Source organism: Rattus norvegicus, chromosome X, assembly GCF_021556685.1.
Source record: "Rattus norvegicus strain SHRSP/BbbUtx chromosome X, alternate assembly SHRSP_T2T, whole genome shotgun sequence".
In the NCBI taxonomy this organism is placed as follows: Eukaryota; Metazoa; Chordata; class Mammalia; order Rodentia; family Muridae; genus Rattus; species Rattus norvegicus.
In genome coordinates, this window is record NC_141554.1 from 115,335,245 (window position 1) to 115,407,333 (window position 72,089).

The 72,089-nt window shown below is 43.5% G+C and overlaps 1 protein-coding gene across 3 annotated transcripts; it reads left to right on the plus strand.

Moving 5' to 3' along the window:
- Window positions 1–5,246: 5,246 nt before the first annotated feature.
- Window positions 5,247–51,595, plus strand: Rtl9 (retrotransposon Gag like 9). Of its 3 annotated transcripts, none has more exon segments than NM_001427818.1 (4): window positions 5,247–5,418; window positions 39,566–39,711; window positions 45,802–49,880; window positions 50,455–51,595. In NM_001427818.1, coding segments are annotated over 2 exon segments (4,122 nt in total). In that variant the 5' UTR covers window positions 5,247–5,418; window positions 39,566–39,711; window positions 45,802–45,875; the 3' UTR covers window positions 50,572–51,595.
- Window positions 51,596–72,089: the final 20,494 nt, after the last annotated feature.

The following is a 72,089-nucleotide window of genomic DNA, read 5'->3' on the forward strand; positions in this document are numbered from 1 at the left end:
AATAGAAAAAAATCGTTTAAAAAAGAAACTCTTTTGGATCCTATACCTGATCTAAGTAGGACCTTGGGACAAGCCTTGCAGCCTCTAAAGCCTCCAAGCCACCAACTTATCATTTTGACATAATTCAAGGCAGCTCTGTGAAAGGCCCTTGGTGTGGCAGCTGCCCTATCAGCAACTGAAGTAAAACAGTGCCAAATTTCTTTATTTAGACTAGACACGTGCTACTGTGGCACCCACATAACTATTCGAGCTACTCCCTAACCCCATACTTCTGTGACCTAAGTTGCTCCGATGTGACACATTTCATCAGGGATCCATGGGTGTCACCTTTTTGTTTTTCATTTTTAAACAGGTGACATTTGTTATGAGTCACCGGACTCCTTGCTCTTAAGGAGAGATGCCAGGGTCTCAATGCAAGGGGAAGGCGTAATGGCTGCTAGTGAATTGTGTGGGTCAGACAGGGGTGAGCAGGGAATGTGGAAGTTCAAGTGCATCAAGGGATAGGGCCATAACAGTTATATACACTTGTGTGGCAATACCATGAAGTGAACGATGTTGGCATCTATGAACAGTTCTGACAACATTGATTTGATGGCCCCATACAAGGTTCTGAGGCCTCAAATGTACCACATCTGTAGGAAAGGATTCATCATTTTGTACTTGATATTATAGACTGAAGCATCCACTCCACCATCCAAAAAACAGAACTGAGTCTGTATTTCTTCTTCTTCTTCTTCTTCTTCTTCTTCTTCTTCTTCTTCTTCTTCTTCTTCTTCTTCTTCTTCTTCTTCTTCTTCTTCTTCTCCTTCTCCTTCTCCTTCTCCTTCTCCTTCTCCTTCTCCTCCTTCCTCTTCTTCCTCTTCTTCCTCTTCCTCCTCCTCCTCCTCCTCCCCCCTTTCTTCATCCATCTCCTCTTAATCTTCCTCCTCTTCCTCCTCCTTGGTTTCGAGACAGTGTTTCTCTGTGTAGCCCTAGCTGTCCTGGAACTCACTCTGTAGACCAGGCTGGCCTCAAACTCACAGAGATACACTTACCTCTGCCTCCCAAGTACTGTGATTAAACGTACTGTGCACCACTACTGCCTGGCCCCTATATTTTGCTATTTATCCTAAAATAATGTCCGGCTAGATCAAAGAGTTAAAATGCACTCTTTCCTGCTTATTAGGTGAGGGGCCTTGGGTTAAATCCATAGCATCACCCCCACCAAAAAAAAAAAATCAGAGGAGGGCTGAATTTGAGGACAGTCTGAGATACATAAGACTAGTCTCAAAAGGGGCCTTTAAAATATAAAATATCAAAGTTAGATTATAAAATATCAAAATCTTAGAAGCTAAAAGGCAAAAGCATAGGAAAACATTTTATTCTTTTTTTTTTTTTTGGAGCTGGGACCGAACCCAGGGCCTTGCGCTTCCTAGGCAAGCGCCCTACCACTGAGCTAAATCCCCAACCCCAGGAAAACATTTTAAATTTTTGAAGTACACAGTCCAGCAAATTCAGCAAAGAAACTCCAGGAGTTGCAAAGAAAAGAAAATGTCAGAGATTATGTAGAAATTCAACAACCTAAAAATATATACCATAAAACCAATAACCGATACCAAAAAATGATGACACTAGTAGTAAAAAATAGAGGAAGAGATGATAATTTTAATGATAAGGATAAATATATGAGGATTGAGAGAACTTAGTAGTTATAAAATTGCACTGATACTTGATGCTGGTTAGCTGGAGCTAAGAAATTAGCAGTGATTAAGAGACCAGCAACACTGAGGTAAAATCTTCTGGGAAGTGTTTTCTGAGACACAAAGAATCTGTGTTTCACAGATAGCCTCCTGTAGCTGGACTTGGTAATGTGTAAGAGTCACCCAGGTGGCACTGGTTCTGAAGGCATGAAGGGGTCATGAAGAGCAGCTGAGGCTGGGCACTGTGAGAGGCCATGAGAGGCCACTGATGAAGGTATAGCCTCAGTTGCATTTGACGACCCAAGACTGAAGGAGTCATGCAAAGGATTTGAAGCTTGGCACCATGAAGAGAGACTGTGAGAGGCTATAGGTGAAGTCTAGTTGCAGCAGAAGATTCCAGTGTATTGGAGATGCCAGTACCATGGGATGTTCACTAAGAATAGCAGAGGCAGTGGAGTGGATCAACCTGAGCTTAGAGTGCTACAGAGGGCAGAGCTGGAGAAGTGACTCAAGCCCTTTGGGGGAGCCCAGAAGATCGTGCGTGGATCCCAGACATTGAAGTGTTGAAATTTGGTTTTGCTTTGACTTGATTGTGACTGTGCCCTGATTTTTCCCTCTTGAAGTAAGAAAGTATTTGGTTTATTTATTTATTTTTATTTTACTGGAAGTCACAATTAAGAGATTGAGTTTTAAAAGTCTTTGGATTTTTTTTAAAAGAAATTGGCTATTCTATAGGGACTAAACTTTTAATGTGTTTGGATTTGTAAAGATTGTGGGGATTTTAAGTTCTTCATGTTTTTAATGTGAGCTCTTGGGGATGAATAAAAAAGAAAATGTGGCTTTATAGAGATGTGTTTGTGTGTCAAGGTGACAAGGGGTCAGTTGTCCTGCGTGATTTTGTATATCAACTGGGCACAAGCTAGAGTCATCAAAGATGGAGGAGCCTCAGTTGGGGAACTGCCTCCATGAGATCTCATTAGTGACCAATGGTAGAGGACGCAGCCCTTGGTGGGGTGGTGCCCTCCCTAGGTTCATGGTCCTGGGGTCTCAGACTGAGCAAGGCACGAAAAGCAAGCCAGTAAGCAGCACCTCACCATGGCCTCTGCATCAGCTCCTGTCTCCATGTTTCTGTTCTGTCTGAGTCCCTGTCCTGCCTTCCTGCGATGATGACTATGATCTAGAAGTGTGAGCCAAATAAACGCCCCTCCAATTGTACTGAAATTAAAAAGAAAATTTACACCTTTCGTATGACCAAGTCAAAAACCAAAGGATAGCAAGTTATAATGGCGTTATAGCCTCTTAAACTCTTTATAAATTGAACACACTGTCAAGAGGAAATGCAGTGGATATACTTACCATACTGAGCGTTATTGCTTAGCAACCCAGTTCACTGGAGAGTACCAGCTGTGCCGCTCCTCACTATATACCTCATTGGGAAACCTGCTGCTTCTGTCCGTGACGGAGCATGAAGCAGTGCATCACTAGCCCAAGAAAAGGTTTCACATTCAAAGTTGGAAGTATGGATTCTAAATTTCTGCAGAATGTGTATCACGTTCACACTGTTCCTGTTGAACACCACAGGCAAACTATGGTGAGTCAGTACTGTCCGTGTTATTCTTGAGAGCCCTGTTACAAGAAGTGCCCTCTTTGCTTTAGCACATTTGCAGTGATGTGAAATTGCATGAGGTGATTATTTGCTTGCTCTCTGCTTCCCATACGTTCAAATCGACTTCATGAAGGCTGAGAGTTCACTGATCCACTACCATAGTCCTCGTGCTAGGGCAGCGCCTGGTGTTTGCTAAAGGAGTGTTGAGGGAATGGATGCGAGAGCTCCTGTAGATCAGTGCGATAGCGGTACGCAGTCTGGTAGCCGTATACTCAAAGGACGATTAGAAACAGCAAAAACAAATCTTGTGCCATTTGAAAAGGTACATAAAGCACTCATAATTAAGAGATGCAAATTAAGACAGCATCGAGGTGATTGTCATGCCATTTTCATTTTTTCAAATAGGCCAAATTAAAAAAAAAAGTTACAAAAGGCCAGGTTTTGTGAGGATGTGGTAACAGCAAGCACGCCCACGCATGCGTGGTGCACATCTGAATAAGAATGACTTCTGGACAGCAGATGGGAATGTCATACTGTCAAAATTCTCTGTGTTAACTATTGCTCACTTAAATAATACTTGTAAACAGCCATAAAAAGAAATAACCAAAATGACCTCAGTAATGATTTGGTTAAATCGTCATAGCACATCTAAACAGCACAGTAATAAACATTTCTATGATCCCAAGTAAGAACTTGGGTTTAGGTCTAGTGCTTGCCATTCAAGTACATGGTCCTAAGACTGAATCTCCAGAGCCCATGTAAAGCCAGATGTGGCAATGTATGTGTCTGTGATCTTAGTTCTCCAGCATTGAGAAGAGTTGGGAAGATGGGACCTGAGACTCCCTGAAAGCTCACAGGGTGCTAGCCTGGCATACACAGCAGAAACAAACAAACAAACAAACAAACAAACAAAAATCCAAGAGACCCTGTCTCAAGGTGGTAGGTAAGGACAGACACCCTAGGTTGTTCAGTGACTGCCACACATGTGCTGTGGTACACATGCATGAACATGTACACACACATACCACACATTCATATATAAAATATATATGAATATATACGTGGGCTTTGTTATCATGCTGCCTTTATGAGTTCTGTGGTATCAAAGAAGTTTCTAAACACATCTTGATTTTCTCACCACCAAAACAGGGAAATTGGCAAAATCTCCACGACGAAGTTATGAAAAGCTAATGAGACAATGAACACAGGAAATGCTCAGGTGACAACTGGCACAGAGAGGTAATAGTTGCTACCCATGTCTATTCTAGTTAGACTACGATTGGTGACAATGACAGCATACCCCCAAATAAGGACAAGGTTGATCTTTGTACATTCATATGCAGAGATGCTCAATATAGCATTATGACAAAATCCCACTGTAGGCTATGACTTCTGTTAAGGGTACTGCTTGAACAGCATTTGGTTTTGGCAAACAGGCTGCAGGAGATAGATTTTCACCTTAGTAATGATTAGACTCCTTTGAGACAAGCACGCGTTAGTTTTATAATAAACAAAAGATGTAAAGAGGGGGACAAAATCTCCATTTATAACTGCAAGGACAGTTAATCCCACCAGGCTTCACATCCCCCTGTCCTTGGCTATAGCCCAAGTGCTAAGCCTTCTTGTCCTTGGCGCGCCTCTTCCCTCCATCCTCCCACTGCATCCCCGACTCATCGAATTCCTCCCAACTGCCCCTTCTCACTCCTCTCAGCGTCCTCTAGAAGTGCCACCCAACAACTAACAATTCCCTGTTTACTCATGGTAAACTTTCCCACACAACAGTCTTTAGTCTGCCTCCCCTTCTGAAGTGCTGAAACCTGAGTCGCGCTGCAGAGTTCACGGCTTTGCCGGCAGTGCCCTCTAGTGGCCACTTTCCGCACTCCTCCACTACAGGCACCCTGGGGCTGGGAGGTGGGGTCTGTGCTCCAGCTTCCCCTGTCTGCTTCCAGACCAGACCGTTTAGTCCTCCATCCTCCGCCAAGAACTCCTCTTTCCAATGCCATCTGGCTACAGCACCCTCTTCTCTCCTCGTCGGTTCTTCTTTTTGGTCAACCCCCACTCCCACATTCAAGGAAGAGTTCAACATCTGGCTTACTGTCTTCTTCTCCACCCCAAGTCCTGACATCAATATTGGTGAGTTTAACGTCCATGGTCCATGTGCGGGTCACACCTCCCTCGTAGCCTTACCATGCTTCATCATCAGCCAGAACCTCCTCCATCCACATCCTGCCTGCTGACCTCAAGGCTCCTCTCATTACCTCAGGAGGTTTGCCAGGCTTTCGAAGCTCCTCCATCCATGTTCCCATTCCATCAACTCCCTTTACCTTACTTGCTTCCCCTCTCATTCTCCAAAACCACCCAAGATAAGAGTAGCAATGAATATGTGTGTGTCAGACACATTATAAGCCTATGATGGCATCTCTTTTCTATTTTAATGCCATTCTCACGGTAATTGTATGAGACGGCTACTGTTGTCCTTTATAAAATGAGGGGATCAGAGAGGTTGAGTGACTTACCTAAAGTCCAACAGTCAGGTTGCGGCAGAAATTAGATCAGAGGCTGCGTGCGTTAGCCTAACTCAAGGAGCATGGACTTCAAGATTTTGCCTCTATTGACAACTCCCTCGTCACATCCACGAGGCAAAATCCAAAGTCTGGATAAACTGAATTGACAGTCTCCTCCTCTCCAGAGGAAGCTGGATCACTTTGTAATTAGTCCCGCTAGGAAGTCGGTTTCCAATCTCTGTGGAGCCCTCATTTAAAGAATCCTCAGTAGCTGTCCTGACGATGGCATTTTCAAACTTTCTCCACTGCCCTCTGGAGTGAGATGGTCCTCTCTCAGCCACTTTCATACTTAACATTGTAGCAGCCTTTAAGGAAGGATGAGAAGGACAGAGGGTGAAGGGAAATAATAGTGCCATGGATTGAGTGTCTCCTGTGACAAGGCTCTGGGCCAGGTGTTTGCCTGCAGCATCTCAGAGCAATCCTCCCAGCAGCTCCACAAAGAGCGGTGCTGCTGTGATTCTTTCTGTACAGAGGGGGAGATGGAGGCATAGAGAGCTGAAGCGCTTGCTCGGGGGACATGGTTTGTAAGTGGAGAGGCCACACCGTCAGTTTAGAAGCCCCCCCTCATCTTGAGAGATCACTGTGATGAGTCCCTCATTAACTGTTAACTATCTCACACCGTCCAGTCTGGCTTCGAGCCTATTGCTAGGACCACCTTCCTAAAATGAGCATCTGCCTGCGCTCTTACTTTGCTTCCCGCCCTTCCAAAGCATTGCCCAGCCTTCCCAATAACCAAGAAATCTTTGATCTTAATGGTTTCATTGCCACGTTGTTCCTTTCTTACTACAGCCATCGCCACCTGCCTAAAACAGGATTACTTTCCAGTCTTCGGTCCTCCTTTCCTGTCTCCCTTAAATGCACCTCTTCTGTGCTTTTTTTTGCGGTATTTACACACTGATTCCAGCATCCTATCATTTCCTGCTGACTTTTCTTGTTTCCTTCAATAAACAGGGAGCAGCTTAAAGGTGGGAAATGTGCCTTTGTTAACCCAGTACTCTCCAGGGCATAGTACAAGGCTCTGCTTAAAACCCAGGTTTGTTGACGACTGACTGATTGACTGAATGAATGGGGTGAACGAGGGAGGAGAAAGCCCTCACTTGGAAAGTTTAGTGACATGAGCTGTATGGTATCTGACTCTTGGCTGGAGCTGCTGCAGTTTTTCCTTATGACTACAGTGCTGTAAAAATATGTCTGCACGTGGCTAAAGACGGGAGGAGAAGTTTCCACACAAATTAAGAGTTGTGTTAGCATGGTGAGTTGATGGACGCTTTTTTTTCTTTCCTTCCCTGTTTGCAAAATGTTCTTTAGCACGACTTTGTGAATGCTTTGGCAAAGTGGCTGACATCATAGAACAGGAGTCTGGGGCTGTCATGGAGGGATCGACAGTCCACATGTATTGATGCCCACTGGACCCTCCTCCTGGGTTCTGGGTGCTGTGGGGAGACAAGTGGGTAGGGGTGGCTCATCCTGATTCAGGTTCACATGGCCAGAAACCTTGCAATTTTGTTGCATTTGCTGGAATAAAATGAGAACTTTCAAGAATTTTCCAAGCTCCTGGGTTGAGGTTTTTTTTTTCCTTCCCTAAAGTTGGGCAGCAAACAAAGATGGTTTTTGTTTGCAGTAAAACATTCATTCCTTCAATTTTACATTGCGGAGTGACTTCTGCTGCTGGGGTGGAGGTGGTGGTGGTGGTGGTGGTGGTGGTGGTGGTGGTGGTGGTCAGGTCTGCTAAACAGGAAACAAACTGCCCATACTTGGTTGGTACAGAGGTGACTGAGATGTTCCTCCTTCTGGCTCTTGAGTAGCATGTTTAGGAATTTCATTGGCAAAATGATGAAATTGTTCATTTACTGTAGCCGGATTTCCAAAGCTCTATGCCATGAGTTAACCCAGAAGAAAAGGGAAAAAAAATCGGGGTGGAAGGTAATGTTCCTAAAGATTCAGATGATGAATGCTCTAATGTTATTGGGCACTTCCTCACCCCACATGGCGCTTCTGTCACTGTGCTCACTCGGGAATGTGGAGATATCTCATTTAAACTCCAGAATGATGTTTCTCCAAGCGATTCTCCTTAGCCCCATTTTAGAGACAGTAAAACTGAGCTTCATATTTTACTTGGAAATTTTGAGACCAGGGTTCAAAAGCAAGCTCAGCTGGCTATCTCTAACCATTTGGCAACCCTGTCTTTCCATTAATATACCCGTAGAGGAACTGGGATATGTATTTATCTTTTTAGTTAACAAACAGTTTAGTGTTTCCCATGTGCTGTGCATATGGCCAGGGCTTTATAAACACTAGTTCATTTAGTCCTTAAAGCCTGTGAGAAGTACTATTATTAATTCCATGTGAGAGGTGCGATCACAGAGGCAGAGAGGTTAAGCCACTTGTTAGGGATCAGGAAAGCTAGCATGTGACAAAGCCAGAGTCACCATCTAGTTTGCTGTGTTCTAGGATCTGGTTCTTAAACTTGATCCTGTGTTGCATCAAGTAGGTTCTCCTCCAACACAAATCCCCAGCCGATATCCTGCAACCAGGGGTCTTGCAGAGCGGTGGTGGTGGGGGATGGTAAATGCTGTCTTTTGTCTTGACGCCAGAGCAGCCTTGGAGGCAGCTTCTGTGAATAGGTGCTGGGCTTGGATTTGAACTGTAGTGTTAGGATTTCAGAGCTGAGCCTCTCAAAACCCTAGGCTCTCGGCTCCATAGATGAAGAAGAGGCCTTTCACCTTCATGGAGTGAACTGGTGTGATTTTCAGTGTTTTAAAGGTAAGGCAGGCTTCGTTTGCTGCTTGCCGTGCTCCTCCTGCAGGGCTTTTGGGGTGTAGCCTCTTTTCGTTCAATAGAGACACCAAGATAATGCCCTTCCAAGGTAATTTGTGTAAGAGGCACAGGGAGTGTGTCCTTCCCTACCCCACTGCTCACACTTCTCACCCCTACCTCTCTCAACTGGCTCTGTCACAGTCTTGCTCCCTAGAGCCAAGCCTAGACAATGGTGGCAGCTCAGCTGGAAGGAGGGGGAGTGGAGGGGTAGCAGGCCCAGCCCACCCGCTTGAAAGCTTCATTTGACAGGGGAGGAGGCACATCTGGTTTGGGTTTTCAATTCAATTCAACAATGATTTATTGTAGGCCTGCCAGCTGCAGAGGGTCTGGGCTCAGTGAGGCAGCAGAGAATCGAAGATAAAGTCAAATCTTGTCTGTGCCCTTAAAGGAGTTTGCTGGGTTCTACAGCTGTGTGGACCCGTGAACGACTTTAATGTGACCAACTTGCCTTTCGTCCATTTTAATCTTTGAACCCTTCCCAATATGTTCCATGATGGGGAGGGGCTCTGGTTACTTCAACTTTACAGGTGAGGGACGTGGGCCTCTGAGAGGAAATGACTGGCCCAAGGTCACACAGTTAGGAAGTGACCACACCAGCCCTGGAACCTAGATGAGACTGCTTCTCAAGTTCACATTCTTTTGTTTTTTTCTTTTTTTTTCCGGAGCTGGGGACCGAACCCAGGGCCTTGTGCTTGCTTTACCACTGAGCTAAATCCTCAACCCCTCAAGTTCACATTCTTAACTGCTCCAGTTCCCTCCTTCCGAAACAATGAAGATGGCAATAAGTATTTTATGTACTCTGGAGGTCCTGTCTTGGGCTAAGAAGGCTGTTATTTCTTGGGTCACGTGGCCCATTGAGGCTGTTGTTGGCATTCTCTTTTGCAGAAAATGGATGCTGCTTTGGGAAGGGATGGAGCTGAGATTGGAAGTGGGGCTACTCTAGTTCATCAGCGTGTATCTCAAAAGCCATAGAAGGGAGGAAGGATGCTCAGGGCTCAGCTGGGAGAGCAGAGCGTTTGGCTTTGGCTTCTATGGGCGGAGAGATGTTTGTATAGGTAGTGTTGGCACAGAATGTTTTCTGGTCAGAAGGAATGTTATGAGCAGGAGACTTACGATGATCAGCACATAGCATGGTGATTGACAGGGTACTTTGTCCCTGGGCTACCTTGTGTGTAGAAGGTGCCCCCCAGGTATTGTCCATCCCTTTGTCAAGATGAAAATCACGCTCAATCGGGAAAGGTTTTTCAGAGGACACACAGTCATGCAACAGATGAGCAATTGTACACTAGTCTCTCTCTGTGTACACGAGAGAAGCTAGAAACACAAAAGAATCCTCAGTCTTTGAGCATGTGATGGGGGCCCCCGTGTGGTAGGGGAGACAAGATACACACCCCGGAAAGAGCAGCAGCCAGCCCAGGCAGTCCGCAATCTGGACCAAATGAGTGTTTCCCAACTGTCAGATTTCAAGGAGAGCTGGGAGGTGCCTAGAGGAGGAGGCTTCTCCGAGGGGGTGGGTTTGGGCTACAAGGCGTGGATGCAGAGGAAGAAAGGCGAGCTGAAGACCGGGTGGGGCCACAAGTGTGGCTAGCCTGAAAGGTTCTGCCGAGGTCTCTGTTTTCCAAAACTGCTTCTGTCCCCATCTATGTCTTGATGTTCAGGAGTTTGTTTCAGAAGATGAGACTATGTGGGATCACAGAGAGCCCCTGGGAGCTGGGAAATAGGTACCTGATATTCCTGATCCCTCCAATTTTCTACACTTAGCCTCAATTCCTGGCAGCTCCCCCAGCTGCTGAATTGTATGTGTATGTGTGAGCGGTATTTTAAATTAAGCAGTGAGTGCTTTCAGCTCATCATAAACATGCTAAAAAGCTTCAGCCACGGCTCGAGCCCACCCCCGCCCCTTACACACAGGCAGCAGCTGGGGCCACTCGACCCCACACTCTAATGCGCATTGCCTATGACTCACCACCACCACCACCACCAAAAAAAAAAAAAAAAAGAAAGAAAAAAAAAGACTATGTTTCAGTCTCCCTGGGTAGCTGATTCCTAGTTCTGGTGGGAAATCTCAGTCTGAATTTGGAAGGCAAAGGGCCTCAGCCCCGCCCTACTGACTGAGCAGTCTGCAGCATATGGAGTGCCTACTGTGTGCGAGGCATTGTGGGTAAGTCCATTAATCTTTCCTGGCTTTCTCAGCTTCAATATGCATGCAGTCTTGCTTTTTTTTTTTTAACCTCCCTGCAAGGAACCTATATCTCAGTGACACTGGTCTTTCGCTTAGCTTCTGGAACACGCCCAATGTCTTTTCCTGCCCCAGGGCCTTTGTGCATACTGCTTCTGCCTGGATTGCCTTTGCTCTTGCTTCTGGCACGGGAGGCTTCATTTTAACCTTTGGTTCTCAACTTTTTAATGTTACTGTGAAGATGAGGCTTTTTTTTCTTCTTGCTAACAATAGTTAGTTATCTCAGTCCCTTCTTAATATTCCTTGTTATCTCTCTGGGTATTTTGCTGTTTATATTTTCTGCTTATTGTATGTTTCACCCATTTGGAATGAAAACTCTAAGAGGCCAGGGGCCTTGTCTCCATGGCTTAGCAATGTGCCCCCTCTCATCCAGAGTGGTGTTTGGCACATAGTAGGCTGACATAAACAAAACCATCTGGGAAATATTTTCTCCCTGAGATTCTTGCCAGACATATGGTTGCTGAGGGAAAGATCATGGCAGATCTGTGTCATTCCGTATGAAAGAAAAAAAAAAGTAGGGCTGAAAGGGAGGAGTTTGTTGAAAACAATTCTGTTTTAGAAACCAGTCCTTAGAGTCTCATCCCTAGACACAGTCTTATGAAATTAAACAAAAGGAATAAAAAGCATAAAAAGCTAACTTGTTTTTATTGGGTGTTTAATGTGTGCCAGGAACTGTTCTCAGTTTCTGTACCGATTATCTCATTTAATCCTCATAATAACCCAGCCACGTCAGTTCCTATTATTAGCCCCATTTAACAGATGAGGGAATTGAGGCTCGGAGGGGAGAAGCAGAGTGCCTAAGGCCACGTAGTTATAGAGAGGCAAACCCAAAAGTTGAACTTGAGGCAGTCAGAACAGTGTGTGAATTAAATTATCCACACCACTTGAAGCCCCCATACCACCCCAGAGAGTGTGTCTCCAACAGTGTGAGCAGGATTCTTTGTTTCTTTCTGTGGTAGGGGTGGCACCCCAGGCCTTGCGCACATTGGGCATGCAATATACCACTAAGTTCCCTTGTCTTTGATTGCAATGTTTTTTACCTGGCTGTCCTTCCCGTGGACTTGGAGCTTCTCAAGTACAGCGACTGAGATTTCTTCCAGTTTCCCTAAACTTGTTCCAGAATAGGTCTCGTCAATATTTGTAGATGGAATGAAAACTCATCAGGGAGTGAGTGGATCGCTGTTACCTTCTTTTCTTCTGGCTTTAGCGTTATAGACTTATGTTTATTTCACTGGTGCAGGGTAACACTGGGGACCAGAGTGGTCTGGTGGAAGGAGTCTCTCTAACCACAGGGTACAAGGAGCACCAGTTCTTACTGGGCCAACCTGTGTTTTAAGAGCACAGTGCTTGATCCAAAGGATTTCATTTTGTCGTCAGTCTAAAAAGTGGCCGGACCTGTTTAGGACTTAAACAAACTTTCAGTGTTCAAATCCTATCTCAAATCCTTTGCAGAACGATGCAGGGTGTGGGGTGGCAGAGAGAGGGGGAGGTATAAATAAACAAATACCCACAAACTGGCTGGCTTTTAAAACAGAATTTGCTTCAATCAGTGCTGTGCCTCCGTCGTGAGAACAAGTGGGAACTTTCATACTGAATGGTTTTACCCACCCCCATCCCCACCCCCAGGCCAGATGAATGGCAGGAGTTTTGGCTGGGGAGGCAGGTTTCCAATCCCAGCCCACAGTTAGCTGCCCTACTGTGCCCCATCCATCACACACAGGGCTCTGAACGACACACCCAGTCGTCGTATCTGCTGCTTCGGCTCTCAGAAATAATTGGGTCATTGTTTTATTACACTAGCGAGAGGGCTGTGAGCCCGTTAGGATTATGTCACTGATATTTTTCTGAAAAGGCAATCATGATATGCTGTTCATTGAACACAGCTGGGAATGCAACTCTGTCAGTGTTTGAGGTGCTCCCCCAGCACCTCAGACTTTGCTAAATAGCCCAGCCACTGTGAGTGAATCTCAGGATGCTTGCTTGCAGACACCTTTGCAACACCTCCTCACGCTTCAAAAGCCCAAGCAGGATTGGACTTAACTTTCATGCCCCGAGCCCAAATTCCTGCCTGAAAGGAAAAGAGGCTTTGCTTTTCATGTGCAAAGGAGCCAGGCCTTCTAGTGACAGAAGGCTGGAAGCCAGTGTTGTTTGTCCTTTAACTGCTGACTGGGGGCCAAGGACAGTGCTGGCTCAAGAACAGACAGTGTTGATGCTTGTGGGACAAGATTCTCGGCAGATGGGTCATGCATGCATCAGGGTTCAGCTGTGCCTTCTCGTGAGCGCTAGTGTCAGCAGAGCCTACACCTCGTTGTAGGGGCTGTGAAACTTGAGCCAGTCAAGAATATTTGTGCTTATCAGCAAGTAGCCATGCAACGTTATCCTTCTAAATAGGGACATTATTAGTTTGGATTCTAGAAGCATAAACGGAGTCCAGGTTTGGATGCTATCTTTCTTATTGCAACGCATCGGTTACTCTCTCCTACCGCTGTGCTAGCTGGAATTTTAGGGCATGTGGCCATTAAGGTACTCTTTAAAGGAATCTATGGTAGGCACCTGTCCATTCCCCTTCCGGCCTCACTATTTGCCAAGCCAGCATTGTATCCTTGCCAGCCACCTTGAGGTGTGACAGCCAGAGCTGGCTTGATAAAGCAACTTTGCCAAAAGGATGGAGTAGCTCAGAAGCAAATCTCCAAGTCCTAGTCACCATAGTTCTAAAGAGCTCGCATTCCTGAATGTTTGTTGGCAATTGACTCCAACCACTTTGCCTTCAAAGTATTTGGACTTAGTTGTGTTCCTGGTTTCTGCTTTGGATCTGTCTTTCCTTTCTGGCTGTAGTTTCCCTTTCTGTAAAATGGGGTTTCTGCTAGGAGCAAATAAGAAAACACAGCCAGACCTGGCATAGCGCCTGGCATCGAGTAAGTGCTCAATAAATGGTAGCTGTCAACTCCTTTGCCCTGTCCAGACTGCTCCTGGCTCTGTTCTCTGTATTTCCAATAGTGGCCTGGATCAGGGCCTGTTAACATCGCTGATTGGCAACCTAGGTCATTTGCCCCTCAGACAAGTTGGGCGTTCTTCTCTGGCAGCCTTCTGTTATCATTACCTGTCGCTGTAACGCACTCACTATAACCACACGTGGACATCTGCCAGGTGCTGACATTAACCTATCAAATCCTGGCACATAATAAGTTTGCAGACAGGAATTTGCATGTTGGGGCCAAATATAAGACTAGGAAGCAAAGCTATATTTACTTTCCCTTTCCCAGTTGTGAACAAATCACCCATATTCTGGTAAAAAACAGATGTTTCACGCCCATGACGACAGTGCAACTTAGCAAACAATCGATTACAAAGAACACAGTGGTTTAGTCATCAGAAATGTAACCTCCAGGTCACTTCTCAGTTTTCCTAAAAGTGGCTACTACACGTGGGTAGTTCTCCTTTGAAAAGGACAGCCATGTTTGCTACCAAAAACTTTTTATTCATGTTTTAATTGGGAAGAGCCAGAAACTCTTATATATTTTAAGGGGTTTCTGATTGCTTTAAGTTGCAGGGAGTTTAGATAGTAGGGAAGATAACTCACCTGCTCTTTGAAAATGTTGTTTAACAACTTTGGCAGATGGCCAACCCAAAAATACAGACGGAGACACACACAAACAGAGACACAGACACAGACCACACACACACACACACACACACACACACACACACACACACACATACACACACACACACACACACACACACACATTGAGACGGGTAACACAGGAATCTTGACTGATATAGAGGTACATGTCCAAACAAGAATAGGGTAGCGGGAAAGCACAGAAGAGAAGAAAAGACAGAGTTTTGCAGCCTTGGTTTTACCCTTATGCCACCTCACCAAAGTGTGTTCCCTATATGGTCAAAGAGAACAGATGTGTGGTGATATGGTGACAACAGACTTTCCTGCCAGGGTCAGTTGGTCAGTCTGAGAGCTTTGCTGGCCTGGGAAGGCCACAAGGCCAAGGACACAGGATCAGTCTAGTTTGCTACCAGGGTCAGTTGTCAAGCACATTGGCTGTTTTTTTTTTTTTTCTTTTGTGGATTTGGTACTGATCCGTTTGCTTGAGTCTCCTTGCTAGTGAGGAGGGTAGGGAAGGAGTAGATACAAGGAGCTACTCTGTACTCTCACTTGTGCTTGTCTTTGTAACACTCCTTCACAATCTAGGAGACTCTCAGGTCAATGAGCGATGCAGCTATGATGGGCAAAGCAGGCCTCTTTCTATGCACTTACTGTGAATGGTCGTTTCTTGTCAAGCCGAGAATTGAAGCCAACAAATTTCTGTCGTTTTCAATGTTAGATGTTATATGCTAAGAAACAGGAGCTTAATTGCAGACCTAGCTCTATTTATTTGTTACTATTAATGTCAATAGCATCTTTTGCATGTGGTCAGGCTGATCTTGAACTCATAATTCTGCTGCCTCTTCCACCAAATGCTTGGATTATAGAAGTGTACTATTATATTTGCTTCTGGGACCATTTTTTTTAAAAATACAGAGTCCCATGTAGCCCATGCTGACTTTATTATGCTACATAATTCACTATGTAGTTGAGGATGACTTTGAGCTTCTGCCTCTACATCCTCAGGTTGGTAACTACAGGTATGTACCACCATAACTGGTTTACCGAACCAAATTTTATTGGGAATTACATATTCCTTTTCCAGATTTAATGCAGATGCTAAAGGTAGTCTGTAGTTTCTTTCATGCCATTTTACGGAAAATACCCATGCATTAACACATCAAATAGCTTTTCTGAGTCCCTTATTACAGATGAAGTGCTGCGCTATGGTATACTTTCTACGCCGTATCTTATGCTATCCTCACCAGAGTTGTGAGATGGGTACTATCATTATCTTAATTTTACAATGAAAACACTGAGGCCCAGAAAGCATAATACACAGTCACACAGTTCACAAATGGAGAGCTGAGATTCAAACCTGGGTTTTTCTGCCTCAATTACACTACATTTTCTCCATGCAGTGCATTTTCCTTGAGGACAACATTCATCTGTGGGGGGATTTCCCTATGGTGTTGTCACTGTTCTCCTCTCGCTCTCATTTCCCTCTCCTCCCCCTCCTCTCCTTCTCTCCCTCCTCTCCATTTGCTCTTTTCCTTTCTCCTTCTGTCTCCTTCCTCCCCCTCCCATCCCCTTTCTCGTCTATTTCTCTTTCTTCTCCTCCTCTCATCTTCCTATTCTCTCCTCTTCCCCATTCATCTCTTCTTTTCTGTCTCCTTCATTCCTTTTTTCTCTTCGCCCTTATCTCACCCATCCTTTCGCCTATACTGCTTGTCATGTGCCATGTAAGATGGGGGACACTGGCAACTTGGGTAGGTTAGTGGCCAATATAGCTGACCATTCTGCCAACCGTGTGCTGGGCACACATCAGCTAACCATGCTATTGTTGCTTTTGCTCTCAAGTGGGTCATAGAGCTTGGAGGAAGACAGGCATTGGAAACACAAACTTGAACTTATTACAATGTGCTTGATCTAAAAGCCAAGCATGACCTTGGTGTTGTGTGTATAGCAGGATATGTGTAGACAAGGACTCTGACAGGTTTGAAAGAGGCGCTCAGGAGGCAGAGACCAAAAAACTCCTCCAAGTCTGAGGACAGCTTACATAGTGTGTTGCCAACCCAGCCGGGACTATGGAGGAAGACTGTCTTAGAAAAACAAAACAAAACAAAACAAAACTCCATATAAATCACAGAAAACGACAACAAGAACAACAATCCCCCAGAAAACTCACTCAAGTAGTCAACCAAACCACCACAATAAAATCTCACTGACAGGAAAAAGAGAAGGAAAATGCCCATTAGTTGCCTATGGTGTAGGGGTTGTACATTAGTAGTTGCCTGTATTTTCTCTGTCTTTTTCCTTCCTTCTCTACCTCCTAGTTCCACATTTTTTCAGGTTTCTATAGAAAGCAAGCCCTCCCCACCCCACTAGAGTCAGCTTGGACTGTCACAGGGGGGCGCCAAAAATGGCAGGCCTAGGGCAGTGAAGTGCTAGCTGAGGACATCGATAACCATGTTGGTGAAAACCAGCTTTGGCCAAAAAGCCTTGTCATTTCTCGACATTTGGTGCTTCTTGTAATGACCCAGTTACTTGAGAAGCCTAGCTCTCATACACACAAGGACGAGTTGCCATTTAATGAGCACCTACTAATTACCAAATCCTTACTCAACAATGTGCAAATTTCCCCCGTTTAATGTAGGTATGAGGCTTAGAAAGATTCATTATTTTTCCAGGTGGATTCAGCTAGTTAGAGTTGTAATTTGAAACCCAATGCCTGGATTTCTAGGGCCAGAGCTATTAATTCCTACATGTAATGAATGTCTGTTGAAGAAAAAAGCAGATGGATGAAAGGACATATGTATTAATTAACTTCACTTTAATAAACATTTACCGAATACTCTGTCAGCCCCTATGCTAGACATCAAAACACACACACACACACACACACACACACACACACACACACACACACAGAGAGAGAGAGAGAGAGAGAGAGACAGAGACAGAGACAGAGACAGAGACAGAGAGAGAGACAGAGAGAGAGAGAAACAGAGACAGAGACAGAGACATACACTCAGAGATTACATGGCATCTACCATAAAGGAGCTCATAAAAGCACTTTTTACTGTAGTATGACTTGTGAATAGAAGTAATTTGAGTTTCTTGAATAGCAGTTTTTTAATGATGTAACTTAAGTCTCAGTCTCAGACCCCTCTCTCTGAATACGTGTGTGTCTCTGTCTCTGTCTCTCTCTGTCTCTCTGTCTCTGTCTCTGTCTCTGTCTCTCTGTCTCTCTCTCTGTCTCTCTGTCTCTGTCTCTCTGTCTCTCTGTCTCTCTGTCTCTCTCTCTCTCTCTCTCTCCCTCTCGCTCGCTCACTCACTTGCTTTCCCCTCTGTGGTATGGGCTTGTGCTCCCACCAGAAAAGGGTCTCAAATGATTAATCATCAATTCGACCACAGCATAGCCTCTAACGGACAGCCCTGCACCTCCTATCCCATTAACTAACTCTTCTTCCTTTTATCATGTGTCCACTTGGATGAAAGTCCCAGGATGAAAGTTATCTGTTTACCCTGATGCACAATTATCTCATCCATCACTCCTGTGGGTCTTGCTGATTCCTAGCAGTCTACTTGCCCATGGAGGAGACTTAGAAATAGTCACAAAGATAATACACTGGAAAATTGTTCAGTTTTTGTTCATTTTTTATCCATGCAGAATGAATTCCTTTGCAAGCTGTCCTGTTCGCTGTGCTTGTTTCATTAGTTATATAAGAGCATGTTTTAAATTTTTCACGTGGATGTGAAACATAACTTTCCATTGGCTTGTTTTTGTAGACAGGGTCTCACTCTTTAGCTCTGGATGGCCTAGAACTCACCAGAACTGGACAGCCCTAGAACTCTGCAAACTGGGCTGGTCTCAAATTCACAAAGATCCACCTACTTCTGTCTTCATAGTGCTGGGATTAAAGGCATGAGCCACCCACACCCAGCTAAAAAATGATTGCTTGACTTAAAAATAAAAACGCCTCTCTAGGCAACAGCATTCTACAACTTTGTTAAAATGCAAAGGAATGAATGGATGGAAAGATAATTGGATAAGCGTATTTAGGGGTATAGCACGCTTTGTACCCAAGGCTCAGGTGTCTGATCTTCCTGTCAGGGCAATTGCTATTTCCCTTTACTTTGCATGCATTTGGATGGGACTCCCATGTTGAATATGGTTGAAGTAAAACTCATGGTACACACAGTAAAGAATGTTGTCTGTTAAAGTCTGAGATTCTTGCTAAAGCCATGTGGGTAGAAATGCTTTCCTCCTCTATGCCCATTTAAGCCTGCCAGCTAACACACTATGCTTTGCTTTTGAGGCATAGGGTCCAGGCTGGCCTGGATCTCAGTATCCTCCTGCCTTAGAATTGACAGGACTTGGATCCCTCAACCATACCTTCCCTTCCTTCTTTTCCTTTCCTTTATCTTTCTTTTGTTCCTGACAAGATTTCATGTAACTCATGGTGGCCTCAGAATGCTAGGTAGTACAAGATAACTTTGAACTTCTGATTCATCTAAATCCACTTCCTAAGTGCTGGGATTATAAGTGTGCACTACCATGCCCAGTTTATACAGTGCTGGGCCTTGAACCCAGGGCACTGTAAATTCTGGGTAAGCACTCTATGGACTGAACTATATAGCCCCAGCACAGATTTAACTTAACAACAACAACAACAAAACTCTTAAAGACATTTATTTATGTATTTATTTATTTATTTATTTACTTATATATTTATGTGTGTGGGTGTTTGCGCATGCATGCATGCACACATAACATGACATGCATGTCAAAGTACGAGGACAACTTGTGGACTCAGTTATGATGTGGGTCCTGGGGGTCAATCTCAGCTTGTCAGGCTTGACATTAGATGCCTTTACTCACTGAGCTATGTCACCAGCCCTCATATTTAACATGCCTAGTACAACCGGGATTATCAATTATCTAAGGCAAGAAAACCAAGGCTTGTCTTTCATGCTTGCTCTTATCTTACTTCTATATTCAACTAATCTCTGCACTGCCAAATCTACATCCACTGAATGGGACCCATCTTCTCCATTCCACTTCCTTTGTTCAGAGATTGGTCTTTCCCAAGCATTTCTTGAAATAGCTTCCTTCTGAAAATTAACCTTCCGATCCCTACTTTAATGCCTTCAAGACTCCCACAACATCCTCCTTCCAATTTCATCTCTCCCCTCCTCTTCCTTCTCCTTATTCTCCTCCCTCCTCCCCCGTCTCTGGCCCCTTGTGCTATAATTTACTGAGTTCAATTAGTGATGTGATGCCCATATGTGCATGGTTTTAGGGCCATCCACTGGAGCATAGGCAACTTACCAGGGTCTACATCCTTGAAGAAAGCTAATCAAGACCCTGCCATCTAAAAGCCATAACCTGTCGAAAGCTCCACTGTTAGGAGTGGGACCTTCTTGGCTCCTCCCCAGTCTATGTTGGAGTATCAACTGGCTTGATCTTGTGCGGGTCTTGTGAAGGCAACCACAGAATCTGATGAGCCCTCTCACTTTCTTCCCCTCTGTATGCATTCTCTCCAAAGGAATCTGAGTGAGCTTTCAAATACTCAAATAAGATCATTTCTACTTAATCCTTGTAAGTGGATTTTCAACATCTGAAACTCGAGGCTCTCAGAGTGAGGTTCTTAGGAACAAGAGCACCAGTGATACTGACAACTTGTCTGAGTTACTGAATCAGATATAGGGAGTGTCCACCTCTGACCTGTATTTAACAAACCCTCTAGGTGATTTTCATAAGTACTCAGATTGAGAACTTGGCTTCCTGAAGTTGTGCCTGCACGCTAGAACAAACTGGAAAGGCTTTAAAAAATTCCAATGCCTTCCCTGCAGACAAATTAAATCAGAGTTCCTGGTTGTAGGATCCAGTCATCAATATTTTAAAGCTTTTCAGGTGATTATAATGGTGAATGAAAGCCGAGAGCTACTATAAGTATGAAGTCCGAACTCCATAACTTGGCACTTAAGGTCTCTTTCCCTGGTCAAATCTTCCTGTGCTCTCCTCAGTCATTCTGGAATTTAATCATGCTGTACAATTAAGAATTGCCTTAGAGTCATGCATATAGGCACACATCACATACAACGCCTTGCCTTTACTTCCCTGCCTCCCTTTACCTAGCTGACACTTTCTCATCCACAGCACATATTCTTTTGTGGAAGACACTTCCCCGATCCACCACCCCAATCTGAGTTAGCTTTCTCTCCTCCAAATTCCTCCATATCATTGCCTTTGGTATGTTATCTTGTTATTCTCTGGTTAGTTGTCTTTTTTTACCCACTTGAGCTTTACCAGATGAGGGCTATGATCCGCAGCCTACAATACAGTGATCTGGTTCACAGGTTTGTTTCAGTAGCTTTTGCTATTTGGTTGTCTCTTCCTGGGGGTGTTGTTCTCCACCTTGCTCATCAGGTAGAGTTCTAGTCCCGTTTCAAGGTGCAGTCTAGATGGTGCTTCTCTGATTTATTTAATCCTGGTTAGGTACCCTGCCTTGAGGCCCTTAATGTGTGTGTGTGTGTGTGTGTGTGTGTGTGTGTGTGTGTGTGTGTGTGCAGGCCAGAGCAGGACATTAGGTGCCTTATTCTATCACCTTCAAACCTGCCTTGAGACAGGGTTTTTTTTTTCAGTGAACTAGAGGTGTGCTATTTTGGCTAGGCTGCTTGACCACTGGCCTCTTGTGGTCTATGTGTCTCCATTCCCCTGATGCTTGGGTTACAGGCATGAACAGGGCTCTTGAAGGTGCCTAGTCTTACATGGCAGAAAGTGGAGAGTGTGGCTGCAAAAGGCCTATTCTTGTGGAGGTTACTGGGGTACTTGCTCTGCAGACAGGGAGGCCTCATAGTGATTTAGCAGTAGGGGGTACTGTGACTCTCATTTTAGAAAGCCATATCACTGAGGAAAGGAAGTGTTCAGATGAGTTGGAGAAGGAAATGTTGAAAATTAATCAGGAGGCTATTGTGATAAAACAATAGGAGCCTGGACAGACATACTGGCAGAAGACAAAGAAGAAGATAAGGATGCTTGTGAACTCCATTAGTCATTCTTTAGATGTTTACTAAGCAACTGCTATGTTAGGTACTGTGCTAGCAGCTTGGATTCAGGAATGTAACCCTTACCTCAAGCCACTCACAGTTCAATGAGGGAAGCAGATACATAAACAAACTATTAGAGTCTCAAGTTGCTCTGGGCCAGGGTAATATTATACATAAAGTATTATAACAGCTTAGAAGACAATTGGCAACATGCCTTAGTATGTAGTAGCACTTGCTTTGCAAACATGAAGACTTGAGTCCAAATCCCAAGCACCCGTATAAAAGTACAGGCATGGCCATGCATGCATGTAACCGAAGCATTGTGAGGATGGAAACAGGCAGACCTCAAGAGGCCACTAGCCAGGCAGCCTAACCAAAACATCGCACTTCTAGTTCACTGAGAAACCCTGTCTCAAGGTATTGAGGTTGGTGCTGCTAGAATATACCTGGTCTAAAATGAGAGTGAGAGGGCTTCCTGTTCAAAAGGAGCTGAGGATCTCAAGATGATGACAGACTATTAAGTGAAAGCAGGATCCTGTTGAACAGTATCTCATGTGATGGCACAGGTCTGTCCCTGTGACCTTTGTGCTCTCCAGATGCATGCATTGCTCTCCAGATGCATGCATTGCTCTCCAGATGCATGCATTGCTCTCCAGATGCATGCATTGCTCTCCAGATGCATGCATTGTTCTTCCCTGCACTGCTTCACAGCTCATTTGCTCTCCAGCTCTCTTAGGGCTCTTTCCAGCTTCTTCCTTTTCACAGGGGAGTGCAAAGGTTCTCTTTGCTACCACAGATCCACCCAGACTTCAAAGACTTACTCACCTCTCAGTTTCAACCACTCAAGACCTTTGTAGTTTCTAGTACACAGTCAGATCTCAATACATAGTTTCTTATGTGTGGTCTGAATTTTTAGCTACTTGAGGGCAAGGACTTGAAACTATGTCTGCCTGTACTCATGACTTGATGAGGAAATGCCCTAGTTCTAATCGCTGAGCCTGGCAAAAATACACCAGCCACTGCAATCCTGATTTGAGTTCATTATTGCTAACCGTAACATGGAAGGAATTAGTTCTCTGAGTTCCATGTTCACTCTCTGTAGAAGTATGATACTTAGAAAAACGATATGTTGTGCTAATATCTTCTTCTATGCTAATGTTTGCAAAGGTTTTTGTTTTATAATACCTATAAAACATACTTCATTTTCCTATAATTGCCATACCTGAGGTCTTTGAGGATCTAATTCTGTTTTCCTTGTCCCTGACTTCATTGTATGTTTTGTAATTTTTCATTATGAGTTCATGTTCAGCCAGACTTTACCTTGGTAATCCTACGAAAACTAGTTTGAGGGTGTGTTTCTCCAGGGAGGACTTATGTTTGCTTCATCTAGGTGCTTCAGGGCACTATTAATCCAGGACTGCTTTGGAGGAATTCTTTAGTCCGAAAGGCAGGGTTCATATGTTCTTTGTTTATATAGCTCCAATGCTTAGCTCAGGAACTTTTGGGCATTCAGCGTGTATTCGTTGATTGAACAGATGAGTAAATAGGGCACTCTCTGTTTTTCTTGGAGGCCCAATAAGAAATATAACTGGCAGTGCTAGCAAAGGTCAGTAGATCTAGCAGGAAAATAAGAATTGCTAACAAAAAATATTTATTTTTATTTTATGTACATAAGTGTTTGCCTACAAATACTCAAGTGCACTGCATGGTACCTAGTGCCCGTGGAAGCTAGACAGGGGTGTCACATGCCCAGAAACTGGAGTTCTGGATGGTTGTAAGCTGCTATGTGGGCGCTGAGAACCTAACCTGGGTCCTTTGCAAGACCAGCATGTGTTCTTAACCCTTAAGTCGTGCTTCCAGCTTCAATTGCTAATATATTTTTGAGTTATGTGCCAGATGTAATTCTGAAGGTTTTATTAATTATCCAATTTAATAAAAAAATTAAATTCTCTGTCTCTCTCTGTCTGTCTCTGTCTCTGTCTCTCTGTCTCTGTCTCTCTGTCTCTGTCTCTCTCTCTCTCTTTCTCTCTGCGCACACATGTGCATGCCAATATGTGTGATAGTGTGGATATGGAAATTGGAGGACAACCAGTGGGAATTATTGCCTTCTACCATAGAGGTTGTTGTGATATGACAATTGAATTCTGGTCATAGCCTGGGCAGCAGGTGCTTTTACCCTCTGAGCCATCGTGCCAGCACACAACCATCTAGCTTTTTAATAGTTCTTATTCTGTGGGGTGGGTGCTTTATCGTTTTCAATTTGCTGAGGAGATGCACCAGATGCAGGCGAACTGAGCACCTTAGGCAAAGTCACACAGCCGGAGAATGGAAGAACTTTAGTGAGAGTTTAGGAATTCTAGAAGCACGGAATCATGGAAGAGAGCACACACTAGCAGTGTGAGGGCATGGAATGGTAAATTTCAGTACTGTCAAAGGGACTTCAGAGCTACATAATAAGTCATATCAGGTACAGGATGGAGCTTGACATGGTATTTTATTATTAACAACAATAATAATAGTGTTTCAATGTCGCTTGTCTACCAGCAAGAAAAGGAACAGGTTGAAGGGAGGAACCACTGAATATTGGATTCTGTTTGACTCAGTATAGATTTGCTAAGTGAAAGCTTTGAAGTTAAATGTGAGGACTTTGAACAAGTTACGTCACATCCTGTTTTTGTCACATCCTGTTTTTAACTGTTTTTTTTAACTGAAATTACTGATGAATCTTTCACTTTGCACTGAAAACCTAAAAATTTCTAGATGTGACTGTTACATGGACGGTGCACTCCTAGGGTTTCCACAAAAGAGGAAGGAAGAAAATTGGTCTGCTGGCTCATTGTATGTCAACCTGAAACAAACTAGAGTCCTTTGGGAGGGCGGGACATCCATTTAGAAAATTTAGACCAGATTGGCTCGTAGGTAAGCCTCCTGGTCATCATATTGACAATTCATATGGTAGGGTCCAGCTCACTCTGGGTGCTGCCATCCCTGGGTTGCTGGTCCTGTGTTCTATAAGAAAGAGGACTGAAGAAACCATGGTGAGCAAGCTAGTAAGCCAGCAAGCAGCATTCCTCTGTGGCTTCTGTTTCAGCTCCTACCCTGACTTCCTTCAGGGATAGAGTGTGGCAGAAGAGCTGTAGTAACCATTTCCTCCCCACACTGCTTTTGGTTATGGTGTTTTATCTGAGCACTAGAAACCCTAACTGAGACACTTGGCTTCTGCCTTCTTCAAGCCCCAGGTTGTCAGAAAACCAAAGTCCACTGTGTTTGTTCACCTTTAAAAAAAATAAACAAAAACGCTATTCAAATTTAGGAGGGCCCAGAGGAAATAGAGCTTTTCTTTACTCTTGCCAAAACCATGGAAGAATTTGTATGTGGGGTCTCTGGAAACAGTCTGGGTCATCAACTCCAGCACTCCTCCGATGAATGAAATCTCCCCATCCTACTAGACTTAAGTATTCACTGGGGTTTGCAGTGAGCTTGGAGACAGGGCTCTAAAATACAGAGGAATGGGGTTCAGGAGTGAGATAGAGTCTGAGGTGCTGGCTGAGGGATGGTGGCCATAGGAAGGGGGGGTGTCAATACCAGAGCTGCAAAATACTGACAGTGGATTAGGAAGGGGAATCTTGGAAAAGGAACAATAAATACACTTTAGGTCAGTTCCTTTTTAAGACACCCCCTCCCCCGGCAGAATCAATTTGCTAGGCTCTAGTTTTAGATTCTCACAGTTTGGGCAGTTAGATCCAGTTTGGTACTTAGTTTCCAACTTGATCATTCTTGTGTGTGGGGCGGCAGTGAGAGGATGAAGGGGAGAAATATGGCACTCTGTAGTGAACAGAGGCCCTGGCATCAGGAGTTTGCCTTATTCTTCTGGGAGATATGCAGCAGGTCTCTCTTGCGTGTGTACCTGCATTAGCAGACCATGCCCTACCATTAGAAATCCATCCCAGGCAAGGTTCTTATTGGAGACATAAATGAAGGCCATTTTGACTTTGAGGAGTACCAGGAACATTAAAACAACTAGAGGGGGAGGATGTCTGAAAGAGATTCAGGAGTTTGGAGCATGTAGGTGAGAGTGCTCAAAGAGAGTACAGAGAAAGAAAGGCAGAAGAAAGGGCTTGTGCAGCTAACATGGTCTGAAGGGTGTGGGGGTGGGGTGGGAATACAGCTTGGGAGTTGGAAGGGTTTGGTGAGGGTACATGTGTTCATTCATCCATCCATTCATTCAACATTTATTAAGCTTTATGCCAGATATAGAATTGGAGAGGAAGTTGGGGATTTAAGAGGGAGAAGAGTTGAGAGGGGATCCCTGGGTGGATCCAGATGAAGGAGAAGGGAGGAGCTAAGTGCCTGCGCTCGCCTGCCAGGAGAGCACATCTGTTAACACAAAGCTGCATCTGTATCAGAGCCAGCTCTCTTCCCTGCTCCGTCCCCTCCTTTTTACCCACCCTAAGATAGGGAGCCACATGGTGGGCTTCCTACTTCCACGAACACTTCCCACCTCCGACCCCAGCACAATGTTCTTTCTAGGCACTCAGTTGTGTCTCCAGCACCCCTGTCCCCCCCACCCCCAAGAGCTCAAGCACTCCAGAGGCAGGTCGGGGTGGTAGTGTTGGTGGTAGGGAGGGTTGACAGCTTAGAGAGGAGAGCCAGAGAAGGCGCTGTTTGTCTGTCTGTAATTAGCTCCAGCTGCTGTTCTGAAGTAGCGTTGGGGGCTGTGAGGAGTGTGAACGCACACGGATGAGCCTGTGTGCGTGGCGCCTCATCGCTATCGCTCCATTTCTCACTGGATTGCACGCTGGCTGCAGCCCTGCTGCTCCGCAACCCCTCCTGTCCCTAAGGATCCCAAAGGACAGAGTGTTCCACAGGCTGCACCAGCTTGATTCGTTAATGCTGCTAAGCAGAAGGACAACAAATATAGGCCCCCATATGTCCTGGATACACAAGTCCCGGCTCTCTTCCCCCACACCCTCTTCCTGAGTGTTTCCTGGTGAGTGAAGCCTCAGCACTTGAAATTAGCAACACTTCGCTTCTGCACAGCCTTTTGGCAACCAACTTTTGCAGCTGCCCTGCCATGCATGCATTCCCAGACAGCCTGGAGGGGCAGCATTATACAGGTGAAGACACGGAGGCCCAAGGAAGTGGAGAGATTTGCATCTGGTTACCCTGATGGTGGTGGTAGGATACATCTCTGCGGTATGAGTTCATGGGTTCCTGGCCTGGCGGCACACCCCCATTAAAGTGCAGCCAAAAGGGCTTTTCCTGGGTGGCTCTAGTTGTTGCTGTCTGTCTGTTCATGAGAAACTTTTAGCTGTAATCTAGCATCTGCCTCAGCCATCAACTGAAAATGCTGATGGTGCTGATAACTAGGAGTCCTAAGGCCAATAATTTATTTAGTGCATGTCACATGCTCATCACAGTGTTGGCACTTTTGGGGGACACAAACTGCAGTACAATATTGCCTCTGTCCTGGGAGAAATGGTAACTTAAATCAGGAGCTACTCTTTAGATGCCAACTCCAAAGGTAACCCCAATGGATTCTCTCTTGCATTAACCAGTCCGTTATCATGGATAATGAAGCAGAGAGAGGATGGCTATGTCAGAGTAATGAAGGGTAGAGAAATGAATGAACGAAAGAAAGAAAAAACTAGAGTTCCCACTAAATATCAGGCACAGTGTAGAGTAGGAATTCTATATTCATAGTACACACACACACACACACACACACACACACACACACACACATGCACAAACATCACCATAGAGCATGCAGTAACCCTTTGATCTTAGCGACTTCCAAAGTCACATGAAGAGCTTAGAACATTTTCTGACCCTTACAAAGCACTGAATGGATGCTGAGTAGTCTGTCTTTATCTTACTTGCATGAATACTATCTACATCACTTTACTCATTCACTACAATGCCAGGAGGTAGCAGTTATCATTTGCTTTACCAGACTGCAGACAAGGAAACCAGTATTTTATTGTAAACGATCCAAAGGTTCAGAGAAGATACATGATCGTCTAGCATACTCCCAGCTAGGCTTTGGGGACCTACTCATCTCCAAGGGTGCAGAGGCACACATAAAACCTTATCGAGTAGTGGCTGCTGAAGTCAAAACAAATACCTTATTCATGGGGCAGTGGTTGATGGTAATGGACCCCATACCTGAGGAAGTTAGCAAAGACGGAAAGATGAAAGAGGTTCAGCAGGAACCTGAGGGATGGAAATTTTTGTCACAAACAGTAATGGGGGAATGGAAGGGCACCTCAGGCAGAGAGGTTATGTTTGTGTGAAAGTGTGGGGCATTCAGAGTCATGTGATTGGTAGCAGTGGAGGAGAGTGGGGGAGGTGGCTGGGGTCAGTTATCCCGAGCTTCCTTGGCCAAGATGAGAGCTTTTGTTCTGTGAGCAATAAGGAACTAATGAAGACTTCTGAGGAGGAAGACAGTTTTACAGCACCAGGGTAAAGGACAGGCTGGAAAGGAGGGACCCTGAAGGCAGCCTGAGCATCTGATTGGCCCAGGCAAGCAAGGAAATTTCTCTGGACCAGAGACTGTGGCAGTGAATTCTGAGAGGAGGGGATGACTTCAGAATGTCACGTGTCAATGGCTTCCATACATGTCAATACGTGGAAACTACGGGACTGGGTATCACTGGGTCAAGGTGGTGGTGGTGGATGTGACAATGATCCTGACAATTCAGTTTGGGCCTGTGGTGACACTGTTAGTGGGGAGGCAAGGAGTGATGGAGATAGGTGACATTTGACAGGTTCAGCTTGGACCTCCTGAGTTTGGGGGTATCATGGAGCTTGTAGGTGGCTATGTATAGCAGTAAGAGGAGAATCTTGGCCTAGAGCCCAGGCAAGGCTTGGAGGCCAGATGGTACTGGTGGACCTCATGGTTTTATTTTCTCTCCTCCTACTTTACACTTCTAGGGCCTGGAGCTAGAAGCACAGCTGAGTGAGCCTCCAGTTCTAAGGAGAAGGGTGATGGGGACATTGGCCTGGAGTGGGGAGAATTATTTACCTTTTCTAGGATTGAGGTGCTATGTTGTAGTGATTTTTACCAAATCAATAACCCCAACACATTTGGGGCCTAAAAGAGAAAAGGCCACAACAGCGTGATGGTAGCTGGAAACTTGTATTCTAGAAAGCTCGACCTGGCAGTACATCATAGAGACTTTATTTTATTTTATTTAAATTTTTTTGATCCAGGCTGTGCAACCTCAGCTGGTCTCCTCGGAGTTCTAAAACTTTAATTAGACCCAGCAGGTCCTAGAACCAAATCCCATAATCCCATAAATCTAATGCAACAAGTTAGAGATGAGAGTCTGAGTCATACATAGTCTTTTGTGTAAGAGACCCAAAGCTACCATCTTCATTCTCGGTCTTTTAATGACCCTTGGTCAACATCTCCTTCCAAAAATATTTATCCAACATGACATTTTTCCTCTGATAGGATTCTTAAAACATTTACAGAATTCCCTTTTAAAGATCCTAGAGCCATACTTATAATAGTTCTGAATATTTTTCACACATGTCAACTTATTTATTCCTTGTAGATAGTACATAGCTAGATAGATAGCTAGTTTGTGTGTGCAAGTGTGTGTTACTCGCATTGTTCAAAAACAGCTCAAGTAAATTTGTATTTGATAATCTGTACCACATACATACATACATACATACATACATACATACATACATAGGGTTGAGAACATAGCTCATGGGCAGGGTGCTTGTCTAGCAGGCATAAAACTCTAGGTTCAGTTGTCAGAACTAGAAAAATACATTAATCATACTAAGTGATATATTAATTTATGTATAATAAGCATTCACCTACATATATTTATAATAATAAGAACCATAGATTTTGCTTGCAAAATGCTTAATGTTGGCCAGTCACAGTTTTCAACATATTATGTGAAGTAACTCATAATTCCACATGAACAACATGATGAGACAGGTATTCCCTGTGTTATCCTTTCCATTTCATAAGTGAGGAGAAAATCATGGGTCTCATAGCCTATGAAGCCTGGGCTAACCCAACCCAACCCTGCCACTTTGGCTACAGTACATTATCAACCACCGAGATCTTCTACAGCTCCAACTAGCTCCCAACAACTCTTTTTTTTTTTTCAGAGCTGGGGACCGAACCCAGGGCCTTGCGCTTGCTAGGCAAGTGCTCTACCACTGAGCTAAATCCCCAACCCCCCCAACAACTTTTGATGAGGGCTCTATCCATTTTGTATCTCAGACTGGTGGCATCATTGAATTAGGTCGTCAATCACCAAATCTGAAACTGCTCAAGGTTTAGGGGAAGCAGCCTGGGAGCTGCTGCTTGGACAAGACACGTCCAGCACTCAGGAGGCATTGACACATGCTTCTGGAGACTCTGGGTGGAAGACTGGGGGTTCTGATAGGAACCCGAGACCTGAGAGTCTCCTCCTCACCTCCACTCCCACCCCCAGTCAACTGGAGTGGAGCACACTGGTTTCTTAAGGTACCCAAGGAGAGAGGTATGTGTGTGTGTGTGTGTGTGTGTGTGTGTGTGTGTGTGTGTGTTTCTTTTTCCTTTTGAAAAGTTTATTTTAAAAACAAGAAGAGGGCCAAGTATGGCAAGGAGAAAATGAATTACTTTACTCTCAGAGAGGCAGCTTCGGCAAGGCCGAGGGAGTGCATGCATGTGTGTGTACATAATTTTATAGGGTTTTCTTTCTTTCTTTGCTATTTATGATTTTGATTTTAACAATTCATTTTGGCAGAGATTTTTTTCTCGTTATCCTTTAGGAGAGATTTTGAGACATGCAGATTCCAGGGCTGAAGCTCAAACCCAGAGACTGTATTTCTAGGGAGATAGTTTTTTAAAGTATGTATCTTAGCCAACTCCCAGACTGAATTAGTTCAAGAAATGCCGCCATTTAGTTGTTGAGACGATGTAGGCCTGTCTTCTGACTTGAGAGATACTGACTGGGGCTAGGGTATGGAGCTCAGTGCTCTAGCACTCGCCTTGCTTGCTTCATTACTCTGGGTTCAACCTCCTGCACTGCAAAGATAGAGAGAGGGGGTTATTGATCTAACCAGGCCTTGGGAGGGTTCTTCCTCCTTCCTTGTGGAGCCGAGTCACAGGGAGGGCTAGAAAGCAGAAGGCCCACTGAGGGTATACCTGCTCAGAAGATAGAGCTCCCTTTTACCAGCCCACCCCTTCCAAGAGTGAACTTTGTATCCCTAGGAAAGCACAGGGAGCAGCAGAGAGAGGAAGCTGGGGAAAGCCTCTGGAAGCGGCAGCACCCTGAGGTGCAGAGAAGTGACTCCTCTGAGGGAAGGCAGCAGATGGTGTTGGGAGAAGGGATAACAGTGGTCTAGCAGTCACAGGCTTGGGGAATCCCAGCTGTTGTATTGTCATGATGAGACAGTGCAGTGAGTGAAAAGAATCAGATTCTGTTCGCTGTGGGGCTCCTTTTCCCTTCTTGGACCATACAGAGCTTCACTCTACTGGACCCACTGGGCCAGAATTGATTTCACGTTCCTGTTAGGGAACAGGCAACAGAGCTCATTTGATAGCCAAGAGAAAGACTTCATGAACTTCTAGCAGCAACTCCATATGTTTAGTTAGCTGGGAGACAGAGGGGATGCAACAGCAGTGGGAGGAAAGGCTCGCTTTACTCTGGGGATCTTGGCAGGAAAGGGGGAAGAGAACCATTTTAAATGAAGGGAAACAATGAGCCAGCAACCCGTAGTTAGAAGGGAACTGAGGGGGACCACCTTGACTGCTGCTGTAAGACATTCTCAGATGATGACGCAGAGAGCAGAAAGCAGGGAATGTTCATCATTACTGACTTTTGTTAAACACATCCTTCGTACTAGGAACTTTTCAGGGCTTCACAGGCATTGTTGTATTTAGCTTTTTATGACAGTCTGACATATCCTGCCATTACCGTGTCCACTTTGCAGATGAGACTAAAATCGGGTATATGACTTGCCCAGGGCCACCCAGCTAGGAAGTGGAAGGGCTAAAGTTTGAACTCAGGTGGTCCTATTCTGCTTGCCATGGTCTAGAAAGGAGCCTTGGTGTGTGGCTGTGCTGAGGTAACCTCTCTGTGTACCTTATGACTGTTGTCAAGTGTATGGGCCGCTGCACCTACCATGAAACTCCTTGAGAGTGTGGAGAGTGTGCTTAATGCTGGTTACAGAGTTGAGAAATGGTGAGAACAAGTGTGTGTGCCTCTCTTTTGACCTCTTGAATGCAGGGGTGGCAGAGTACTCGTTCTGTTTCATTTCTTACCCTGAGGCACCTTCATCATTTTTGGCGGCCCATGTTCAGTGGCTTGGGTAACTCACCCTGTAGATAAACTTGAAAGAAATCCTCCCATCTATTAATCCGTTCCTGTAGATGAGATTCTTTCTGGACCCCAATTTTATTAAGTAATTCCTATTCAACAAACTTAAGCCTCTGCTTCAATAGGTTGTCTTGTACCCCCATTTTAGCAAGACTAGAGCTCCCTCTTTGTGCCAAGAGGGCTTCTTGGTGCTTCTGACTGTAATCTGGCTTCTGCCCCCTGTTTTCTGATTTGAGGGTCATTTCCATCAACTGTGATCTTAGTTTCTCTTCTTTTTGCTCTTCTACCCTCTGTCAAAATCTACTGTCAGAATAGGATTTACCCAAATGAGGTTTAACAGGCTGACCCTCCCAGGAGGTTGGCATTTTAACTGATGCCAAAGCCTTGGGTTAAAGGAATTATGTACTTAAGACTTTCCAAGTCCCTGGGAGTGGATAGGGAGGATTTAGAAGGCCAGGGGGAACGTTTTTAATGCTCTTGGAATGCCACAAGGTAGACATGAGATTCAGGCTTCCACTAACACTCAAGGCTCTGCACAAAGCCTTCCTGACAGTGAACTTCTGGGACCTGAGCCTCATTTACTCAGAGCTCCTCACAAAGAGACGTCACAAGATCCCAAAGACCATACCGACAGGCAGCAGCCAAGGTGAAAAGAAGTTCCTTTGGAGGCTAGCTTCTTCCTGTACACTGAGAAGTAAACCTCGTTCTACTATACACAAAGTACATGTCTCTCCAGCATTTCTCCAGTCCAGATAGCAACATCAGTAACCCCACTTCAGATCCAGCACTGACTGTAGAACTCAAGAAGCTTTTGACTTTGCTAGTCACAGACACTGAAGTAGCCAGCCTGATTCAAGCAACCTCGTAGGCATTTGCTTTGCTTAAGGACAGTGTTGCATCTGTATGGAAGCCACCCATACTTACTCATGAGTGAGCAAATTATTACAAAAGTTCAGATGGACATTAGGACATAGGTAGGCACTTCAAATAGCTTCCCAGCAAAGATAAATTTCACTCTCACTTCCCAACGAACCTTGTGGATGATTTGGTCTTGGTGCTGAGAGAAGGGGGATGTGCAGGACCTGACTTTACCACTTTGGGCTATCTTCTGGAAACTCCTGCAGGCCCCCAAAGAAGGCATAAAAGGGCAAAAGGGCTGACTCTCTCTCTCTCTCTGTCTCTGTCTCTATCTCTGTCTCTGTCTCTTCCCTTTGGGCAGCCATTGGAGCTGCTTCAGGGACTGATAAGCTGCCAGGAAACAATGTCCAGTCTCTCAGTAAAGTGGTAAAAGCATCAGAAATGTTCCTTTCCTGGGGAGCTAGCAGCTATTTTGGCCTCTCTTTCCATTAAAATCTGAAGGCACTGAAAGGGACCATCTCGCTGCCTAGCAGGAAGCCTCCCCATTGTGGCAGCATTTCTAACTGCGTTGAGAATCAACCACATCGCTCTTCCCTTTTACCATGGAGGAGTTTCTAGATTCTCATTTATACCCTCCCGCTTACAACATCTTTCACAGTTTCAGCAAATTACTGCATAAAAGATGGAGAAGCCAGCAGGGGCTGTGCCCACAATAGTAGATGTGGATGCATTTAAGAAATTCAAATGCCAAGGGTACATTCTGACCATTAAATCCAACATGAGAAAAAAAATCAGGTGTGAACAGTACTGATGAACAAAGTACCCCAAAGCCTAGATGGGGTTTCTGTTATGCTAGAGGGAGGCTTAGGAAAGAACAGAGGCATTTTCAGTTTTCAAGCCAAGAAGCAGTTCGGTGGGCAGGGGAAGGGGTGGGGGGTCTGGCAGACATTATCCAAATCCTTGGACTTGCCCACACCTGAATCAGATAATGATGGCCATCTCTACACTCTTTCCTCCTCTCCCCCTCCCCAGAAGTCAGCGTGAACATCAATGAGCCCCGGTACTTACAGGTGCAGAAGATTTTAGAAGAGGAAAATGGAGCTCACAGGCTCCTGCATGCCTGCCGAGTCAGTTGCATCAGATTGGGAAATGTTGATCGATCGTAGGAATACGATGTTATGGGGGGAATAAAACCCCTCATCTCCCCTACCCCCACACCCCTTCTCATCTTGTCTTCTCAGCCTGCATCCAAACTTAGACCATCCTGTCGGGCTGCTTGGTGCCTCCATATCCCTTACCGTGAGGGTGCTGGCAGGCACATTGCTTCTTGGAGCCCTGTGGCTGGGCAAGGTAGTCAGGCCTCTGGGATTAGGTTGGCAGGCGTGATTGTCCTCCAAGTGATCAGCGGGGGGTGGGGGTGGGGGAGGGAAGGAGGGAGGGAGGGAGGGAGGGAGGGAGGGAGGGAGAGAGAGAGAGAGAGAGAGAGAGAGAGAGAGAGAGAGAGAGAGAGAGCGCGAGCACAAACCCCCAAACAGGTCCAGGATAGAGCGCTCCAGGTCCTTAGCATGTTCCTGGCGTATTCCGAAAGTGGCATCCACAGCAGAGAAAGTGTCCCAAAATAGCTCAGGCTTCCAATGCCTCGCTGAAACCTGAGAAAGAATTGCTGAATTCAAAGATCTGGGTCGCTGTGGGTGTGTGATCAAAGTAAGGATTTGTTGGTCGCAGGAACCCAAGCCATGAGCTTAGAAGGGACATGAGGTCACCCAGGTTATGGCCTGCCTTCTTGTTTCCAACTTGTCAAGTTGGAGTTGGAGTCACAAACCTCCCCTGTGCTATGGCAGGGGGCTACAAAGAGGTCCTCGACAGGCTGTTTTCAAGTCCTAGTCTCTGGTGCGCTAACAATATGAAATAGCTGTGCTCTGCTTTCTGCATTTCAAACAAGGGAACTGATACTGTGCAAAGGTTTCTTCAACATATCGCTTCATGAAATTCCCTTTCCAGTAGATTTTTCATTTCTTTTGGCCTTTGGCATAAGTAAATGTCAGCTTCTTAAAAATCAACAGAGAAGAGCAAACAGTAGGGTCTCTGTGATTTTTCTTGGGATTTGAGAAATCTCCCCTCCCTGGTTTCTGACTGGATGGTGTCTGCACATTGCTGCTTATGGAACAGGGGAGGATGAGGTCTACCCAGACATGCTGTCTCATTTTTGTATTTGCTGAGATCTTGGGAAATTCTCCTTTCATCAGGTATGTTGCAAACTTTAGGACTGTCTGCAGAGTGTGAGGGTCAGTATGTTAAAAGGTCAGTGTATGTCATTGTTGGACTGGCCCTGGGGTTTAATTCGATTTGGAGTTTCAGTTCTGTGTCTTTTATTCCCTTTATTTTTGGTGTGTGAATTTGACTAAATTACTTCTCTTCTCTGGGCCTCAGTTTCCTTTCTGTTAAAAAGAAGACACTAATCCACATTCTAAATTTATCCCAATAGTATGTAGCAAAAATTAACATAGAGAGGTGAAGGAATGCTACTAACGGTGGAGTTTGCCACTCTCAGTAAATGAGGATAGTTTTTAGTTCTTCAGGAGATCCCTGCGTGGTAGCTGCTATCAGCATCAATACTCCTATTGAAACATCAGGACACACTAGAGTACTAGATTGGATGGACTTCATGTTTAGTGCTCCAAATTGCTTCTCCTTTTAAGTCACGTGGCTTTGGGAAGGGTTCTGGCTACTGTGGAGCTACCTTGGTTTTCCCATCTGCTGAGTAGGTATACAAACTAGTCATAATAAAGGTTTTGCAGTTCCAAGTTCGGAGGCAGGGGTTTGCAAAGCAATTTGGTGCATAAAATATATACTAACCAACACCCGCTAATGGAATCTGGGAAAGTACCTTGTGAAAACACATCAATATTTCAAAGTGGGGTAAATAGCTTAGTATCGGTCAGCCCAGGACCAATTTTGCTACCAAATGAGCTTGCCACAAAAATGTTAGCTTTCAGAAACTTTTCAGATGTCAGAGAGGCACGTAAGGAAATTTTAGGCCAGGGTGGAAATGAGTAGAAAGCTGGACCTGAGGGAACAGGCCTGTCTATAGGAATTCTGGAGTCTCAGGTAGGGGGATTTCAAGTTCTAGACTAGCCTGGGCAACTTAGACACATTCTGATTCAGAGCTGGGGATTTCTATGTACACTAGATGGCTATTTAATGCTTCTAATATTCCACCTAGACAGCCAGGGTTCTAAGTATGTGTTTACTTATTTTGTTGGCCCAATATTTCTTTGACTTGGGTGATATTATCACCCCCATTTTACAGATGAGAAAAAAAAAAGTCCAAGGTGTAGGGAAATTTGCCCAGAGTCCCAAACCAAGGTAAAGAGCAAAGTGGAGATTTCAATCCGGTTAGGATTTGGAGTGTGTGGTCTTTATGATTTTATCCGCCTAATCCAAGGGACTCAAATAGGGCTTCAGAAACCCACAAGGGGGACAGCGATGTGGCTCAGCGGCTAAAGATGCTTGCTCTGAAGCCTGACAGCCCCAGTCCTGTCCCTGGGACCCATGTGCTAGAAGGGCAGGATAAACTCTCCCAAGTTATGTAACGGGAAAAAAAAAGCCTTCCAGGGGCCAAGTAGGTCACCATGAGAAAGGAAAGGTGGCTGGGAGGATACAGTGAGCTCATGCCCCATCCACAAGCAACGGTCTGCTCAGCCCCAGCTGACGCTTGTCCGGCTGGAATGAGGATCTAAATCGTTGTCTTGTTTTCCCCGGAGAAGCCAGAAATCCAGGGTTTTATGGGAAATCTCCTGACTTTTAAGTGTTGGCAACTAATTAAAAAATGTTAAAAAACATTGTGTGGGTCAAATAAAATCTGTCTGCAGTCTGGATCTAGCCTGTGGCTGCCAGTCTGTAAACTCTGCAGAGAGGAAATGGATGTGATGACTGCAAAAGTGCTTGGAGGCTGAAAAACATGTTCTAGAAACAGGTCTCTTTTTAGGGTTAAGTTTTTCCCCCTTCTTAGCTGTGGTCTAGTTTTTTTTTTTTTTTTTCTAGCTTTTTTTTTTTTAAACTGCTGTTTCTGGCCTGGTGGAGATGAAAAGTTGGAATTAAAAAGAGACTTCAGTTAACTTGAATGCCGCATTACTTTGGCAGGCTGGATAAATGAGAAGCCTAGGTGTACTGGACGGGCTAAGCCTCAGAATTCCTGCCACACCCACGGGCCCCTTTCTAAGGAGTTTCTATCCACAGACCCTAGCTGAGGAAACCAGCAGTTTCTTATGAATAGGTGGCTATGTTTGGTACCACGTGATTCTGCTCCTTGCCCCCCCCCCCCCCGTCCCCCGTCCCCAGCCCCCCGCCCCGGAGCTGATTGAGCAGGGAATGGGCACCTGATCTATGAGCACGCATTCTATAGGCTGGCAAGCAGCCTATGATGGAACCAGTGATGACAGCTTCGCCCAACGAACACAGTGGTAACTGAACTTGGACCAATGAGAGTCTCTCTCTTGGGGAGTTTGAATACCAGACCTCAAAAGAGTGAGCAGTTTGGCAACAGAGCAGAAGCTGAGCCGAGAGAAGGCAGGCTGCAGAGTTTGCGAAGACCCAAGGAAGGGAGGTTACTGAGCTTCAACTCATGTGCCAGATACTCTATACATGTTGTTTTCTTTAAAGCTCTTAAAGAGGTATGAGATAGGTCTGGGATTATTTGGAATAATTAAGAAGTGACTGGGGTTCCAGCTCAGGCTTGGATGATGCTACAATCAGAGAACCTGGCCTATCTGGCCATGGTGCCTCACTCTTGTAATCCCAGCATGTAGAATACTGAGGCAGTAGGATCATCATGAGTTTGAGGCCAGCCCGGGCTACATAACAAGATTTCATGTTTAAAACAAACCACACACATCCCACCCCCAATCAGAGCAATGGCCCTTAAGCTCAAGGGATTTGGAAATCATGGGTTAAACTTCACATTTCTTGGTCTCACTTCTTAATTCCTGTCTGACTCTTGAAAATGGAACCCTTCCCCCAATTGAATGGATATGCCTTTTTTCTAGTCCTCCTATGAGGAGACTGATGCGCAGGCTCTCCACTATCATTTGCCTTGAGAACTGCAGTTTTAGAGGATGTAGCAAGCAAGTGTGTATGTACCGTGTGCTGGTCACCTTCAGAAACAAGGTCAACGTCAATAGACATAGTCCAATTGCAGTTTAAGAGCATTTAGAAAGCAGGATGATTCTGCAAATAGGAGACACTGGTCTCTCCTCTCTGCTCATCAAGGGACTGTCCAGTGACATGGATCATTTGAAAGCTGAGGGCAGGTATGGGCTGGTTGCTCAGCCATTGTGTAGAGTAAGATCTGTTCTTCTGAGAAGAGGGCTCATAGCGAGCATATGGCCTGAAAGGGTTTTTACGTGAGAAGCACAAACTGCTGGAACTTAGTAAACTGGCAGCAAAGAACATGAGAGAAAATGACCAAATGCAGACAGACATATTGTAAACCATGGGACTTCAAATGTAAACCTTTCTGCTGGGCTTCTCAACTCTAGAAAAGCTGTGTAAGAATTCCCATCGGTGCCTTTATTTACAGCATATGTAAAAACGTGCAACAGGAGAGGATTCCAGCTAGAGAAACCCTTCTAGAACTAGCCCCCGGCTCTGGAAACTGGTATTTTGTCGGGTTTGTATTCTTCTGCTTTTAGAAAGTCGACCCTCGGAAGACAAGTAATAGTTTGAAGGTTGCTTGGAGATCATCAGGTCAGAAACTAATTTGTGTGTATAAATGCTTAATGGCATTAGGCACTTACTCGTACAAGGGAGCTATATGGTCCAAGGGGTAGCACAGGTCAAATGTCTTGGCCAAGTTCCGCCTCAGCAGGGCTTTCCTTCCTACTTGGCAACTTTCCTTTTTGTGACTTGTTCCTGTGGACACGTTCTTTATCTATGCTTATGTCCTTACGTAGGCTAAGGTCAAATTCTTCTCTTCTCTCCTGACCAGAAAGACTTCCTGTCTTACAGGTATTGGATCTTAGATACGTTGATGTTTTAACTGAGTGACTCCCTATAGGTCCTTGGAAAAGTTCCCATCCCTCAGGAATATTACAGCAGTCTGGGTTCTGTTCCCCACCCCCCATCCCCCTGCTAGGAGAGAAAGCCCGAGGACTGTGTAACAAATGATTTGTAAAAAGGAGACAAATGTATTATGTTGAAAGGACTGTCTTTTATTCTGAGATTATTTCCTTTTCTTGTGGTGTCTTAAAGAAAGCCCTTTCTCTTTAGGAAATGATAATTTGGGGTTGTTTTGTTTCTTAATGCCTTTCCTTGGAGAAAAGAAAATAGAGTAACCCAATGTCAGTCTCCCAATTTTGGGGCTTTGCAATTGCTATAAATAGTCTGGGAGCCTGGTCTCATTTGTAGAGTCCTGTGAGTACCTCTAGTTACCTCCTGATGCCACTTACATCGTAAGTGCTTATAAATTACCTGCTTCATAATCTGCAGCAGAATCTCTCTAAGGATTGACATCAAGCTTAGAGCTCTGGAGTTTACAGTACACCGGTATGTAGTTTCCTTATTTAAGAAAATTGGGACACTGCCCATTTGCAGTCCTCTCGTATCCCCCCCGCCCCCGTTCTCTCTGATTCAACAGATCCTTCAGGACGGCACCTAATGGAAGGCAGTTCCGTTTTTGCTCTTCTTATAATGTTCTTTTCCCTATAGAGTTGGACATGCATACACATGTTGTTTGGGGGAATTTGCAGCACATCCGATGAAAGCATAATTCCCAACTAACAGTCAAATCCTTTTCTTTGGAGCTACCCAGAACACACCTACCCTCTCTTCCATATGACAGCCCTTCAGAGACTCGAAGACAGTGTATGACTCTCCTGTGAGCTAAGAGCACTGGCTGAGTCAGACAGACTCGAGTGACAAGCCCAGCTTCACTCCCTCTCAGCTGTAAGAACCAAGGTAAGCTACTGCATTTTAATTTCTCTCGACTTCTGTTCTGTAGCTGATTTACAAAATGGGGGCAACTCCTCCACTTTATTTGTATTTTGTGCAATAAACCAGTGTAATGTATGTAAAATGTTTAGCAGAGTGCCTGGCATAGCCAGAACTTAGTAAATGCTAGCCATTCTCCACCAATTCATTTAAAAAGAACCGGGTGGGCATTTCAAGTGTCGAAGCTGATGGAGGACAAAATTGTGTGTGTGTGTGTGTGTGTGTGTGTGTGTGTGTGTGTGTGTGTGTGTGTGTTTCTCTCCTGATTGATGGGGGAAGGTAGAGTATCCCAAACTAAAGGTTGATTTTTAAGCTTCTCTGTTTTCAGGTAACTGGGTATGTGTTCACTAACTAGAACTGGGTGCGATATTGTTGGGAATCCGGAGGTAGGCTTATTTTCAACATCTGGGAAGCTATTTGTTGACATATTGAACAGTCTCTTGTTTATTCTTATTTCCCCAAGCAGCTAGCCATGCAGTTCCCCCAAACTCAATTACCTCTTGCAAGGCAGCAGGAGTTCGACATCTCCTAGCTGTATTGATCAGTGCAGACTGGGTGGGACATGAGGGATCTGAGAGATGTTAAGCAGTAATTTCTGGACTTTCCTGCCTTAGGAGGCCCTCCTTTTCTGTGATCCTAGAGACTTTTTAATAAAGCAGAAGCCTATGCCCCAATGGGCTGAGCGTGCAAGAACCCTCTCTCATTAAGCTTCCTGGAGGCAAACTGATGAAAATTGTCACAGTGGACCAGAACATGAAACCCTGGAGTGGCCAGGATGGTTTTCTAGCTTTAGCTTTTTGCATACACTGGGCATTTTGCTAGCAATCTCATGATATAAACTCAGAATGCCATTGCAAGTAGAGAAAGTTTGGAAGGAGACACACCCAATTCTGAGCAGACAGAGCAGTGGGACTTGTGGGGAAGCAGGGTGGAGTAGTCTTAGGACTTTTATCTGGACTGAGATTTCACGTTTTTAATCCTAGGGAAAAATTCCTAGATGACTTGCATATTAAACACAGATAAAAAGAAGTATTTTTAAAAATATAAACCAAGGAAAACGGAATATTAGCAAGCCACCCGAGATATGATTTTAAAGGTCACTTTGGAAGGGGAAGGCCCAAGTGGTGCAACTATTAAGCTTGTTGGGGGAGAAAGGTTGCTTGTGAGGGAATTTTGGGGGATCCCTAGGGAGTACATGCAGAGAACTGGGAAGGGCTAGACATAGACCCTAGGGAATCAGTCATGTTTAAAAATGGAAATTAATTTTTGTTTCTTCGCAAATGAATATAATGGAACGACTTTAGAAAATGAGAAACTATAGGTACAAAAAAATGAAAATGTAAATACCATGTAATCCTGCTATTCAAGAGAGTCTGTTCACTGTTAATATTCAGATATGCTCTTCTAGACTAACTTTTGGGAGGGGGAATATAATTATAATTTCATAAAGTATTATTAAAATATGTACATTTAAAAACAATTGAGGTTTTCTTCTTTTGAGAAACTGTCATTTTTAGAGATGGCCTCCAGTTTTCAGCCCTCCCAACTCAGCCTTCTGAGTTCTGGGATGACAAAAATGTACAATCCCACACAGTGCAGAAGTAGGCACATTTATTTTATTGTGAAAGGATCTTATAATTAAGTTCACATTAGATTTTAATTCTTAGTAGGTATGTTAGGGGCTGCTAAATTGTACCCTGACTCATTTAGTCATTAAGCAACTGTATTCTAACATCAGGTACGGAGTTTATTTCCAACATTTTGTTCTAAAAAAACAACTGAACTGTGTAGCTGGGTGACATTTGGAATGGCGGCGAGCATCTCTGTGCTTTTAGGTTCTCATCTGTATAATGGAGCTGGTAATAGCACCTGCCTCATAAAGAAGCTTTATTAGATGAAATCATATAAGTAAAATGTTTATTACAGTACCTGACTCAGTAATTGTTAACTTCAATCAGTAGGTGTAGTAGTAATAGTAACAGTGGTTTTAATGAAGCCATTATTAAAATAATGGGTTTTCCTTTCAAATATTATTATTATTATTATTATTATTATTATTATTATTGGTGTGTGTTTTTCTAGTGTAAATACAGGAATATATGTTTCCATGGAGCACATATGGAGGTCTGAGGATAACTTTTGAAGTTGATTCTTTCGCTCTATCTTGGGTTCTGGGGATTAAGCTCAAGCCATCAGTCCCGTGTCATATGTGTTTGTCTAACCTTTCTTGCAAACCTTAGAATGGGTTTTCTATGGCTGTTTTTCTGTTTTTTTCTCATCCAGGGGAGACTGATTAGAAACTTTGTTTTTGAGCAGTGAACTCTAGTCTGGCAGAACTATGCTTTTTTTTTTTTTTTTTTTGGTTTTGTTACTTCTTTGATTACTGACAAAATTTCTGATAGTAGCAACTTAAGAGGACTACTCACAGTTCCAGATATCAGCATGTGGAAGACATGGTGGCTGGGCATCACTAGCCACAGAATGCAGGGTGGGCCTTCCTAACATCTGGATGAATCAGGAAATAGAGAACAAGACTAGAAAGACAGCAGAGCTCAACCCCAAAGCCCAGCGTCCTATATCCACCAGTCTTATCCTAAATATTCATAATCTTCTAAAACAGTCTCACCACCAGCCAGTGACCAGGTATTCAAACCCACAAACTTGTGGAGAAACATTTCATATTTAAACCACAACACCCGTGGAAGCTCAACCTTACTATTAGCAAACTTGAGAGATAAAAGCCTCTAGCTCAAAGGGTAATTCTATAGAGCAAATGATGTAGGACTTCTGAAACCCTTAGCACAATTTTTGACATCTGAGAAGACTGTTCAAGGGAAGGTATTACTATGACTGCTACTACTGTCACCATGGCTGCTACTAAAATTTAACCACTTGTGGCAAGAAAGTTTCTTTGCTTGGTGGGGTGGAGATCCAGCAGCTTGTACTTTGACTATTTCTAATCAGGGATTGTGAGCAGAAAATGATTTCAGAAGCAAATTGATCAGGACTCAAACTCATGTTTTCCGATTAAAACTAGCTCAGTGACCTTGGTCATAGGAACTTTTTCAAACTTGTTTCCTTATTTGTAAAAATAAGAATGGCATCTGTGCCTGCTTTCCACATGTTGCGGGGAAGCCTGAATAATATGATGTGTATCTAATACTTAGTCCACAGGCTCATTTACTCTCTGCTGCTTATTCTGAGTTCTGTTCGTTGATAATTTTTAAACGACTCTGACAACAAATTCTTAGATCATAAACCCAAGCTCCTTGAAGTTTATCTGAAGGCTTTGAGTATCTAGAGGGTAATGGCCAATTCTGACCCCAGAGTCAATGGACACTTAAGTGATATCAATCTAAAAGTCTGGAGTGGGCCTGGGTGTGTGTCCCTGTAAGTAGTGTGCTTGGGTAACAAGTACATGGCCCTGGGTTGCGTCCTCAGTATTGAAAAAATAAAAGAGAGAGGGGGAGAGAAGCAGAGGCAGAGGGGAGGGAGGGAGGGAGAACTCTGGTAACCGTTCTGTACTTCCACTGTGACATCGTGCCTTCCTTCTAGAATACAGGCTTCACCTTTGTTTATACCTCACTGGGTATGCTCAAGTCTGACATTCTTGTCATCTGTTTGAAACCTAACTAGCCTAACTTTGCAGAATGGACACTGGCCACCAGATTTCTCTCTGTCATTGTCACTGGGGCATAATGAATTTTGAAAGTGCTCATGACTATGGCTTGGCTATTAAGGTATTTACTCCCCAGTCTCCCTCCACTCAGTCTTCCCACCCTGCTTTACCCATGAATCTCCTTGAGTTTCACGGATGTTACTTCTCTGGATCCTCAGTCCCAGTCCTTACCTCTAACACTGAGCCAATACTTCTTGGTCTGGCCAGCTGCCTTGCCTAGGATCCAGAGTAGCTGTGCCTGGCTGGTTGCAGAGAGCATGCACGTTTCATTTGCAGAGTGAAGTCACTGTCTGGTTCGTCTTTTTAGTTGTGATGGTCTCTTCTCTTTGGGGTAGCCAGAGGCGGGCATAGTGGTGTGAAGCTGGTGGTATTATTGGAGGCAAGGGGCAAAGGAGTGGGGCTGCAGAGGCCAAGAGCTAAAGTGGAGCTTCTGGAGGGCTGGCAAGGGAAAGGCGGCCAGAGGCAAATGTCAGAGCCTATATAGAGGCAGGAATCTGGGACCTGAGAGCCAGAGCATGCACTAGCAAGTCAAGAGCATTGGGCCGGGTGGGCGGGCCAGCAGGCTGGCTGGCGGGCAAGAAGGGGGGTGTGGCAGGGGAGAGCTAAGGGAGATTGCAGAGAACAGCTGCTAGTCTTGGGCCTTGCTGTAGTGAACTGGCACAGGGTATAAGTCAATTGGTCAGACCAAAAGAGCTACAGTGGAAAGGACATTATGACTCTTTTCTGTCACTGGTAAGGTAAGATCTTTCCGAGTTGTGACTCGTGGAAAATTGTGCTAGGCACAGGGATTAATTGGCGGTGAAAGGTGGAATTGCAGGGTTTTTTTTTTTTTGCCTCATCTTTCTCATGGCATGAATCATTATTAGGGTATCTGAAGTGTTAGCAGGACTCTAGTATTTCTTTTATGATGCTTTACCTTAGAGTTTCCTAGTCAATGGGATTGAAGATGGGAAGAAGTGAATCATTACAGTAGGGAGTAGGGGGTTGAAGAATGGGACAGGCCTGAGAATCTCTCAAACCACACAGAAATGATCAAGTTTCTATGAGTCTTCACTCTCCCAGCTATAAGAGGGAGGATTGCCAAGAATCCCTGAGGGCTTACTGTGTAGATCAGATGATACAAGGCAGGTAAAGTGCCTAGCAGAGCTACCAGCGAGTGCATGCTCAAGTAATGCTTGCTGTTGGCACTTCTGCTCTTAGTGTTCCAGATGTTACGGAGGGACAAAGCCTCAAGGTTGATGCTTTCTTTGACATTGCCCCAAAGTAGCCAGTCTTCCTTTTTTAGGGCCATGATCAGGCTACAGGGACACATTAATTTTATATGACGTGTCTACATGTGCCAGAGCATCCCTTTTGTGGCTGCTTTTGGAAACAGGTCAGTGAGGTGAGGCTATGGGAGTGACCATCCCCCTCTCAGGTCAACAGTGGAACTTAAAATTTCTGCGTACTGTAGAATAAGCTGCCAGTAATCTCTAGGCTAGGATGTCAGACAAACAAGTACATGCAACATCAGGGATACCAAAAGACCAAGTAACCCCAAGGAAGGGGTGAAGAGGAAAAAGATATAGTACTACCATTAGAGTGTTTCTTTTTTAGCTGCAACTCTTGTTAATCTTAGAAATCTGGTACAACGGGCATAATAATACTACTTAAGGTCCAATTAGAAGCAGGCCTGCAATATCACATCACAGGCTGTTTAAATTTCTGTACAGTTAAAGTTCTCTGTCATCCACTCACCCACTACGTAAGCAATAAATAGGATTGTAGCAGTGGCTGGTATTAATTATGATAATGATGACAATATTAAGCAAGGCTTTACTTTGTGGAATGCTATTCTTAGTCACTGATCAGCTACATGTGCTACTTTTCCTGAGAAAGTCATTAACAGGTAAAATCTAGGAACTAGTAAAAACATTCCTAGTAAAATCTGGGTTAAACCATTGGTAGGATTCAATGACCATTAGGAACTAATAATTGTCATGGAGTAAAGAGCTCTTTGATCCCTGTCTACTGCTACCAGTACCTAGGTTGACTTGACTTTGAACATAGGCAAAGAACCTGAACTTCTGTACTTGGCCAGAAGGTGGTGCTGCTGACTCATTTGAGACAGCTTCCCTGGTCTGGAGCCTGCTATTGACATTTATAAACATTGACGCTGTGCTGTGTAACTGGGTACAGGTTAGTTTAAAAAAGGGACAGAGTTTGGAGGAATAGTTGCTTCAGATTTGGGGATATCTGTTGCTAGATAGTTTCTTCAAGTTGATAGACCCACCTTCAAAGTCATATATATGACAACTCCTAAATGCAGGCCTCTATGACTCATTGGAATATATTTCTGAAATTGGCTTTTGACCTTTAAACTTTTCTCCTGTTTACAGATTTCATTGATTTGTGGGTTTCATCAGCGCCTCTGATGTCAACACAATAAAGTCCGAAACGCTGCCTTGTAGCCATGGCAGATATGTCAATACCATTGCATTCATTACGATTCAACAACATGATGAAAGAGGAAAGTGGTGACCCTCAAAACAGGGGGGCAACTTTCCCTAGACCAATGACGGAGACCAGAGCAGAGGTTCAAATCCTGCATTCACAGTTGCAGTTGCCTACTGTCTCAACTTCAACCTCAGATCCTGAAGGGACATCTACACAGCTGACGACATCGCCAGCCTTTGACAGTCTGTCTACACCTCTCATGGGAGCGTCACACTCTGGGACAGTGTCCCCACCACTGATGTCAGCCTCAGACTCTGGGACACTGTCCCCATTGCTAATGACAGCCTCAGATTCAGGAACACTGTCCCCACTTCTAATGCCAGTCTCAGACTCTGGGACACTGTCTCCACTGCTAATGCCAACCTCAGATTCTGGAACACTGTCCCCATTGTTGTCTACTTCAGACTATGGGTTAATGTCTCCAGGGATGATGACAATTCCTGACTTTGGGACAATGTCAACATCACTAATGGCAGCCCCAGATTCGGCAGAGATGTCACCACTGGCGATGCCAGTTCCATCCGCTGGAGTGATGTCTGCACCTATAATGAGCACTTCACCTTCTGAGGCATCGTTAATGCTAGGGTCAGATCCTGGTGAGATGTCACCACTCCTGATTCCAGATATGAACCCTGGAGTGACATCCACACCACCAATGACAGCTCCAGGCTCAGAAGCAATGTCCCCATTGCAAATTACCGATGAGGACACAGAAGCAATGTCCAAAGTGTTAATGACTGCCCTAGCTTCTGGAGAGATATCATCCCTGTTGATGTCAGGCACAGACTCTGAAGTGATATCATCCCTGATAATGTCAGCCCTAGCCTCTGGAGAAACATCGACCCAGCCAACAAACCCTCAAGACTCTGAAGGGATACCTTCTGTGCTCATGCCAGGCTCGGACTCTGGAGTCATGTCTTCACTGCCTATGCCAGCTTCTGGCTCTGGAGCAATGCCTGCACCACTTCTGTCCATCCCAGATGCTGGAGAAATCACATTACCAAAGCCGGTCCCAGATGCTGAGGCAATGTCCCCACTGTTAATGACAGCCCTCACCTCTACAGTGATGCCCAGTCAACTGATGTCAGCATCTGGTTCTGGAGTGATGTCCCCAGATGTAACACAAAATATCAACTCTGAGGTAATGACTGCTCCACCATTAAGAGTTGCAGCCAGTGGATTGATGTCCACACTACCCACAAGAACTTCTGATACAGAGGCAGCACCCATCCAGCTAATGAGAGTCCCTGCCTCAGGAAATATGTCTACATCACAAAAGACGGTTCCAGTCTCTGGATCAATGTCCACTCCACTGATGGCTGTCTCAAGCCCTGTAGCAATGTTCACAGAAGAAATGTCGAACACAACCTCTGGTATGATGTCTACACATTTAACAATGCCCCAAACATCTGGAATGATGCCTATAGGTTTTATGAAGGCCACAGCAAATGGAGCTGTCTCTGCACAGCAAATGAGAGGTTCAGCTTCTGGGATGATGCCCACACAGCCAGTTATAGCTACAGCCTCTGAAATAATGTCCGTGTCACAATCAACAGTCCCAACCTCTGGGTCAGTGTCCACACAGAAAACTCGAGCTCCTGTCTCTGGACCAATGTCTACAACCCAAATAAGAACCACAGCCTCAGGATTGACATCTACACCACAAATGAAAGCCACAGCCTCTGGAACAATGTCTATCCCACTAATGACAGCCAAAACCTCTGGATCAGCATCCACACTGTTAATGAGAGACACAGCCTCAGGAGTGATATCCGTGCCACAGATGAGAGCTCCAAGCTCTGGATCATTGTCCAAGCCACTAATGACATCCAAAGCTTCTGGAATGTTCATGCAGCAAATGACAACTGCAGCTTTTGGAGCAACGCCTACATCACTAATAAGAGACACAGCTTCTGGAGGTCTGTCTATGCCACAGATGACAGATCCAGCCTCAGGAGGCATGTCCACACTGCTAACGAGAGCCACAGCTTCGGGAGCAACGTCTACATCACAGATGACAGCCACCACCTCTGGAGGCATGTCCATGCTTCAAACAAGACTCTCAGGTCCTGGAGCAACAGCCACATCACTAATGAGAGCCACAGCCTCTGAGATGATACCTAGTCAGCCAGTGAACATGCAAGACTCTGGAGGGGTGGCCATACCACTCATGAGACCTGTTGCCTTGGGAGGGATGCAAATGAGATCCCAGGGCTCTGGAACAATGTCCACACCCCTCTTGAGAGCCTCAGACTCATCAGAGATGTCTACATTGCTCACAAAAGCCCCATCCTCTGGGGAGCGGCCTCTGCTACTAATGAGACCTGCAGCATCTGGGGAGATAGTTCCACCTCCTAGAACCCCAGTTTATGGGACGATATCTGCTCCACACATGACAACCACAGCCTCAGGAGTGATGACGATGTCTCCTATGAAGGCTTCTGTCCCTGCATCAGAGTCGACAGCTCTCCAGAGATCCACAGATTCAGGAGGGATGTCCACACCACTGATGAGAACAGCAGTTTCTAGAACAAAGCCTATCCCACAAATGATGACCACAGCTTGTGGAGACGTGTGTCCGTGCCCAGTGCGAGCTGCAGCCACTGCAGGGATCTCTCCATCACCAGTCAGACCATTAGCTTCTTCGACCGTGTCTACACCACTTAGGAGACCCTCTGATGGAGCTGGGACCGCAGAGTTAGAGAGAGTTCTAGGCCCTGGAATTATGTCCTCTGCACAATTGGCAGCTATGACCTCAGGAGAGATGTCCAAGCCACTGATGAGGGCTTCAGCCCCTGGAACCACACCCATGCCTTTGATGTCCCCCATGACTTCTGGAGAGATGTCTATGCCACTAATGAAAACCATGCCTTCTGGGACAATGTCAACTCTACAAACCAAAGTCATGAGCTCTAGAGCTACATCTTTACCACAGCCAATAAATGCAGCTTCTGGGGGAATAGCTAATCCCCCACTGAGAGCCCCAGCCTCTGGAGCAGTGTCTACACCACTTATGAGAGTCTCGGGTTCAGGAATGATGCCCATGCCTCTACTGAGGGCTACAGCCTCAGGAGGAATATCTGTGCCACAAGTGACAGCTCCAAGCTCTGGAGATGTGTCCTCACCACTATTGAGGGCCCCGACACCTGGAATAATGTCCACACCACAAACAGCCTTTGGAATGACACCCGCTCTGAATATCAAAGTCACAGACTCAGGAGAGGCATCTACCTCTCACACCAGAGTAACAGCCCCTGGATACAAGAGCACACCACACACAACAAGCACAGTCCCTGAAGTGAAGACGCCACCACCAAAGGAAGTGCCGTCCTTTGGTATGTTGACCCCGGCACTCTGTTACCTCTTAGAAGAGCAAGAAGCAGCCCGGGGCTCATCCTCGGTGGAGGAAGATGAAGAGGAGATTGATGAGGAGAAACAAATGAAGGGTTTTTTAGATGATTCTGAGAAAATGGCATTTCTAGTGTCGCTTCATCTGGGGGCAGCAGAGAGATGGTCCATCTTGCAGATGGAAGTAGGAAACCCCGTATCCAGTGAAAATAAAGCTTTCTTGAGAAGATCACAGGGCTTATATGACTCCCTGTCTGAGATAGACATCCTAAGTGCTGTTCTTTGCCATCCCAAGCAGGGCAAAAAGTCAGTAAGGCAGTATGCCACTGACTTCCTGCTGCTGGCCCGACATTTGTCTTGGTCTGATGCCATTCTACGGACCAGGTTTCTGGAAGGACTCTCAGAAGCTGTTACCACCAAAATGGGCCGTATCTTCCTGAAGGTGGCCGGCAGCCTGAAGGAGCTGATAGATAGGTCTCTGTACACCGAGTGCCAGCTGGCAGAAGAGAAGGATTCCTCAGGCAATGCAAGCCAAGTTGTGCCAACAGCCTGTAAGCGAAACAACGAGGAGGCCATGGAGAATGAACTGGGCTGTCAGCAGCAGACTGAGGAGGTAATCGGGGACAGTATGCTCATGGTTTCTGAGTAGAAAAATGAGGAAGTAGTGATGAGGGATTAGCACCCATAGTTTTTCAAGTACAGTTAAGGAAGAGGCACAAAGGAGGTACTGAGTTCCTAGACCATAGGAGTCCAACATAGAATTCTACCAGTAAGTATGGGTATAAAGTTATTTTGCTTCTATTAGCCACTTTCAGAAACAATGTCTGGTTTAGGATACTGAAGGGGCTTCAGATCATAAGGAAACAGTAGACTCAATCTCAACTCTATTTATTGCAAATCCAGGAGATGGGGGGGGAGGGAGGGAGGGAGAGAGAGAGAGAGAGAGAGAGAGAGAGAGAGAGAGAGAGAGAGAGTTCTTTTATGGACTGAGTTCTATTTATACACACATGTGTTGTAGACACGAGTCACTTGGAAACTTTATTAACTTAGCACTTGGCCACACTTTTTACACATCTGATAAATTACCCAGTTCTTTGACGTGGTCACTTACTGAACTTATTCAGATACAATGCCTTTTGTCCTAGGAAGTGTGGTTCTTATTTATGCCTTTCCCCCCTTTCTCACAGCACCAGCATGTTCCCAAACGCTGTTACTACTTGAAAGAACATGGAGACCCCCAGGAAAGTCTTCATGACCACCTTCGACAGAGTGCAGGCCTTCCGAAGGCCCCTACCAACAAGTAGTACTCCTTGGAATCTTATGTGGTTTCTGACTTGGCTGCTAACTTGAGGACTGGTTCCTGGACCCATTCCATTCAACATAAAACGTGTTGCCTTCACCCTTCAGCCTTCCCCTCCAGGCACATCCCACTTTATCTCCCTTTTGGTTGCCTTGACATTTTTTCACCTACATGCCTGTGACCTGCCCTGACAATCAGTGTGAACTTTAAGAGTGTGTGGTGTATGAGCTTCTGAACTCCCATCATTGTCATTAAGACCAGTTCCAATTCTTGGTCCAGGGAGAAGTCTAGGCAGGAGAAATCATGTCCTACCTCAAAACACCTTAGAGTGTCTTGCCATATGTCATCAGGCAAACTTGAGGAAACCCTGGTACTATTACACCTGGCAGGGAAGCCTATAAAGAGAGAGATACCCACTCCTATACCATCCTTTCAGCCAGTAGACTTGCCCTTATATGTCCCAGTTCATAGTATCTAAATGGGTCTCCAGGGCCTTTGCCCTGTTTATAGTCTCAATCCTAAACCATTTGTTTTGACCCATGATATTAATAGTAGTGATAGTAATGGCTAACAATGTGGTGTTGTTGGTACTTGCCATGTGATTGTTGGTAATGTGCCATGTGACAGGTACTGGGTTAAACCTTTGACAAACACCATCTCACTACAGCGTTATAGTAACCTAACTTGTTCTTGTGTTGTTAGCTTCTGATCTCTTGATCTGTTGCTTATGGCCCTTGTTCATCAGTGTGGAATCTCTAGCTATGACCTCTGGGTGATCCCCTCAGTTGTTAATTACCCTTGCTCCCCTTGGCTGTTGTGCTTCATGGCCAACACTCTTCATAAGGGCCTTGGTGTCTAAACAGGTGTAGGTAGTTAGAACATAATATGAACAGTGTTTGCCTACAGGTGGTGGGTTATGGGTATTTTTTTATTTTCTTTTTACTGTTCTCTGTACTTTCCAGATTCACCACAGTAAGCATGTATTACATTTGTAATCATAAAAATAAAGGTTATTTGTGGAAAATGAATTAATTGTAGCCGTTAGAATTTTATTTATTCAGTTCTTTAATATTTTTAACCTTTGTTTTTTGTGTGTGTGGAGGGGAAAGGGGGATACACTGTGTGTGTGTGTGTGTGTGTGTGTGTGTGTGTGTGTGTGTGTGTGTGTTTGTGTGGTCAAGAAGATAATTTTTGGGAGACAGTTCTCTTTTTCTACCATGTAGATGCTGGGTATCAGACTCAGGCTTGAGATACATGTTCTTGCCTTCTGAGCTATTTTTTAAACTCTTGAGTTCTTTCCACATAAAGTGTTGGCCACCATTTGGGTGATAGTTAAGACCTTTATTCATATTCAAATTCTACCCAAATTAAGGTGGGAGAGAAACAACAAGCAAGAACACATTTAAAAAGAGACAGATACAATAGCTTGAGGACAAGAAACAGGTAAATGGGAAAATTGATATAAGTAGGACCAATTTATTTGTTCAATAATAATCTGTGTGATATTCAAAGATATTTTAGAAGTAGAAGGAATGATAAAATTTGAAACATTTTATAATGCTAGGTTGGTGACAGTTTGGAGGCAGGTTAGAAGGGGTCAGAGGCAGCTGGGTCCCCTGGGTCCCCTAGGAGATTGGTTAGCTGAATGATCTGTTATGGTGGACGTAACACCACAGACAGAACTCAAAGCCTCTCTGAGTCTGCTGCTCCATTACCCTAAACATTGGATCTAATTCCAGGAAGAGGGAAATTATTCTTAGGAAAAGCAAAGACTGGCAAACACTTTGGCAGCCCCACCCCCACCCCCGTACGTGAGAATCTGGCTCTGGGGTTGCCTCAATTACTATTGCTGTTGTCACAAGGCAAAAAAAGGGCATAGTAAGTTGGGCAATACAAACTCCAGGCAGGGAACCAACCAGCCACAGGGGACCCAGCTTTCACTCTTTTCTTTGCCGCATCTGTCTCAGCCCAGATCCAAGTGGGTGCAGATATTCATGTTCATCCCAGAGTTGCTTTTATCTCAGGAAAGCAAGCAAAAAAAACCTACTGAAAGAGAAATATATGCTACAGAAGTCACAACTCATGCCTGTAAAATGCATAAAGTATGGAAAATGTCTTCAAAATGAAACTCATTTTCTTATGGCCACGAGAATGGACAGCAAAGGCAATTCTTCAGTTCTCTCCCCCAGGCACTCATCTTCCTTTTGCTTACTCTCTCTAGAGATAAATGGAACTGATGAAGGCTAATCACACTCTGTCAGAGTTTGGTCCCTTGTCCACCCACCCTAATAGCTATATTTAGAAACATTTTGTGAGAGCTAGGCTATCATGTACCCAAGTACTTGGGACCATTTTGTCAGCTGAAAAAGAGGTGGCTTATGTTTTCCCACTCACCACTAACCCATGGATAAAAATAAGGTCCCATAACCAAGAAGCACTCCAACATTATCAACCCCTGCCATTACCTGTGTGTTATAGAACTTCCGTTCCTTGAGAAATTTCTGAAGTTCTTTGGGGCATGATACCAATAGAATTACATTGCTTGTTGTTCTTTGACTGATAAGTTGACTGCCTTGTGGAGGTCACCTGGCTATATGAGCATGTAGGGTATCTACTTTTGACTCCACTTCAGCTGCAGAAGGGAAAACAAAAGCCTACTGGAGCTAGGGATCTGGATTCTGGGGTACAGCAATGAGGGGGGTTAAACAGTGTTGGCTTCCTGTTACCATTTGGATCTGAAATGACCCTTAAATATGGGCTCCTATGTTGAAAACATTGTCAGCAGCTGGTAGTACCATTTTGGGAGGTATTGGAAACTTTAGAGGTAGGACTATATAGCAGGAAGTAAGTCAGTAGAAACTCTATCTCACTTTGAATGCTACTAGTCTGTCTCTGCTTCTTGGGTATCATGAGTTGAACAAATTGGCTCTACCACATCCTTCTGTCATGTTTCATGTCATTTTTATCTAGTGATCTGTCTTAGTTTGGGTTTTAGTGCTGTGAAGAGACCATGGCAACTCTTATAAAGGACAACATTTAATTGGGGCTAAATCAGAGGTTTAATCCTTTATCATTATGGACACATGGCAGTGTTCAGGCAAGCATGGCACTGGAGGAGCTGAGCGTTCTACATTTTGTCTTGAAGGCAGCTGGAAGAGGACTTACTTCCAGGAAGCTAAAAGGAAAGTCTCAAAGCCCACCCCACAGTGACACACTTCCTCCAAAAAGGCCACACCTACTCCAACAAGGTTATACCACTTAAATAGTACCACTTCCTGGGCCAAGAATATTCAAACCACCACAGGCTCAGTGGACTGAATCTTCTGAAACCATGAGCCAAAATAAATCTTGGTTCATTTTGAGTTACTTATGTGAAGTGCTTTATGATGACAATGAAAAGTCTAACACAGTGTCTTTGGACAGTTTTGGCTTTATGTGTTTGTGAAGAAACAACCATCAACTTTGAGAATCAGGTGGCCATACTGATCCTATTTTGTAGGCTAGGAACATTAGGCACAGAAAAGTTAACTAGCCTGTCTCAGTCACTTTCTATTGTTGTGAAGAGAAATCATGACTTCAGCAACTCTTACAAAGGAAATCATTTAGCTGGGGTTGGCTTATAGTTTCAGATGTTTAGTCCATTATCACCTTAGAGGAGAGCATGGCATCACACAGGCAGACATGGTGCTGGTGAAATAGCTGAGAGTTCTTCATCTTGATCTTCAGGGAGCGGGCAGAGACACTGGGACTAGTTGGGCTTTTGAAACTTCAAAGCTGACCTCCCTCCTATGACACACTTCCTCCAGCAAGGGCACACCTCCTTGGTCCAAAGCCACTGAGCAAAGAAAGTCCCAAAGGGCTGGGATTTGAATTTGTGAAATCTGTCCCCAGATCCCTTTGCAAACGAACTACTATACATACAGCTGTTTTATTTTTAGCCAGATGGTTCCTCTGAGGACTCACTGAACAAGTTTGGTGCTGAACATCAGCCAATATTGGAAGATTATAATAATAGAAGTCTGAATAAAAGTAATCCTGCTGCCCCCTTTCCCCTAACATGCATCTAGATAGGAATTGTTTTCTCCATTTGGGGAACATCTGCAATAGTCAAGGGAACAGAATCAGTCATCAGGGAATGAAATTAGCCCCAGGAGTTTGTGTGCAGTCTGGTGTGGCCTCAGAGTAAGGAGCCACAAGTCTGAGCTATGAGCTACAAAGGAAGGTAAAATATCCCTCCAGGCACCTTCTTATTGGCCAGAAGTAAGTCTTGGGCTCAGGAATCTGCATGTAGAAGAGATTTTGATGGTTATGCAAAGTGCTGACTTTTCTTGGCATTTTCACTTTTCCCCCATGAAAAGGGACAGGCACACAAATAAGGAAAAAAAAACATTATGAATTATTTAGACACCCTGCTTTCTACTACCACCCTTTGCCTATGTATAGCTGTTTTGGCTCTCACATTGGAGGAGAAGACATGAAAAAGTCCCTAGATTCCATTTTAGCAAGGAGATAAGAGATGGTTTATAACTTAGGATGTTTTTTCCTGATAAAAATTCAAAGTCATGCTGAACAAACTGGGGGGAACCACAGTGGAGCTTGAATTAAGAAAAGAAAATCTGTAGGGGCAGCTCCCAGAAGCAGGGCCATAACCGCATTTTCATAAGTTCTCAGTCCCTTCTAGGGCCAGTGTGGCACAATGAGGAGAGAGTTTGGCTGACTGACCAGACATAGTTATTTACACAACAACCAGGAGAAAACGGTGACCTTCTATTTCTACACACATGGCTCTACTAGCCATCATAAGCCCGAAGGAAACAAAGATGTTTTACCCTTTGAGAAAACATGAGGACCGGGCTGGGGAGAAGGTTCAGAAGGGAAAGTGCTTACTGTATAAACTTGGTGACCTGAGTTTGAGTCCTAGAAACCACAGTGGAAAGAGAGAATCAACTCTCATTAATTGTCTCTTGACCTCCACACATGCACAATGGCCTGCGCTTGTGTGCTTGCTTACATCCACATACCCCAATAAAACTTTGAAAACACAGACTGCTACGTGCATTGGTGTATAGTGTTGAAGCACAGGCTATGCTAGTCTTCTCTGCATAGTTTTCGTTTTAGTGCCTTGCCACCAAAATGCATGAAACAGACATTCTCTAACAAATATTTGGACTATTCACTATTTATATCAAAGGTGCAACCTGGAAGATCTGGGAAGAGTTGAGAAGAAAAAGTCCCAGCCTAGGACACCTTTTGTGAAAAATTTCGTTGTCTTGTCACTGCAAGTTACTGTAGAATGGACAGACTCACTCTCCCATTGTTTACCAGAATAAACTTTTTTAAACAATAGTTGCATTGAGGTATAATTAAGATACCACACATCACCCATTTGGTGTATGCGTCCCTCATTTGCTAGTCCCTTTTGTCTCTGGAACCCACTCACTCATTTTCTGTCTCGATATGTTTACCTATTGTGGACAATGTATGTCAGTGAAACTCTATTAGATTGCTTGTGACTGGCTTCCTTCATTGAGTTTAATGTTTTCAGGTTTTCCTCTGTGTTGCAATCAGTATCAGTGCTCCTTAGTGACATAATAGCTCATTGTATGCATATACTATATATTTTTTATGAATCTATTAGTTAATGCATGTATCACACACTCTTCACCCTAGCCTCAACTGGTCTATTGTCCTTTCAGAATCAGAAGAAAAGGTTAAGGAAGGCAGATTCTCCCTCACTGTCTCAGACTGGCCACAACTTTCTCACAGTTCTTATTCATAATGCAGTCATGGTTGCTTACAAAGGTGAGTGCAAGCTTGCATGGAGGGGTTTGCTGCACAGCCAGAAGTTCTATTCTACGTGAGAATTTCCAGGGTCATTCTTTTGTGTATTGTTCTTTCTCTCATTAAAATTTGTCGTTATTCTCTTACGTATTCCTCTTTCTCTCGTTAAAACTTAAAATAAGCTAAACAAATGGTTTATTGTTGGGGTAGTAATTCATTGACTCTTTCCTTTTCTGGCATTACTCAAGCTTTTCATATCCTGTTCCCAGAAAGTTGACCTAGAGAGAAAACATGGGAGCAGGAGGCCTAGAATAAGTGGGATGGGAGTAAAACAGAACGAGAGGCGGGGTTCTACTCTTTAGTATACCAGTGTCAAGCTGTGTGATCTTGAGGAAATTACTTAGCTGTTCTGAGCCTCAGTTAACTTACATTTATCATTATTAGATTCTCATTAGGCAGTCAATCCAGGTGTCACACCTATGTCTGTTGAAACTTGCTTTGGGTATCTGGTGGGGTCCAAGTGGCCTGGAAAGAGTACTACTGGAGCCCTGGTCCAGTCAGAGCCATTGCTAGAGGGCAGCATTGTATCAGTCATTATACTAATGAAGCTGCCTGGGGTGCGGTCAGCTCAGAATGCTTTAATTGAAAACTAGTTTCTTCCTCTTCCACAAATGACATTCTTGCAAAGGGAAAGTAATTTCTGAAGGACTGCAGAACAACCAGGGAAAGAAAGAGTTTCTGGATCCCTGCAAATTTCATTGATCATTAACAATTTGAGAAAGAATAAAGGAAAACTGCTTCTTTGCATCTGCTCTCCCTCAGATACAGTTGCACAACTATCTTTTCCTCTTTGAAAAAAAAAATCCCACCAATACCACCAGGAAAATGTCCAGAAGTTTGATTCTGATTCACAGACAATCAGGACATTTATTTCTAGGCACTTTCTTCAATGACTTATGTTTATGGCAAATAAAAAGCAAATATTTAAGAAATAGGTTTGTTATAAAGAATAATTTCTGTCTCTGACTCTGTTGCCTGCCTTTGGGAGCCCTTTCCCATTAATGGGCTGTGTCTTCTAGCCTCATTAAGAGAAGATATGCTTAATCTTACTGCAACTTGCTATGCCAGGACTAGTTGACATTCAAGGGAGGCCTCTCATTTTTTGAAGATAAAAAGAAGGTGAGGTGGATGGAGAGAGGTAATGTGGGAGAGAAGGACTGGGAGGAGAGAGTAGAAAGCTTCTATCAGAATGTAGGGTAAATAATAAATAAATTAAAAAGTAGGAAGAAAGAAAGAAAGGAAAGGGAGAAAGAAAGGAAGGAAGAAATAAAGAAGACAAGAAAGAATAATTCAGAAGTTCTCTGTTAAATCTTTTGATTGTTTGACACATTGCAAAATGGCTAAAATTCTATATGTAGGTGTGACATTCACCACCTTGGCCTGGGACAGAATGTATATGGCTATGAAGTCTGTATGACCCATGTAGCTCTGGTTTGATGTTCTTCAGCTATTGCAGTTCTCCAGTCCCACTGAAAACATGCTCCTCTTCAAGCTTGAATATGCACACACTTATTACAAAGCAAGGCAGGGCTGCCTCACATGGGATGTGTGGATAAAGACAGGTCTCAGTGCTGGTCAAAGAAAAGAATGAACTATGCACTCTGATTGCAACTGTTGGCAAAGGGACACACATACACACACACACACACACACACACACAAACATACACACACACACACTGCCATTCACACACATACTTTAATTACTGGTAGTGGCTGCTTAGAGTATTATTGAAAAGGATTCTCCAGAAAATGATTCCAATGGGTAGGAACTGCTGGAAAGATTTAGTTGCTTTCAAGCTTGGGGTGCCTTGGTTCCTGATTTTTCAAATTTACAATGGGGTGATATATGTTCAGTAGAAACTGTACTTTAAATTTTAAAATTTGATCTTAAATTTAAATTTATAAATGTTCCAGCTAACAGGGTGTGCAATAGTGGTGCTGAGCAGTGGTACCCATGTACACGATCATGAGGGGACAGAACTCTGTAGTGGACTGCGTTACTCAATTCTAATGCTTGCTTGTTCTATTAATGTATTTTTCTACCTACAATGTTATTCACCTTTGGAATTATTAACACCTGCTAAGAACAGAGGAATGGCTATACAAGTGGATAAAATTGCCATCCTTCAAGTAGAACCATATAAATGACTTTACTGTAATCATTCATGATGAATTGAATAATTTGACTTGCTACTGATAATCATTAAGAAAGATACTGTAGAAAAGTAGGTTATCATTGAAAGCAAAGTGGGACATCACATAGACTATCTAGGTTATTGCTGACACAAGGGTGGCATGCCTCTCTTTATCAAAATATCCTAGAACGAGGAACTTGAATACCACTAGTAATCTTTGTCCTTCCTTTCCTCCATTCTCTACCTTTCTGCATAGTTGATAGGGAATCTGGTTCCTGGGTCTGCAATGTCCAGTATGATAACCACCAGTTACAGGTAGGTATTGAGCACTTTAAATGTGGCCAGTACAAATTGTGATATACTTGTTGTTAAGTAGAAAAATGAAATAGGCCAAGTGGAAAAACAATGAGATGTAAACCACTTCATTAATTTAGAAAATATCGATTACATGGTGAAAAAGTAAATTACGAGGTGCATTGTGCTAAGTAAAGTATATTGTTAAAATTGATTTCACATGTTTCTTTCTGAATGTGGCCTTTAGAAACTTTGAAATTACATACTTGGCTCACAGTGTATTTCTGTTGACTGTGCTAGTCAACAGCTTTCTAACTCAGAGATGCTGGGGAAAGATTGATTAGGTTCTCTTACAACAAAGCACAAAAAGGGAGAGAAAGCTAAGTGAAATGCTCATTTTTAGAACATTCCTAGATAGTTTGAGGGGGAGGGTCATATGAACACATGACATCTCCTGCTGGGACATAATATTGAAGTGGGCAGAGAGAAAATTCCCAGAAGAATGGAGGGAGTTGCTGGATGAATAAGGCAGTAGGTGCCCTTCAATCTGTAATAGTTCTAAATGCCTTTTTAAAAAACCCCTAGGCTCCCACAGCCAATTATTCAGCAAGTTCCACCTCTTTCCATTCTTAATGTATCTATTACTCTGTAAATTCAGAGGCTGTCAACTCAGCTAGTGTGGAGACTGCCACTTGTAAAAGAATTTTAAATAAGCATAAAATACAGCCCAGTGACTAGTTCTCCTCTTAAAAAAGCCATTTGTAAAAAGGTCAGAATCACAACCTAGTCATGCCAAAATTCATGCGTGCAATCAATGCTAAATCCCATTGCTTTTTTGGGAACAAACACTTTTTACCAGAGTCACGGTGATACTGATGTTACAAAACAAGTCTGTTGTACCAATCCTTTAACCTGTAACGTATTATTGTAGAGATTGAACAGTGCTTAAAAAATGGCAATTTCCTTTACAATGTCCCTAGTTTCATGGACCTGTTTGCTTAATACTCCCAGAAGGTGTCAATCTTCTTTGCATGAGGATTCTAATGAATTGAGTCAGGTCTGGAGAGTGAGCTCTATGTTTAAGCTGGGTGATAACAAGCAGAGAGAGGTGGGGGGGGGAGAGGTTAGGAAGAGAAGAGGAGAGAGGAAGAAAAGGAGGAGGAGGAGAAGGGAGGACAGGTATAAGAAGGGGCAGGCAGAGAGAAGGAGTGGTCCTGACACAACTGTCTTAGGTAACAGATGCAGTGACACACACAAATGCACATACAGTTTTCATCTTAGGAAGGATGACAAGAAGTCTGAAAATGCATTGCGGATACTACAGGCACTGCACCAACCATGTCTGTAAAATTGTTACTTAATAAAATAGTTCTTTTCCCCCTCATTCCTATGGTAGTCCAGTGTGGTGTTCTATTGATAGGAACCAAAGGGGTCAGTAAGTCCCTGACTGGGCGACTGCTTCTTTATAAATATTATATTTTAAGAAATACAGGAAGTTGTCTAGTAAAGGTTATGCCACAATTGCAACAGAGTGCATTTTTTCAAGCTGTTAGCTATTGTAGCCCACAGTGTTCATAGCTGAGTAAGGCTCATTGATGTAATAGTGGGATGGATGTTCTGAGGGCAAACAAGTGCTTTCTGATTGGATTGAAAGCTCACTCCATAGGAACTCACGTCTTATAGTGTAAACCTGGCCAAGAAGTCATGGTTCGGGAGCTAATAGTCCCTTGGGGAGAATTGACTACTATTAATTTGCTTAAATAGACACAGTATCGAACTACCTTCTAAACATTTATTATACCTATGAACAAGTATAGCTCTCCGACTTTATCAGTGGATGGCAATTAACATACACATTCACACATTCACACACACATACACACAAAACACACCACCAGTCAGTCAGCCAGACACATACATGTTCAAAATGAAGAGAATAAATGATATTGGAGTGCTTGACCTTAAACCACTGCTCAGGTAACATTGTGGAAGACAGACAGGGCAAAAAAGACCATCAGAGTTAGAGGTTGGGTGAACCGTTTTGAAATGGCCTTTGGGTATGACAGAACCGTGAGACTTAGGAACTCACAGCAGCAGTGATTGTCCACAGAAGATCTGCAAGAGATCAAGCCTGTCACTTTTTCATAATGGATGGTGGAGGGGCTCACAAGGTTGTTTAAGCTTCAGTGGATGGCCTTAAACACATGTGTGCATCGACAGAACTATCTGGTGTGTTATTAGTGAAGAATATGATGTTTATATGGGGAACATGAAGTTGGGGGATTGGAATGAGTAGAAAGGGTGGAGTTCGGGTGGATATGATAAAATACATTAAAATGTACTTTTAAAAGACAGGATAAGTGGAAATTTCTTCTCTCTTCTACAAACTCGTAGATTTTGTGAGGTCACACACAAAACGTAGCATAGTGTGTATCTCTGTGTCATAGAGAAGGTGCTTAAAACCAGGTGAACAGTTCAAATCTTCAATCTTCACTTTTAATTATTACGCCATCTTCCTTTTTACATGAAAATCATTCTCAGAAGACAGATGGACCAATGGAAACCAACCTCCACAAACTTGATTTACCAGGGTAATTAACTCTAGCCAGCTGTCACAATGTAAAAGAACCACGAAAGCCGTGTCCCCTTAACCCAGATATTAGGTTTTGCAAATGTGGTTCAGGTTCCGGTGTTCCGAAGGATGGTAACAATATCCAGAGCTGCCTTTTGCAGTTTGGATCATTATCTTCTCCTTCCAATTGTTCTTTTCCTGATATTTTCTACTTCTCATTTAGAATGCACTAACTGCTCCTGTCCTTTAAGAAACGCCTTTGCACGTTATTTTCATCTTATATCCTAGCAGCCACGGGGATAAAGAGACAGATAGAGAGCTTCATCAAATACATAGAAGATTCCCACCTTGTGGAAGCAACTAGCTTACTGCTCAATTTTCTTTTAAAAATAAAACAAAGAGAGTCCTCTGCACCCAAATCCCTGGGAGGGAGAGCTAAACTTTCAGAGAGGCAGACAAGCCTGGGAAACCAGAATAGACTGCTCTCTGCACACACATCTCGGACGCCAGAGGAAAACACCAAAGGCCATCTGGAACCCTGGTGCACTGAAGCTCCCAGAAGGGACGGCACAGGTCTTCCTGGTTGCTGCCGCCACAGAGAGCCTGTGGGCAGCACCCCGCGAGCAAACTTGAGCTTCGGAACCACAGGTAAGACCAACTTGTCTGTTGCAAGAAGGCTGCCTGGTGAAATCGGGACACAGGCCCACAGGAACAGCTTAAGACCTGTAGAGAGGAAAAACTACACGCCCGAAAGCAGAACACTCTGTCCCCATAACTGACTGAAAGAAAACAGGAAAACAGGTCTACAGCACTCCTGACACACAGGCTTATAGGACAGTCTAGCCACTGTCAGAAATAGCAGAACAAAGTAACACTAGAGATAATCTGATGGCGAGAGGCAAGCGCAGGAACACAAGCAACAGAAACCAAGACTACATGGCATCATCGGAGCCCAATTCTCCCACCAAAACAAACATGGAATATCCAAACACACCAGAAAAGCAAGATCTAGTTTCAAAATCATATTTGATCATGATGCTGGAGGACTTCAAGAAAAACGTGAAGAACTCCCTTAGGGAAACACAGGAAAACATTAATAAACAAGTAGAAGCCTACAGAGAGGAATCGCAAAAATCCCTGAAAGAATTCCAGGAAAACACAATCAAACAGTTGAAGGAATTAAAAATGGAAATAGAAGCAATCAAGAAAGAACACATGGAAACAACCCTGGATATAGAAAACCAAAAGAAGAGACAAGGAGCTGTAGATACAAGCTTCACCAACAGAATACAAGAGATGGAAGAGAGAATCTCAGGAGCAGAAGATTCCATAGAAATCATTGACTCAACTGTCAAAGATAATGTAAAGCGGAAAAAGCTACTGGTCCAAAACATACAGGAAATCCAGGATTCAATGAGAAGATCAAACCTAAGGATAATAGGTATAGAAGAGAGTGAAGACTCCCAGCTCAAAGGACCAGTAAATATCTTCAACAAAATCATACAAGAAAACTTCCCTAACCTAAAAAAAGAGATACCCATAGACATACAAGAAGCCTACAGAACTCCAAATAGATTGGACCAGAAAAGAAACACCTCCTGTCACATAATTGTCAAAACACCAAACGCACAAAATAAAGAAAGAATATTAAAAGCAGTAAGGGAAAAAGGTCAAGTAACATATAAAGGCAGACCTATCAGAATCACACCAGACTTCTCGCCAGAAACTATGAAGGCCAGAAGATCCTGGACTGATGTCATACAGACCCTAAGAGAACACAAATGCCAGCCCAGGTTACTGTATCCTGCAAAACTCTCAATTAACATAGATGGAGAAACCAAGATATTCCATGACAAAACCAAATTTACACAATATCTTTCTACAAATCCAGCACTACAAAGGATAATAAATGGTAAAGCCCAACATAAGGAGGCAAGCTATACCCTAGAAGAAGCAAGAAACTAATCGTCTTGGCAACAAAACAAAGAGAGTGAAAGCACACAAACATAACCTCACATCCAAATATGAATATAACGGGAAGCAATAATCACTATTCCTTAATATCTCTCAACATCAATGGCCTCAACTCCCCAATAAAAAGACATAGATTAACAAACTGGATACGCAACGAGGACCCTGCATTCTGCTGCCTACAGGAAACACACCTCAGAGACAAAGACAGACACTACCTCAGAGTGAAAGGCTGGAAAAAAACTTTACAAGCAAATGGTCAGAAGAAGCAAGCTGGAGTAGCCATTCTAATATCAAATAAAATCAATTTCCAACTAAAAGTCATCAAAAAAGATAAGGAAGGACACTTCATATTCATCAAAGGAAAAATCCACCAAGATGAACTCTCAATCCTAAATATCTATGCCCCAAATACAAGGGCACCTACATACGTAAAAGAAACCTTACTAAAGCTCAAAACACACATTGCACCTCACACAATAATAGTGGGAGATTTCAACACCCCACTCTCATCAATGGACAGATCATGGAAACAGAAATTAAACAGTGATGTCGACAGACTAAGAGAAGTCATGAGCCAAATGGACTTAACGGATATTTATAGAACATTCTATCCTAAAGCAAAAGGATATACCTTCTTCTCAGCTCCTCATGGTACTTTCTCCAAAATTGACCATATAATTGGTCAAAAAACGGGCCTCAACAGGTACAGAAAGATAGAAATAATACCATGCGTGCTATCGGACCACCATGGCCTAAAACTGGCCTTTAATAACAATAAGGGAAGAATGCCCACATATACGTGGAAATTGAACAATGCTCTACTCAATGATAACCTGGTCAAGGAAGAAATAAAGAAAGAAATTAAAAACTTTTTAGAATTTAATGAAAATGAAGGTACAACATACCCAAACTTATGGGACACAATGAAAGCTGTGCTAAGAGGAAAACTCATAGCGCTGAGTGCCTGCAGAAAGAAACAGGAAAGAGCATATGTCAGCAGCTTGACAGCACACCTAAAAGCTCTAGAACAAAAAGAAGCAAATACACCCAGGAGGAGTAGGAGGCAGGAAATAATCAAACTCAGAGCTGAAATCAACCAAGTAGAAACAAAAAGGACCATAGAAAGAATCAACAGAACCAAAAGTTGGTTCTTTGAGAAAATCAACAAGATAGATAAACCCTTAGCCAGACTAACGAGAGGACACAGAGAGTGTGTCCAAATTAACAAAATCAGAAATGAAAAGGGAGACATAACTACAGATTCAGAGGAAATTCAAAAAATCATCAGATCTTACTATAAAAACCTATATTCAACAAAACTTGAAAATCTTCAGGAAATGGACAATTTCCTAGACAGATACCAGGTATCGAAGTTAAATCAGGAACAGATAAACCAGTTAAACAACCCCATAACTCCTAAGGAAATAGAAGCAGTCATTAAAGGTCTCCCAACCAAAAAGAGCCCAGGCCCAGAGGGGTTTAGTGCAGAATTCTATCAGACCTTCATAGAAGACCTCATACCAATACTATCCAAACTATTCCACAAAATTGAAACAGATGGAGCACTACCGAATTCCTTCTACGAAGCCACAATTACTCTTATACCTAAACCACACAAAGACCCAACAAAGAAAGAGAACTTCAGACCAATTTCCCTTATGAATATCGACGCAAAAATACTCAATAAAATTCTGGCAAACCGAATCCAAGAGCACATCAAAACAATCATCCACCATGATCAAGTAGGCTTCATCCCAGGCATGCAGGGATGGTTTAATATACGGAAAACCATCAACGTGATCCATTATATAAACAAACTGAAAGGACAGAACCACATGATCATTTCATTAGATGCTGAGAAAGCATTTGACAAAATTCAACACCCCTTCATGATAAAAGTCCTGGAAAGAATAGGAATTCAAGGCCCATACCTAAACATAGTAAAAGCCATATACAGCAAACCAGTTGCTAACATTAAACTAAATGGAGAGAAACTTGAAGCAATCCCACTAAAATCAGGGACTAGAGAAGGCTGCCCACTCTCTCCCTACTTATTCAATATAGTTCTTGAAGTTCTAGCCAGAGCAATCAGACAACAAAAGGAGGTCAAGGGGATAGAGATCGGAAAAGAAGAAGTCAAAATATCACTATTTGCAGATGACATGATAGTATATTTAAGTGATCCCAAAAGTTCCACCAGAGAACTACTAAAGCTGATAAACAACTTCAGCAAAGTGGCTGGGTATAAAATTAACCCAAATAAATCAGTTGCCTTCCTCTATACAAAAGAGAAACAAGCCGAGAAAGAAATTAGGGAAACGACACCCTTCATAATAGACCCAAATAATATAAAGTACCTCGGTGTGACTTTAACCAAGCAAGTAAAAGATCTGTACAATAAGAACTTCAAGACACTGAGGAAAGAAATTGAAGAAGACCTCAGAAGATGGAAAGATCTCCCATGCTCATGGATTGGCAGGATTAATATAGTAAAAATGGCCATTTTACCAAAAGCAATCTACAGATTCAATGCAATCCCCATCAAAATACCAATCCAATTCTTCAAAGAGTTAGACAGAACAATTTGCAAATTCATCTGGAATAACAAAAAACCCAGGATAGCTAAAGCTATCCTCAACAATAAAAGGACTTCAGGGGGAATCACTATCCCTGAACTCAAGCAGTATTACAGAGCAATAGTGATAAAAACTGCATGGTATTGGTACAGAGACAGACAGATAGACCAATGGAATAGAATTGAAGACCCAGAAATGAACCCACACACCTATGGTCACTTGATTTTTGACAAAGGAGCCAAAACCATCAAATGGAAAAAAGATAGCATTTTCAGCAAATGGTGCTGGTTCAACTGGAGAGCAACATGTAGAAGAATGCAGATCGATCCATGCTTATCACCCTGTACAAAGCTTAAGTCCAAGTGGATCAAGGACCTCCACATCAAACCAGACACACTCAAACTAATAGAAGAAAAACGAGGGAAGCATCTGGAACACATGGGCACTGGAAAAAAATTTCCTGAACAAAACACCAATGGCTTACGCTCTAAGATCAAGAATGGACAAATGGGATCTCATAAAACTGCAAAGCTTCTGTAAGGCAAAGGACACTGTAGTTAGGACAAACGGCAACCAACAGATTGGGAAAAGATCTTTACCAATCCTACAACAGATAGAGGCCTTATATCCAAAATATACAAAGAACTCAAGAAGGTAGACCGCAGGGAAACAAATAACCCTATTAAAAATGGGGTTCAGAGCTAAACAAAGAATTCACAGCTGAGGAATGCCAAATGGCTGAGAAACACCTAAAGAAATGTTCAACATCTTTAGTCATAAGGGAAATGCATATCAAAAAAACCCTGATATTTCACCTCACACCAGTGAGAATGGCTAAGATCAAAAACTCAGGGGACAACAGATGCTGGCGAGGATGTGGAGAAAGAGGAACACTCCTCCATTGTTGGTGGGATTGCAGACTGGTACAACCATTCTGGAAATCAGTCTGGAGGTTCCTCAGAAAATTGGACATTGAACTGCCTGAGGATCCAGCTATACCTCTCTTGGGCATATACCCAAAAGATGCCTCAACATATAAAAGAGACACGTGCTCCACTATGTTCATTGCAGACTTATTTATAATAGCCAGAAACTGGAAACAACCCAGATGCCCTTCAACAGAGGAATGGATACAGAAAATGTGGTACATCTACACAGTGGAATATTACTCAGCTATCAAAAACAACGAGTTTATGAAATTCGTAGGCAAATGGTTGGAACTGGAAAATATCATCCTGAGTGAGCTAACCCAATCACAGAAAGACATACATGGTATGCACTCATTGATAAGTGGCTATTAGCCCAAATGCTTGTATTACCCTAGATGCCTAGAGCAAACGAAACTCAAGACGGATGATCAAAATGTGAATGCTTCACTCCTTCTTTAAATGAGGAAAAAGAATACCCTTGGCAGGGAAGGGAGAGGCAAAGATTAAAACAGAGACTGAAGGAACAGCCATTCAAAGCCTGCCCCACATGTGGCCCATACATATACAGCCACCAAATTAGACAAGATGGATGAAGCAAAGAAGTGCAGACTGACAGGAGCCGGATGTAGATCGCTCCTGAGAGACACAGCCAGAATACAGCAAATACAGAGGCGAATGCCAGCAGCAAACCACTGAACTGAGAATAGGTCCCCCGTTGAAGGAATCAGAGAAAGAACTGGAAGAGCTTGAAGGGGCTCGAGACCCCATATGTACAACAATGTCAAGCAACCAGAGCTTCCAGGGACTAAGCCACTACCTAAAGACTATACATGGACTGACCCTGGACTCTGACCCCATAGGTAGCAGTGAATATCCTAGTAAGAGCACCAGTGGAAGGGGAAGCCCTGGGTCCTGCTAAGACTGAACCCCCAGTGTACTAGACTCTGGGGGGGAGGGCGGCAATGGGGGGAGGGTTGGGAGGGGAACACCCATAAGGAAGGGGAGGGGGGAGGGGGATGTTTGCCCGGAAACCGGGAAAGGGAATAACACTCGAAATGTATATAAGAAATACTCAAGTTAATAAAAAAAAATAAAACAAAGACATCCATCTGTTTTGTATGTGTGTGATGTGTGTCATCGCACTTATGCAGTCAGAGGACAACCCAGATGAGACTCTGTCAACTCATTGGCTCCAACTGCAAAATTACTAACCAACTGTTTTAAACGCTAAAGCCCGTTGCTTCGCTTACCACCAACTTCTTTTCTTAGAAATGCTTTGGAGTTCTAGCCCATGTGTTCAGTAGAGCTAAAAGAGGGGCTTCTCATTTATAGACTACTTTGTTAGTTATCACCCCTATTTAGATATGACTTTACATATTCAACAAGGCGCATTAGCCCCTGGACAAAGGGGAAAACAACTAATATTTCTAGCTCAATATGGTTGTTAATTCCTGTACAAGGACAACTGAATACTATTGACTGCTTTGTTCCAAAGCTCATAGCACAGCAGAAGTTTGCAAAAATTTAAATTATATTTATGCACATACACACATATAGAGATATAGTTCACGATTCCATGTTCTTTGACAAAATTATTCTTGTTTTACTTACTTCAGTAAGTAAATCCCCTCTTCCCAAAAACTCTCCAGCTACCTTAAGATAATTGAGATAGATTTTTTTTGTTTTATTTTGTTTTAAAACAGTGTTACTACAGACAAAACTGACTTTGAACTATCTACCCCAGGCTCGTCTTAAAATGAGGATCTTATTGCCTCAGTTCCCCAAGTGCTGGAATTACCCACATGTGCCATTACATTTTCTCCAGGTGACTTGTTCTTGCTAGGCCCTCTCTCTGAGAGATTCCTGTCATCAGGCCCTCTTGAGTCTCTGAGAGATTCCTGCTGATGACAGTAAAAAGAAAATAGATCTGAGCTTTCTCAAGAGTTGAGCTCTGTGTGTTAATAGGGCTGGGATCTCCATTTCATTTGTACTAGTGAAGAATGTGGTTCTATTTTCTATAGAAAAAATTGTTCACTCTTAGTATGTGAAAAAGATCTAGTGGTCAACTTAGAGCAAGAGGTCCCATTCTGAGTGTAAATGTGTCCACGACTAGAATTTAGCTATATCTGGGCATGAAAATCTGCTTACATGAGGGACTAAAAGACATATTTGGAGAGAATGAATTCTGCCTGGAGGGGACTGAGGCGATCCAATCAGTCTCAGAGTAGAAGAAGAGGACCAGTTCAGAAGACACTGTAGTACATCATTCAGCTGTGTCCCTAAGTTGGTACCCCATTTGACTGAGTGCAAAAAAAAAATGAGAACTTCATTTCCTTCTGTTATGATTTGAGTGTGAAATACCCACCACTCAAGCTCATGTATGCGAATATGTGTGCCTCAGGTTGTGGTGTTGTTAGGGGAGGTTACAGAAAATGTTAGGGGGTAGACCCTAGCTGGAATAAGTGGGTAAGCTGGAGAGTGGGCCTTGAGGTCTGATAGCCAGCCCTGACATCCTGTTTCAACTCTACTCTTTGCTTTGCTGAGATATGAAGAAATGGCTTCATGTTCCTGCTGCCATAGCTGGGAGCTACTTCTTTTACTAAGCCTTGTCCACCATGATGGACTGTATCTTGCTGTGAGCCCAAATAAGCCTTTTCTTCTTGAAAGTTGCCTATTGATAGAATTCAGTTACGTCAATGGGAAACATGACTAGTTCAGACTCTCCTCACTATAGCCCTCCAGGTAGCTTTGGCATACTAAAGGCTCTAAGCACAACCCAGTGGAAACAGATGTGCCTGGTAGATATGACAGTGGCGGGACAATACAATGGTGCACAATGAAAGCCTCTTTTTGTGAGGCAATGGGTATGGATTTTATTGTGAAATTTCAATACAATGAGGTAAATAACCCATGATTTACTAGCTATGACCCTAAACTCCAGTAAAGGTGTTTCCTCTCCTCAACAATAGCAGGAGGATGTCCTACATATGTCCGTAAAACAATAGAGAATAGAGTTGACATCATCTTACATCAACCATCTTCTTCAGAATTCCAGTGAGATTTTGTAGATACTGGTCCAACCTTCAACTTCTGAAACGATCACATCATGAACAGCTAAATTGTTTAAGCTGGAAAGACAGATATGAGCTTGTGGACTGTGGATATGGATCAAATAAATGTCTTGCCTAGCATGCCCAAGGCCATGGGTTTGATCCCAAGGTGTACAGAAAATCAGTGAAAGTGAATTGCATGGGTTTGGAGCCATAGTTCTCAGGTATAAGAATTTAAATTGGCATAGTTTAATCTTTGAATATACTGCTATCAATGTGGGAGGATTTTTCTATAGAATATTTGGCTAACTTATATATTAAAGCTTTAAGACAGCGTAGAACATTAAGCAATGTCTTAACTTCTGACATGAGAGGATCATGCGTGCATGAAAGCAGGTCTCTGATGAGGCTTTGAAGGCATTTTTCCTGTGGCTGTTGACACTCTTTTTTAGTGTCCTTCTACTGAAGGGTCTTCTCTTCTGGGCATCCCAGTCTCTTTTTTCCTTTACTCACATGGCTTCATAGTGAAGGTCTTCATTGATAAGATAGTAACTGTTTGCTTCCTAAAGTGCAGGGAACTCAAAATGTGTTGAAAAATTTTGAGAAAATTCAAACTTAGAAACTTACACCCTCCAGGAAAACATTTATTTAACCTGTTTTAAATGTTACATGTTAAAGACATAAGCAACCCACTAATGTATATATTTTAAGGTCTTATGTATCAAGTCAAAATAAATTGAAGAAACATATTATATTAGCCATTCATTCATTCACTCAGCATTTATCAAATGACAAGTTTATATCAGGCTCTGATTGTTTATTGATTACATTTGAGCTAAATGACTACTTAAACTTGAGTTTGTAACCTTGTTTCTTTTCTTGAGCTCTGAAGATAAACAAAATTGATTTAAGTGTGTTACTAAGGCTTGGATATTTCCTGACAAGTTTGTGTTGGATATTTAATATTTGAATGCAGATCTTAATTGCATTTAGAGTCTTTGGGAAGTAATTAGCGTAAGAAGTCATGAGATTGAGAATTCCAGAATGGCATTAGTAGCTTTATGGGTAAAGGACAGGAATGGAGGTAACCAGCTTGCTCTGCCTCACAACCAGATGTTCTCCGCTATGCAATAATACAGTAAGAAGGATTTCACTACATGCTAACATTATGCACATGGAGTTCCAGAACTGTGAAATAAGCATAAACATACTTTCTTTTTCTGCTCTCTTTTCTATTCTTCCTCTTTTCTTCCTCCTTCCATCCTTTCTTCCTTCCATTCGTATTTCCAACTATCTTTGTTGGTTTCTCTCCTTTTCTGTTGATAAGATCCCATGTAGCCTAAGAAGGCTGCCTCCGATTTTTCAGATATCCAAGACCGGTTTTGAATTTCTCTGCTTTCATCTCCCAATTGTACTTCATGCTTTGACAAAACTACTTTGTCAACTACTATTGTCACAGCAATGGGAAATGAACTAAGATGCATGTTTTCCCTTTTGTCCTATACTTCTATTTCCCCATCTTACTTCCCTCTAGCATGCAGAGTCATTTTGGATGACGTAGAGAGACTGAAGGATGGTAAGCATATAAATGGCTGCTCTATGATGTTTAGATTCTACTCTTGGATCTGTAGGTATGTTAGATTAACTAGCACAGTGAAATCATGTTACAGATGAAATTGAGGTTGTCAATCAACTGTTCCTGAAATGGAAAGGTTCGGATGGATTATATGGGTGGGTCCAATATAAGTGAAAAGGAAGGAGCAAATGATGGAGAACAAGAGTGATGAAATATAAAGACTCGGCCTGATATTATAATAATATCATTCATTATACATGAAGGAGAAAGCCATGGGTCAAGGTCTGTAGGTAACTTCACGAAGCAAGAAAAGGTAAGGAGGCAGAATACCTCTGGAGCATTGAAAAGGACTGAAGGAATACTGTACTGATTATCCTTTCGGGTGTGTGTGTGTGTGTGTGTGTGTGTGTGTGTGTGTGTGTGTGTGTGTAATTCCCATGTAAAAGACTGGAAGTAGTTGACCTTTATAATTGCATTTCATTTCATCTCTTCATCTTACCTGTTAAAATCCTCTTTGCCTGAAAAAAACTTCCTTTTATCTATATCTGTTGGCTTGACTTGCATAAGGATTAT

Excerpts from the sequence above, each read along its gene's own strand:
- Rtl9 (XM_087598895.1), top strand. The coding sequence starts at position 45,876 with ATGGCAGATATGTCAATACCATTGCATTCATTACGATTCAACAACATG. Across the intron at positions 49,881-50,454 it reads GTCAGCAGCAGACTGAGGAG|CACCAGCATGTTCCCAAACG; the intron begins GTAATCGGGGAC and ends CCTTTCTCACAG.